At 34.2% G+C, this 72,089-nt stretch overlaps 3 protein-coding genes and 2 long non-coding RNA genes across 9 annotated transcripts; 2 read left to right on the top strand and 3 right to left on the bottom strand.

Moving 5' to 3' along the window:
- The first annotated feature begins 23,551 nt into the window (after positions 1-23,551).
- UFO (F-box family protein) lies at positions 23,552-27,295 on the top strand. Its single transcript, XM_039021061.2, has 2 exons — positions 23,552-24,998; positions 26,115-27,295. Exons 1-2 carry the CDS (start codon positions 24,568-24,570, stop codon positions 27,064-27,066), a joined length of 1,383 nt encoding a protein of 460 aa, XP_038876989.1. The 5' UTR covers positions 23,552-24,567; the 3' UTR covers positions 27,067-27,295.
- A 9,078-nt stretch (positions 27,296-36,373) lies between these two features.
- On the bottom strand, positions 36,374-43,207 carry LOC120069293 (uncharacterized). The gene is made up of 5 exons (XR_016531097.1): positions 43,025-43,207; positions 37,595-38,430; positions 37,155-37,516; positions 36,967-37,049; positions 36,374-36,865 (listed from the first exon to the last, which is right to left on the bottom strand). It is a non-coding gene; the product is annotated as an uncharacterized LOC120069293 (long non-coding RNA).
- Positions 38,523-41,681, bottom strand: LOC120069292 (uncharacterized). Its single transcript, XR_016531098.1, has 2 exons — positions 39,272-41,681; positions 38,523-39,191 (listed from the first exon to the last, which is right to left on the bottom strand). It is a non-coding gene; the product is annotated as an uncharacterized LOC120069292 (long non-coding RNA).
- A 2,122-nt stretch (positions 43,208-45,329) lies between the features above and the next one.
- On the top strand, positions 45,330-48,719 carry LOC120069303 (protein kinase family protein / C-type lectin domain-containing protein). 3 transcript variants are annotated; one of them, XM_039021012.2, is made up of 6 exons: positions 45,330-45,623; positions 45,934-46,033; positions 46,145-46,202; positions 46,588-47,019; positions 47,290-47,860; positions 47,974-48,719. In XM_039021012.2, the coding sequence occupies exons 2-6, from the start codon at positions 45,944-45,946 to the stop codon at positions 48,491-48,493; spliced, it is 1,671 nt and encodes a 556-aa protein (XP_038876940.1). In that variant the 5' UTR covers positions 45,330-45,623; positions 45,934-45,943; the 3' UTR covers positions 48,494-48,719. The 3 variants fall into 3 exon arrangements, with proteins under 3 accessions (XP_038876940.1, XP_090172589.1, XP_038876941.1); XM_090316463.1 differs by having other exon boundaries at positions 45,410-45,623; positions 46,127-46,202; XM_039021013.2 differs by having other exon boundaries at positions 45,410-45,623; positions 45,865-46,033.
- Positions 48,720-48,838: 119 nt separating this feature from the next.
- On the bottom strand, positions 48,839-53,211 carry AAH (allantoate amidohydrolase). 3 transcript variants are annotated; one of them, XM_039021015.2, is made up of 13 exons: positions 52,793-53,134; positions 52,234-52,328; positions 51,754-51,809; positions 51,575-51,678; positions 51,416-51,500; positions 51,214-51,330; positions 50,972-51,081; positions 50,787-50,892; positions 50,569-50,655; positions 49,703-49,945; positions 49,502-49,627; positions 49,252-49,413; positions 48,839-49,158 (listed from the first exon to the last, which is right to left on the bottom strand). In XM_039021015.2, the coding sequence occupies exons 3-13, from the start codon at positions 51,754-51,756 to the stop codon at positions 49,036-49,038; spliced, it is 1,266 nt and encodes a 421-aa protein (XP_038876943.1). In that variant the 5' UTR covers positions 51,757-51,809; positions 52,234-52,328; positions 52,793-53,134; the 3' UTR covers positions 48,839-49,035. The 3 variants fall into 3 exon arrangements, with proteins under 3 accessions (XP_038876943.1, XP_090172590.1, XP_038876942.1); XM_090316464.1 differs by having other exon boundaries at positions 52,188-52,328; positions 52,793-53,080; XM_039021014.2 differs by lacking the exon at positions 51,754-51,809 and having other exon boundaries at positions 52,793-53,211.
- Between the last annotated feature and the right edge of the window lie 18,878 nt (positions 53,212-72,089).

Genomic DNA, 72,089 nt, shown 5'->3' with positions numbered 1-72,089 from the left:
CCTCTCTCCCTTTGTAATGCTTTTCGGCAGTCTCTAAATCTATCCGAGAATGATTGCTTGGCTTCCTCATCTCCTTGTTCGTCTCCATCTTCTAAGTATATTTACGAGTATGTATGTCACACCCCTTCCCAGACTACCCTTTTAATCTGGAAAAGGATATGACAGTGGTAGTTACTAGCCCTACTGCCAGCACTCACCACCTTAGCCTTCTAACCTAAATACCAACTGTTAAACATTAATAATGTACGCACACAGCATACCTTTTTAAGGTTCTACATAAGATTATATAAACACATGCAAATTGCCATGACGTAACATCTACGGGAAAAACATTTATAGTTAGGCCCAAACATCACTAACAAAGCCCTAGTCCCTCTCAAAACATGTGTACATAAACAGACCATCAACCTAAGTTCTTCTTAACAAGTCGGGCCTTTCAATGGCAAGCAGTAGCAAGATCAATCTTGAGGAATCTGACCGCTACCTGGAAAAGAAAAACATAGAAAATCTGTGAGCTAGTCGCCCAGTAAGTGACTATAGAATCACATTACACCATGCATTATATCACTATAAACAAGTAAATATACCGATGAGAATCTCAAGCAACTTCCTCTAAACATAAACATTGATAACCATTCTTAGACATCATTAAACAACATTATTCCTTAGTTGAGAATGAGCCTACATCGCTCTACCTCCCAACATCTGTTACCGGCCAAGAGACCTATACTTCAACCTCCCTTTGGTGGTATATGGCTTAGGAGATCCATACTTCGACCTCTCATTCAGAACTACCTACGTGCACGTGGAGTTTTCTAAGTATTGTCAATATCTTAGGTGCTATTACCTAGATACCTTCTCCGTGTCCTTCAATACCGGGTTATTTCCTAGCATCAAATTAAGTTTCGTTACATGCCATTTACGTAAGGACTCATTCTATCATATTCTTCCTCCAAAACGCATGCTTCAACATTAGAAACTTAACTTTTGTAATGAATTCACAACATACCTTGGCCTGCGTTAAAACATATACAAGCTGGAGAAGATATGCTAAGCTATTCATTAACCATTTGTTGCTTGAGGTAGTATAAATTCATCACCAACATCACCGTAACTTACATGGTCTTATTGCATAAGTATTGAAAGCATTAAGTTCATTTAGTCACTCACAGCTCGTCAGGGCTCTTAACGGTTTATACGCCTCTCCTAGCTCTTCTTGGCCTGAAAGGACATAATTCCTGGTTAAATTCCTTAGAATTCTCAGCAAAATACCTCAGATAGTTCGTTTACTAATGAAACTTTCACCAACAAAATTAGTATTATTAGCGAGTTTATCCTCATGAGCGAGATCAAGCATTTCACTAGTAAGATCTCAACCTAGCGAGACTTACCACCTCAAGCTAGATTTGCTTCCTCACCAATGAGATTCAGCCTAAAGTTCCAGCGAGATTTCCTTCTTGAGCGATATTTAGCACAAAAATCAGCGAGATTATCAGCCTGAACCTGATCCTCATCCTCCTTTTCTCTCTCTAGCTCTCTACGGTGAGCTATTTTCTTGATCTTCCCAAGCAACTGTCTGCTTACACACAAATTTCCTGTTTCAATTTCAAAAATTCATAACTCAAAATCTAGAATTTTTTTCAAGAAACTTCCTTCTACAAACTTGCTTAGAATTGAGTTATCTTTCTTAACTTAAAATATCAATCGAAAATTCTTTGTAGTTTAGCCTAAATATTTTAATATTCTCCTCAGGTCCTGATTAAACCTAGAATCTGCCCCTTCTGCAAATTCTTTACTTTTTGTTCTTCTCCTCCTAAAATCTTTCTCCAGAAAGATAACCTCTAAACCTAAATTCTCCCATCTTTTAAATGGCATTGATTTCACAAATTTGCTCATGCGATTTGCCGAAACCAAGCATCTAAAATTCCACTTCCTTTTAATCTTCCTGTCGCCTCCCAAGTTCAAAGATTAAACCGCCACATCACCCCGCACTTAGTGCTTCCAGCCAAAACCAATTAGTGAGCTCCCTCATTTAATGTGTTTTTCCATCCCTTCCTCCATAACTCATGCAAATAAACATGGATTTCTACTTATCAAATATTTAATATAACATTCCTTTAGCTAAACTTGCTTATCTAGGAAACTTAGAGTTCAGGGTTTACAATGTACATGAATAGAAGTAGAAATATATATCGTTGTTTACCCTTTTACACTGGTGGCCTTCGATATTTATAGAGCTCAAGGTGAAGCAGCCTTTCTCTCTAATGAATTGCAATGATGGGCAGTATTAATTCTCCTGCTCTGATACGCCGATTAATGGTCACCGAAAGTTTAGTGTACTTGCTACAGTGTGGCGTTAATAGCTTGTTAACTAAATTCAAATTCGACCATCATCAGCTTTCCATCCCATCATGATATATTATGCTGTCACTTTTTTAATAAGCTTCTCACGATCGCATATGATCACATGGCTTTGCGATCGCAATCTTCAAGCGCGCTGATACCTAATTCCCTTGGATCGCAATTTTACTTGCGCCATTGCATTTTTCCTGCACAAAATAAGTAAATTAACTGCTTTTATGCGATGGGCGGCGATAGCAATTCCTTTCAGTTTAGCACTTTTGGACATGATATTGCTTATTTTACCGTCACATTCTCTCATTGTTTTACTTATTTGAGCTATAATAACGTGTATTTCTACTGGTTATCAAGTTTGTAGCCATGTTTTAGGAGATCTCGACATATTTTAACTTATTAAAATAGGTGATTAACCTACGTGAGCATGCAACTTATCTTTATTATGGATTTTAATGTCTAATACAATTTTATAACAACTTATAAAAATTAAACATGCTATTACATCTACAACATATACCAAAGACATTCCAATTTAATATAACAGTTATATTACATAACTGAAACCCTAAACATACATTCTATACATTATAACAATTTGTAACATATATATAATGAATGTAACATGCTTTCTATGGTGGGACTTAAAATCTAAATGGCATACGATATGCACAAACATATTTAAATTTAAATACAACATACATCACATGCATAATTATTTAAATAATACAGATATGGTTCAACTGCGGCATCTTAAGCAAGCATAATAACTAATTTATTACAAAATTGGTCCAAAAACAGCACAATTTGGTGTATAACCGCCCGAACCGACCCGAACCGCTCGAACCAGACCTCCAAGGCATCAAAAAAGGGTGAACCGGTCCAAAATGTGTTGAACCGGACCGTAATTGTGTTGAACCGAAAGAACTAGAAGCTTTCCCGTGCGAACCAAATCGAACCGCATGTTGCTCGGCTGGGATGAACAATGTTGCAACGCCCGAACGCAACGTTGCAACGTTGCCTGGGCAGAATGCAATCCTCTTGGGTTGCTTACTCAACCTTGCTTGCTTCAATCTCTAAATTACAGCCTAATTCGGACTCTAATGACTCCAAATAAATTAAAGACTCTAGAGCACCCATATAAGCTCATCAACCAAGAGCCAATTACAAATTTAAATTGGAAATTAAAGAGAAATCTAATGCCAAAGCTGAAAAACCATCCATACTAGTCCAAACACATGCAACTTCAGAAATTCACCCACCAAAACTTATATTAACACTAATTGAGTGCTTTAAATCATGCTCTGATACCAATTGATAAGATATAAAAGCATGCAATGGAAGCAAAGAGAATCAGTAAGCACTCTACATTTAATTTGAATTCTAAAGCATGCTTTTGTAGAAAAACAAAGTAGGTTTCATTTTCATCATACCTTTGATGAACTTTCCCAAATCCAAGTTGCTCTTCACGTTAATTCAGCTCCAAATCGATAGTGAACCACCAAGAGATCTTCTCTACTATTCTCAACCTTGAATTTGAGTGGTGGAACTAGAATTTGAGTTAATTTGTGAAGTCAGAAATCAAGGTTTTGGAGAGGGAGAAGAAGTCTGAAAAAAAAAAAATTCAGCTGAAAAAATCTCTCTTTCTTCTTCAATTTTCAGCGTTTTATTAACCTTCACCATGCAAGCACTCATTAGCAACATCATTGGCCAGCAGCTGCTTCATGCTTATGGTGGGATTTGTGTGAATTTGCATGAGAAACACCTCATGCTTGAGAAAAGTGGGAAACCCCCACTAAATCCCCAATTTCCAAATTTCCAATTTGTTTTAATTAATTCTATAATTAATTAAATTTTGATTTAATTAATTCTCAATTAATCAAATCTAAATTACAAAATCAATTTCTTAAATTTTATTTAAAATGAAAATTAATTTCATTTTAATTAATTAAACATATTTAATTAATTTATTTAATATCAAATATCAAATTAATCACACACTTAATTTTAATCATGAATCCTATTCATGTAATTGATATTTAAATCAATATTTGAATATTATATATTCTCAATTTTATTTAATTTCAACAAATTAAACTTTAGTTAATTATATCAAATATAATTACACAAACCCTAATTTGATTTTGAACTTTTTAAAAGTCAAACCCTAAGTTTCAATTCGAACATTTTTAAATTGAAATTCAATTTGAACAATTCAAATTGATAACATTCTGAATTCATTCAATTTATTAATTCAAGTTGTTCGTGTTTTACGAGCTAGTAGAGGGACCTTATAGACCTACAGATTATGAGCTCCAATGTTTAAGATTAATTGGTTAAAACTCTTTAGACCAAATTAATCAGTATTCGTTAACTATCAAGTCATACCACTATAACTCGATAGTTGCACTCTCCCCAATGTAGATATATTTGTGTCCACATGATTTAACCATAATCAGTAAGTCGACCCTTCATAGGTTGTTCATAATAATGATTGGGCTAATATGTTGTTTTACCCTCGATATTACGTCTTGTTCCTTAAGTTCTTACTGATCCTCTAATAAACAATTGGTTTACGATCCAATCACTAAACTGGATCCCTCTTGGGAAAATGAGAGGGATGGGCCCCTTGTTCAAAACTTGGATTTAGTACTTAAGAGAACAACCTTTCTCCTATCCCTAAATCGAGTAGGCGTGAATTCCGTTTTGCACCCTATGTCCCCAGCTATCTATTCGATCTTACCCCTAAAATGGGAGGCTTATTGAGCTAGCGCTGTTGAGCCAACCCTTACCTATACAAATCTAAGGATAATCCTGAATAAACAGGAGTTCATAGTTAGCTCAGGATTAAGATCGAGTTACCTAGGTCATCTAAACGAAATAGTCAGTCTTAAATAGTAAAAAGCGTTATAAACTAAGAGTGACTTATTTCTTAGTCCGATCTTATGCAAACTCATTGCATAGGATGCCTTCACTCCTCATGTCAAAATATGAACGAATTAGGATCACTTCGTTTGTAGTACCCTTACAACAACCTGTAATTGTTACAGAGTATGTCGCATCCAATAGTGTTACCAGAATAGGGCACCCAACCTTATTCGTATACTATAGACCATTTTGGTTTACTCAAACTTGATCCATCTTTATGTCTCTACATAAAGTTCAAGTATTTATGTAATAGCCATGGATCTTAGTTTATTGGATTTAGACTTTACGAATGCAATTTAAAGATTCAATAACAACTTTATTGAAGAAATGTTGAATAACATCTTTATTGATAATAGAATGTGTTAACTTTACAAACTGCAAGTTTTAGGACACACAACCCAACAATAAGAAGGTTGGAAATTGCTATCTTCACATCTCTTCTTGGATTAAGAGGATAATCTGGGGAAGGGTGTGGCACTTATGTTGTGCTCGGACAATGCTTGTATGCTTAAATGTTTGCTTGCTTTGTTGTTTAGTTGTTATGATGATAGTTTATGATGTACTCTTCCTGTGAAAAAATTTTGCATGAAATAATATTATGAAAGCATAATCATGAATTTTAGCCCAACTTAAAAAAAAATTCTCGTCTCTCATGCATCTTTAAGTCATTATTCTTGTGACATTAAATTCTTTCATGAAATAAAAAAAAATAAGGAAATTACTAGCTTGCCTGCAAAAATATATATATATGTGTGTGTGTGTGTGTGTGTGTGTGTGTATGTGTGTGTGTGCATGGATAAAGGTGAAAAAAGCTACCTCTGTCGTATCTAGTTAGGGCCCTGCAAGAAAAGAGTGGATAGGTTCCTGGCGGTTGAGTGTGAAAGCTAGCCCTCTAAGTAAAACAAATGTCTACTATGTTTTGTGTGCGAGAGTTTATGGGCCCTTGTCTTAGTCTTACCCTCTTTTTTTGTAAGTTTGGTATGTCTAAAGTACATAATCGACCAGAGTAGGAAAAAAAACAGATTGAGAACCTTATAAAATCTTTCCGGGTCTTGTAAGCTTAACTAGCAAAACTCTAGGCTCACTCATGCATGAATAGATTTAGAATCATTCTTAAAATTTCGCTTCATTGATTGGTTGAAATCAAATTTTATTCTTGGTTACAAATTTCATTCTAATTGACTATTGAGACTAAAGTAACAATCTTAACAATTTGAGTAAACATGTTTTTGCTTCAAAGTATGTTTCTACCTTGCTCGAGACGAGCAAAAATTAAGTTGGGAGTGTTTGTTAGAGCTATAAAAGTACTATTTCCCTAGGCTTAATTTAGGATCATTAATGAATTTTACATGTTAATTATGCTATTTTGTAGGTATTGAGCACTAAAGAGATAGAGTTGAGCTTAAGATATCAAATGAGGTCAATTTGAACCAATTTGAAGGTAATTTGAGCATTATACTTCGAAGGAGGAGAAATGACCAAAATACCCCTGACCGGAGCGTTGCAACCCTCACTCGACGCTATAATGCAACGTTGTAAGGCAATAGGCTCATATATAAGGCAGCGCCACAACGCTACCCCTAGTGTTGCAATGTTGCAAAGGTTAACAGAACACAAACACATTCGTGCACGCGCTCATCGCATGGAAGCATTACACGTAGCATCGCACCTCTAATCCAACGCTGGAGGGTTGGATCGACAAAAGCATCGCAATGCTCCTACTAGCGTTGCAATGTTGTGACTGAATAAAAATTATTTCTTTCCGAATTAGATAAGAAGGGAGAAGAGTTAGGTCATCTTAGAGAGTATGTTACTCGATTTTGGCCATTCCAGGCCAAAACTCATGAGATTTCCTTTAATTTTGAGTAGTATTTGTTAAATCTTGGAGAGTCATATTTGATGAACTATTAAAGGTCATGACATTGGAGTTTTTAGGTTTGTAGGGATTTTCTTGAATTTTATGAGATTTGTTATGGATTTTTATTGGATCTTTCTATTTCTTTATTACGTCCATTCTTTGATTCAATTTCTAGCACAAGCATATAGAATTGATGAATTGATGACTCGACTTCTTCTATGTTTGTCTTTGCTATGTGTGTCTTTTAGATGTATGTAATTGCATTAAAAGTATGATCAATTCAGTAGCAATAAGTTTTAGTTTTAATTATGACATGATTTCTAGCCTATCTAGGATCCCCTAATTGAAAACAAAACCTAAAGATTAAAAATGTATTAGGATAGAATTGGCCATTCTTGCTTAATGTCTTAATCAATCCATGAATGTAATGTAATTAGCTTAGTAAATTGTCTTTGTAACAAGCTTAGTTAATTTAGAGATAACGAAATGTTGATTTTTGTTAGGGAGTTTTTATAGATTGTCCCTACATTCGATTAGGGTTAAGAAATAGTTAATTCAAGGTTGGTTTCATAATTAATCGATGATTAGATTCATAGAAAGTCCTACGATCTCTAAACTGGCGAAGGTATTCATGTGTTCGATCTCTTTTTCTCGATCTATCTTACTTTTCCGCATTTTAATTTATGTATATAGTTTTCTTGTCAATCAATAATAAAACTCCCCGTTTTTACTGATTTCCACAGTCAAATTAACTTGAGAGAGATTTAATTCTTGGCCTTTTTGTGGTTCGACCCCGTACTTGCTACTTGTGCTACCCAGTGGTATAAGCAGTGGTTCAGTGATTATAAATATTTTTTGTTCAATTAGAGATCGTAAGCGATGACGATTCTCTTGGCCCCAACAACAACAACAACAACAACAACAACAACAACAACAATAATAATAAAAGAAAGAAAAGAAAAAGATATGGTCAACTTAAGCAGAAAAGAGAAAGAAATGACCAACTTAAGCCCAAACGTCAAAACTCCATTTAAACAAATCATGAGCACCCTAACACACAAACTTCCTAAACCGAGACTAAAATATTTTACACCTCAAACACACACTTCTTCAACTCAGGCTAAATTACCATGCACCCTAAACACAGGCTATTCATCCTTTACCATCCACCCTAATCATAAGCTATTCAACCTTTCAGACCTATAATGATCGCATACTATTATAATAAATTTTATGCCCCAAACAACCCTATATGTTTTGTCACTTATTTGAGTTATTTTCTGTTTAGTCTTTAACTTTAAAAGTGTTACATATGTACTTTAAGTTTTGAGCTTATTTGGTCCCTAGATGTAGAATCATGTTTTCCCTTAAGGGTTAAATTTAATTTCCATTTGGTTCTAGGTTTGAAGGTTTTTATATTTTTACCCTTGTGTTTTCATTAATACGCACTTTTGTTCCTTTACGATAATTTTTTATTAGGTCCCTTTTGGTAACATTTAGGTTTCTTGTTTTTATTTTTAAAAATTAAGCCTACAGCACTACATCCACCTCCAAATTTCTTCCTTTGTTACCTACCTTCTACCAATGGTTTAAAAGACTAAACAAATTTTGAAACTTAAAAAAAAAAAAGTAGAACTTTTAAAAACTTTTTTTTTTTTTTAAGAATTTGGAATAGAATTCGACCATTGTAATTAATAAAGATGCAAATCATTGTACAAAATGGAGAGGAAATAAGCTTAATTTTCAAAATCTAAAAACAAAAAATGAAACTTATGAAACGAACGGTGTCTTATAATTAATTATAATTGAGTCAGTTTCACTAAATTTTCATAGCCATTAAAATTAGTCAAAAAAAATTGCACATCATAATTGTTTTAAATAAATTAATTGAAATTTATTGCTAAGATTCAAACTTAAGTATTAATACAAACTTGAAGACAAAAGCCTACAATTTAGGTTCCGTTTAGTTACCATTTTGTTTTTTGTTTTTGTTTTTTAAAGTTAAGCATATTGACTCCCTAGTTCTTAAAATCATTTGTATCTTTCTAAAGTACCATGGTTGAGTTATTAACCAAATCAAAAAACAAAAAACAAAAAACAAAAAAAAAAAAAAAAAAACTTTTTAAAAGCAACTTTTTTAATTGTCAAATTTTGGTTTGATTTTTTAAATCATTGGTAAAAATAAATAATTAACAAATGAAGAAATTTGAAGGTAGATGTAGTGTCTATAGGCTTAATTTTCAAAAACAAAATGGTTATCAAACGGGACCAAATTTTTAAAATGAAATGGAAATTAAACTCGGAATTCAAAAATAAAAATATAGGAACCAAATAGTTGCTTAACAATAAAAATGTAATGTTTTGGATTGTACATACTGTGAGAAATTTTGGACCAATCACAAATTGTCACGTCATTTACTACATTAATGACCAAAATCCAAATCATCAAATTTGGGACCAATTAAGAGTGGGCATATGTCTCGAATTGAAGTTAAAGACAAAGTCCAATGACGCCACGTGGTTTTATCGTGACCATTGAATCAAATAAGATTAATTTGACCCAATTTGTTATTATTATTTAGGTTTAAATTCAGTTAACATCAAAAATAGGTTGAATTTGACCCGAATGTCAAATCAGACCCAAATCCAATTAATTGGACCCATGGACCAACCAAACCCAATTTAGGCCCAAGTCCATGTAAGGCCCATAAGAAACTTCTATAAATAGAAGCTCTACCTCTTCATTTAAGGTTGGAGGAAATGAAGGCAAAATTTCTTTGAAGATCTGAAGTTTGAAGCTCCAAGGATCTGAAGAACATAACTCCTCCAAAGCTTTGAAGATCAGAAGACACTAAAGCTCTAAAGATCAGAAGATATATCAAAGCTCTGAAGATCAGAAGACACTAATGCTCTGAAGATCAGAAGACATATCAAAGTTTTGAAGACCGAAGTCCTTTAAGATACAAGCATCTTGACCACGCTTGAAGACTGAAGTCCTTTGGAGATACAAGTATTCTGAAGACCGAAGTCCTTTGAAGATACAAGCATTCTTCCAAGACTTCAACTCAAGTACATCCACACACCTCGCTTCTATACATCAAGCATACATATTCAACCGAGAGAGAATCAGAGGATCAAGCACTAGAGATTGAACCACATTGCATCAAATTAACATCAACATCAAACTAACTTAAGTTCAACTCCACGAAACAAGTTTCTCTAGAAGCTTCGTACAAACACTAATCGTCCAAGAAGATCAACAAGCTCGAAGGGCGATCATCCAAGAAGATGAACAAGCCCAAAGGTCAATTAAACTAATGGCACCAAAGAAAAATGCATCCAAAGCAACTGCTGCAAACAATACCTACATAGGACTTGTCACCTGCAACCATTCAATGGAGAGTATGCAGGAGCAAGAACAAGGTTTTGTCTTCGCGAGAAAATCTGTGAGCAGCTGATGGAATCTTCTAAAGGCGAGATCATCATAAGAGAAAATCTCTTGTTTGACAACTCTGCCTCTGCTTCTAACCAATTAAAGGAAGAATCATACCTTGACGTAGTGTCTGTCATGATGGCTGATGTAACGACTAAGTTAGCCATGGCAGAGATGAAAAGGAAAATAAATCTCCTAATGAAGGCTGTAGAGGAGTGAGATCATGAAATCGTTGCTTTAAGAGATCAGATATAGGCTTAAAATACTGCTGAGTCGAGTCAATCTCCAGCTACAAAAGCCAATGACAAAGGAAAGACTGTCTTGCAGGAAGACCAATGTGAAATCTACCTTTGTTGCCACCCTATCAGTTCAACAGCTGCAGGATATGATCACAACCTCCATAAGAGTCCAATATAAAGGAATTGTACTCCAATCCGTATACCAATAGAATTGACAACTTGAGAATGCCAGCTGGTATCAACCTATAAAGTTTCAGGAGTTCGACTAAAAGGGCAATCTGAAACAACATGTTGCTCATTTCATTGAAACTTGTGAAAATACAGGAATTTAAGGAGACCTGCTAGTCAAGCAATTTGTCAAACCTTAAAAGGGAATGTTGTTGACTGGGACACTAATTTGGAGCTAGAAGTGATTGACAGTTGAGAACAGCTAGAAAGGGATTTCCTTAACCGCTTCTACAGCACAAGGCGCACCGTTAGCATGATGGAGCTGACGAACACAAAACAGCGAAAAGAAGAGTCGGTTAACGACTACATCAACGGATGGAGAGCTCTAAGTCTGGATTGCAAAGATAGATTCACTGAATTATCTGTATTGGAGATGTGTACTCAAGACATGCACTGGAAACTTCTCTACATTCTACAAGGGATAAAACCTCGTACATTTGAGGAGTTGGCAATACAAGCTCCTGATATGGAGCTGAGCATCGCCAATAGGGTACTAAAGATTTCCTAGTCCCTAAAGAAAGAAAGGATAAGGAAGAAATTAAGGGCACTGAAGAGATCATGAGTAGTGCCACAAGAGAATCTATGGTTATTCAGATGACTCTGCTGAAATTTTCCTCCAAAGGAAAAGAAACAAAGTTTGAAAGAAAGCATGATGGCAACCAGAAGCGTCCCCCAACTCTTAAAGAAAGACAAGAGAAGGTTTATCCATTCCCTGACTCTGATACTGCCGACATGTTGGAACAATTATTAGAGAAATAACTTATTTAACTACCGGAATGCAAGCGATTGAAACAAGCAAGAAAAGTAGATGATCCTAACTACTATAAGTATCATCGAATCGTTAGTCACCCAGTTGAAAAGTGTTTCGTGCTGAAGGAGTTGATTCTAAAGTTGGCTCATGAAAAGAAGATTGAGTTGAAGCTTGATGAAATAGCTCAAACAAATCACACAGCAGTAGCGATGACTTCAAGTGTCCCACCGTCTACATCTCATGATCAAAGAGAAAGCTTCATCTAGTTTGGGACTTTTGAGCCTATAGTCATTCGGTTCCAACAAGAGATTCTAACAACAGATTTCTGAAGCAAAGATGATACTATTGAAGATGACAATGAAAGGTGGATAGATGTGACTCGTCGAAAAAGAAGACAGCCAAATTCCACCCAAAAAGAGTTGTGCTCCTATCAAAGCTATAGAAGAAGGAACAAGACTCATAAAAAGAAAGAGAAAATGAGGCATGGAAGCCTAAGCCTGCTAAGGAAGAAGACAGAGAATTTCCTCAACTTCGACGGCCAGTAACTTTGGCAGAATTTCTCTTAAAAATCTTTCTCAATAATCATTCAGAGGAAGTATTAGAAGTTAATAGATGTCATGCTGTCAGCATAGTGGAAGTTGACAACAACCATATAACTATTAAAGAAGTCAATGATTCAAAAGAAAGTAAGCAAAGAGTTTCTATCTTCGATCGTATCAAGGCTTCAACTACTCGATTTTCAGTCTTCCAAAGATTGAGTATGGCCACGATAGAAGAAGGAAACCAATGTCCAATGTCTACTACAACTCAAACTTTAGCTTTCAAGATGTTGAGTATCTTCACATCAAAGAAAGATCAACCCTCAACATCTTCTTTTGATTGTCTCAAGACCACAAGCGATCAACATAAAGAAAGGATAAAAATTTTGAAGGCAACATCATTTCATGAAGAAAATAACGACAAAAAGATTCACAGTCGTCTGCACGCATGATGAGGAAATTGTTTATTAATATAAATACAGAAGATTCCTTGATAGTGAAGCCAAGACTCATCATATTGATGAATCCTACAAATAAAGAGAATGATCAAAACCATGATGAAATAAGAGATTTTGAAGTTTAAATAAAGAAGCTCCTTATTGCAAGAGCCCAAACTGCATGATGCTCCTAGCCCGCATGAGCTTAAAATGTGAACGCCCTCCTGCCCCCCCCCCCCCCAAAAAAAAAAAAAAAAAAAATTGAACGAACTACGTTACGACTCGATCCCTATCATTATAAAGGGTACATAGGCAACTTAAAGAAATTTAAGTTCAATCGCGCATTAAAAAAATATATTCATACGAACTACGTTACGACTTGATCCCTGGCATTATAAAGGGTACGTAGGCAACTTAGAGAAATTTAGGGCCAGTCATCATAAAAAAAAATACTTATTAAACTACATTATAACTTGATCCCTATCATGGTAAAGGATACGTATGCAGCTTGAAAGAAACTTCAGGTTCAGTCCAATAAAAAAAACAATTGAACTACGTTATGACTTGATCCCTATCATTGTAAAGAGTACGTAGGCAACTTGAAAAAAACTTCAAGTTCAGTTCAGCAAACAAAAAAAAACATTTGAACTATGTCATGACTTGATCCCTTTCTTCAATAGTACATAGGCAACTTAAAGAAATTTAAGTTCAATCCATAAAAAATTAGTACCCCAATCACCCAATGTATGGCGCTATTCAACAGATTGAAGACGTTCATCCCTATTAGGGGTAACACAACAAATTGAAGATATGCATCCCTTTAAGGAGCTAACACAGTAAATTAAAAGCACACACTTGGAATGGCGCTTCGCTTCCTCTTCGAAGTCAAATTTGGAGGCTTCACCACTTTCTTTTTGAAGTCCAATTTGGATGTTTCATTTATTTCTCTTTGAAGTTCAAGTTTGGTGTGACTTCCCTGCTTCCCCTAAAACATAATATTCCTTGCAGCTTCTCCCATTCTCTAAACGTTATTGCAGTTCTGCCTCCTCTACAAGATGTTGGCATTGCTGTGTCTTCATCTCCAAGTTTGAGGATCAGACTGCTGCTTTAATGGTTGCACTGCTGTTTTTCCATCTCCAAATTTGATGGTCGCACTACTATTTCCCCATCTCCGAGTTTGAGGGTTGTACTATTACTTTTACAACTCTAACTTCGACGGTTATATTGATGCTTCTCCATCTCCAAATTCGATGGTTGCATTGTTGTTTCTCCATCTCCAAGTTCAAGGGTTGGATTGTGTGTCCCTCCATCTCAAAGTTCAAAGGCTTCGTTGATGTTCCTCCATCTTCAAGTTTAGAAGCATCGTCGATTCCCTCCATCTTCAAGTTCTGAGGCTTCTTCAATGCCCATCTACAAATTCGAAGGCTTCATTGATGCTCTTCCATCTTCCAAGTGCAGAGATTCCATCGATGCTCCTCCATCTTCAAGTTCAGAGGTTTCATCGATGCTCTGTCTTCATACTTAAGTTTGGAGGCTTTGTAATGCCATCTTCATGCTCAAAGTCACAAATTCAAGCCTACTGCCAAAGATTCATTGGTGCTTCATCAAACTCAAGTGCAGAGCATTCACTGATGCTTCATCAAACTTAATTGCAAAGGATTCATCGATACTTCAAGCTCAAATACAGAGGATTCATCGATCCTTCGCCAATCTCAAATGCGGAGGATTTGCCAATATTCTAAACTTCAATGCAAAGGTCGGTGCGCATGACTCCGCTTCATCTTCAAGTTCATGGTCGGTGTGCATGGCTCGGCTCCATCTTCAATGTCTCCATCTACAAAATCATGATGCGGTTTCACTTCATCTCCAAAGTCTGGCGTGGTACACTTCATCTTCAAAGTTATGGCGTGGCTTCGCTTCATCTCCAAACTGATGGCACGACTTCGCTTCATCTCCAAAAATCATGACGCGACTTTGCTTCATCTCCAAAGTCTGGCGTGGTTCACTTCATCTTTAAAGTCGTGTCGTGGCTTCGCTTCATCTCCAAACTGATGGCGGGGCTTCGTTTTATCTCCAAAGTCATGATGCAGCTTCACTTCATCTTCAAAAGTCTAGCATGGCTTCACTTCATCTTCAAAAGTCTAGCGTGACTCGCTTCATCTTCAAAAGTTTGGCGTGACTCGCTTCATCTTCACAAGTCTGGTGTGACTCGCTTCATCTTCACGAGTCTGGCGTGGCTCGCTTCATCTTCACAAGTCTAGTGTGGCTCGCTTCATCTTCAAAAGTCTAAAGTCTAGCGTGGCTTCGCTTCATCTTTACAAGTCTGGCATAGCTTTGCTTTATTTTCACAAGTCTTGCGGAGCTTCGCTTCATCCCTACAAGTCTGGCGAAGCTTTGCTTCATCCCCACAAGTCAAGTACGGCTTCGCTTCATCTCCAGAAGTCAAATTCGGCTTCGCTTCATCTCCAGAAGTCAAATGTGGCTTCGCTTCATCTTCAGAAGTCAAATTTGGCTTCGCTTAATCTCCAGAAGTCAAATGCGGCTTCGCTTCATCTCTAGAAGTCTAGTGCAGCTTCGCTTCATCTCCAAAAGTCAAGTGCAGCTTCGCTTCATCTCTAAAAATCAAGTACGGGTTCGTTTCATCTCCAAAATTTAAGTGTGGCTTCACTTGGAAAAAAAACAAAACAGAAAAGATCAAAAGAAAGAGAAAAAGAAAAGGAAAAAGAAAAGGAAAAAGAAAAGAAAGAAAGAAAGAAAGAAAAGATTAAAAAAAGAAGAAGAAGAAGAAGAAAAATGTTGGAAGAAGAAGAGAAAAAGGAGAGAAAAGAAAGTGTAGAAGAAGAGAAGAGGATGAGAATAATGGAGGGGTTTAGGGTCCTATTTGTAGAGGTTCCCAAGCTCGGTAACAAATCAAGAAATCCAAATAAAATAAAGATTTGATTAAAAATATTAGATTTTTATTAGATTTTCTAATTTGATTCTATCTTAATATCAAATTAAATTTTTAAAAAATTAAATTAAACAAATTCTCTATTTAATTTAATTTTATTAGATTTTGTCCTCAAATTTATCTTTAAAAGATTTGGACATATTTTAAATTTTATTCAAAATCAAATCTCATTGTGTATAAATTTTGAATTTTTTTCTTAAATTAAAAATTTGGCCATAATCCAAATTTCATACTAAATCAAATTTCTAAATTTTTATCTCCTAACCAAATTAAATTGGAGATACAACTCAAAATTTTTCCTTAAATTAAAATTTGACCATACTCCAAATTTTATTCAAAATAAAATGGTTGAATTTGAGATTAAACTGTATATAAAATCTCATATTAAAATTTGGACATATTCCAAAATTTATCCCAAATCTAAATCATCCAAATTAACACGTTTTTATTCTCAAGTCTTAATTATAAAATCTCAAATTAATGTAAAATTCAAATTTGGGCATCTTCCAAATTTTATATCAAACTCATCCAAATTTAGGTTCTTATCCTCATTTCCAAATCAAATTGTGGGAAATATCTAAAATTCATCCCAAATTAAAATTTGGTCATATTCAAAATTTTATTCCAAATTCAAGTTATCCAAACTTGTTTTTATCTTCAATCTAAATAAATTGTAGATAGGAAAAGAAATCTCCATTCATCTTTTATTAAAATTTGGACATTTCTCAAATTTTATCTCAAATCCAAATCAAATTGGGGTAAAATCTCAAATTAAAATTTGGTCATATTCCAAATTTTATTCCAAATTCAAGCTATTCATAGTTTGACTAACACATCAATTGAGATCAAATTCAAGAACAAATATATTTGAATTATGATCCCAACTTCATCTTTTTCGAGATTCACCCACCCGTAAGTGTGCATAAATCTTGAAAAGGAGATATTTGTAGAAGGAGAAATTTTGGACCGATCACAAATTGCCACGTCATTTACTAAATTAATTACCAAATTCCAAATCATCAAATTTAGGATCAATTATGAGTGGACATGTGTCCTGAAGTTGAAGACAAAGTCCAATCACATCACGTGGTTTCATCATGACCGTTGAATTCAGATAAGATTAATTTGACCCAATATGATTTTATTATTTGGGTTAAAATTAAGTTAAGCCCAGAAATGGGTTGAATTTGACCCGAATGTCAAATTAGACCCAAATCCAATTAATTGGACCCAAATGCCAGACTCATGGACCAACCACACCCAATTTGGGCCCAAGCCCATGTAAGGACCATAAGAAACCTCTATAAATAGAGGCTCTACCTCTTCATTTGAGGTTGGAGGAAATGAAGGTAAAATCTCTCTGAAGACCTGAAGTTTGAAGCTCCAAGGATCTGAAGAACATAACTCCTCAAACATATCAAAGTTCTGAAGACTGAAGTCCATTAAATATACAAGCATCTTGACCACGCTTGAAGACCGAAGTCCATTGAAGATACAAGCATCCTGACCACGCTTGAAGACTGAAGTCCTTTGGAGATACAAGTATTCTAAGACCGAAATCCTTTGAAGATACAAGTATTCTTCCAAGACTTCAACTCAAGAACATCCACATGCCCCGCTTCTATACATCAAGCGTACGCATTCAACTGGGAGAGAATTAGAGGATTAAGCACTAGAGATCAAACCACATCGCATCAAATTAACATCAACATCAACACCAATTTAAGTCCATCTCCACGAAACAAGTTTCTCCGGAAGCCTCGTGCGAACACTAATTCTCCAAGAAGATCAACAAACTCAAAGGTCGATCATCTAAGAAGATCAACAAGCCCAAAGGTCGATCATCCAAGAAGATCAACAAACCCAAAGGCCAATCATTCAAGAAGATTAACAAGTCCAAAAGTCAATCATCCAAGAAGATCAACAAGTCCAAAGGCCGATCATCCAAGAAGATCAACAAGCCTAAAAGTCGATCATCTGATCATCCAAGAAGATCAACAAGCCCAAAAGTCGATCCTCCAAGAAGATCATCAAGCCCAAAGGCCGATCATCTAAGAAGATCATCAAGCCCAAAAGCTGATCATCTAAGAAGATCATCAAGCCCAAAGTTCGATCATTCAAGAAGATCAATAAGCCCAAAGGCTGAAAGATCAACAAGCCCACAGACCGATCATCCAAAAAGATTAACGAGCCCAAAGGCCGATCATTCAAGAAGATCAACTAGCTTAAAGACTATAGCTTATTTTGAAAGCATCAAAATATTTTGTATTAGAGATTGTATTCACTTTCCACAAAAATTAATACAAATATAAAGTTCAAGTTCCACGAAATAAATTTCTCTTTAAATCTCGTGCAAACTCATACCAATTGAAACCTATTAAAAAAAATGTAATTATTTTAAAGGATAAAACTGCTGAAAATATTTTTAAATTTAAATATAATGAAATGTCGCGTCTATAGATAATAACATTTTGTTATATTTATAAATAACTTGATTTATTTTACCATATTTGAAAATAACTCTTGAAAAAATGGATATATTTTTTAAAAATAAAAAGGTATATAAAATAGAATGAAATATGAATTAAATCATGTCTATCAATATCTACCACTATATCAATCAAACTACTTTTAAAAAATAATAATAATAATAATATAAAGCAAATTAGAAACATGGATTAGATAGTGCTTGAAATGCACTCCTCGTGTCTTGTCTGACCTTACAAGATTTTTCCGGTTTTCGTTTCTTCAATCGCTGTCTCGTTCCTCCATTTCAAGAAATTAAGTCAAATCTCCCCTTTCGGATTCCTCCCCTCCCCATTCAAGAAATAAAATTATCTATTTTATTTTACCCAATATTATTTTTTATATTACGAATTCAAACAAAAATATATATATAAATAAAACATTATTTTAGTACCAGTCATTTGAAATTTATACCATTTTTTTTTTTTTTTTACAAAAAATAGGAATTCATAAAGGCCCACTGAACAGGACAAAGAAAAAAAAGAGAGCTAACAAGAGTTACATTCAAAACCCAACTCAAGAAGTTCAAAATCCAACTACGCCTACATTTTTCGAAATGGGAGAATTAAAAAAATATATATATATTGAATATCAATTAGTAACGTATTAGGGTATACATTCAGAAGCCCTTTCACACATAGGAAGACAATACGAGAAAGAGACAAGATTCAACCAACTCATCAAATCTCGAATTTCATCAATTGTATCCTTTACCTCAACAAAATCAACTGAACCGTTATTAATCAAGTTGATCATTTCTCTAACATCAAATTAAACTATGATAGATTCAACCACAATAGAAATTTGTTTAAATTTAGTTCATATAATTTTAAATGGACTTTCAATAAACCTTAAACTTAAGTCATTGAAGTTAATTATCATAAATTGGTCCTATAATAATTATTATTACCACGAAAGAAAATGTTATGTTTAATATGTTTTTACAGCAAAAATGTTAATAGATTCATATTAGAGTGTCCACACATCAGCTTCAATTTAAATTTTTGAGTTAATCAATAATTTAATACTAGGTGATAACAAGTTTTTGAAACAAAAAATTAATAATAAACTACTCGTAAAATTAAATTTAGGATTTATTAAAAGTAGGGAATAATATTCTTTTGGTCTTTAGCTTTTGGTTTTGATTTCTATTTGGTCTATAAGTTTTAAAATGTTATACATTTAGTTTTTTAAGTTTTAAGTTTTGTTTCAATTTAGTCCTTAAGTTTCAAAATACTACAATTTTATTCTTGACATTTGAGTTTTGTTTCAATTTGGTTCCTGGGTTTCCAGATTTTATATTTTTAACCTCAAATTTTCATTAAATACTAACTGTCAGTCATTAAAGTCAATTTCTATTAATTAATAAAAAATAATTATGAAGTGAAATTTTTAATTAATTTTAAAAGGAAAAAAATAGTGTAACTTAATTAATTATAATTCTTCTAACCATTTCTAATTTATAAACATAGATTAATTTTAAAGATAGAAAGTGAGCATTTAGTAAAAAAAAAAAATTAGAAGTGTAAATCTTAACAAATGGACCAAATTGAAGCAAAACTCAAATGTCAAGAGTAAAATGATAGCATTTTGAAACCTATAACAAAATTGAAACTAAATTCAAAACTTAAGGACTAAATGTGTAACCTAAAGACCAAATAGAAACTAGATCCAAAAACTTAAGAACCAACAAGATAATTTTTTCTTAAAAGTAGGTGAACTAAAACTAGGCATTTGAAATTAAAGGACAAAAATTGAACAAACACCAAATTATATGGAACAAAATGATATTTTAATAATAAAAATATTAACATATGCAATATTTAACAATATTTTTTTTTTATACAATTCATTACTGTAGTTGAAACATTACTTAATAGCAAGTTAAAAATAGATTTCTATCTTTTTAATTTTATGTCTAAGAGATGTATGGTTGGAGGAGTGGGGGTTTGAAGGATGGAGACTTGAAGTTGCGAAGTCAACTCTTATTCGGCTAAAGAAATTTGTGGGCCCACGATTAAGAAAAAATATAGACACAAATCTTAAGCTTAAAATCTAAAGATAAAAATTTAATATCCATTACCTTCACTAACCTCATTTTGAACAAGAATTCCTAGTCATTTTAGCTAAAGTGAAGACTCAAATTTCAATGGGTTTTTTTTTTTTTTTGGGAAAATAATAAAATAATAATAATAATAATAATAATGGTTGGTTGACTTAATATTATAGAAAGAAATAAAGGGGGGAGAAGACTCAAAGAGATGTGAAATTTACTAGACAAGAGAGAGGAGGAGGAGGAGGAGAAATGGCAGAAATTAAAAGCAAGCAGTAGTAGCAGTAGAAGTGGAAGAGAAAAGTGGGGGTTGCTTAAAGAGAGAGTAAAATTTCCAAAATTGAAGGCTCAACTTTATGCTAAATAAGGAGATTTCTTAAAGGAGGAAAAGGATTTCCAAAAATGATGAAAATTGCTTTTTCCATTTTAGAATTAAAAAAATTAAGTGAAAAAAAAAAAAAAGAGGATTGACAAGAACAACACATTGAATTTTCAATTTCTTTCTTTTCTTTTTTTTTTTTTTTTTTTTTTTTTTTTTTGGAATTTGCCTCAACAAAAAGCAAAGAAGAGGCAAGAGTGTTGCAAAAAGAGAAAATGATGATTTGCAGAAAGGAGAAAGAAATAAATTTTTACAACAGTTATTTTGTGGAAGAAGGTGAATGATTAGATCAAAAAAATCACCACCATAATTTTTGGTAGTTCACGCCACACCCTATAACTGCCACCGAATCCATCAATAAATGAGATTGGATTGGATTGGACGTATGATCTCACTGACAACTCTCTCTTTCCACTCTTTTTCCTTTATATATATATAGATATATATATTTACTTATGATTATCTTAGATTTATTATGCCACTTTTCTTTTTTTCTCCCCCAATACAATACAATACCATAATTATAGAATATCGTCTTCACAAATTGGGATTCCCTCATTCACATTCAACTCTTCTCCATCCATACAACTTTCCCGACTCTTAAATTGATTCTAAAATTATTAAATTCACTTTTATTATTTTTAAAATTAAACATGGAGTGGTAGAGCATCGTATAGGGGGAAGATAATGAAATGTTCAGAAGAAAAAATAAAAAAGATGATTATAGAGTAGAGCAGAAAGAATGCAGGAGATGGGCATGGGAGGAGGGACCATGGGCCCCCAATTATTTGGGAAATATAAGCATATGATGCCTCTGCAATTTGCATATAAAAGTACAGATTCATATTACTAATCAATGAAACTTGTTAAATATAATTATTGCCTTCCTTTCATCATTTAAACCTTCTTTTTTTTTTCTTTATCTATATAATACCTATTAACATCGTTTAAATGAATATATTGAAGTTCAAATTCAAATAGTCAAACGTCAATTTCTCTTTCTATATATTGGAAGCTAGTTCATATCTTGTTTATGTACCTCAATGTTAAGTTATATTTATGGTTGAGGTTGCTCAAGGTAAGGTCCAATTTCAATGGTGGTTCCAAGTCAAAGGGGTCTTGAAGTCCATGTGGGTGTCGATCAACCTCAAAAAGGAAAGTCAAATCTACTATATCCAAGTCGACCAATTGAGTTTGTAAAGTTTTATCAACAAAAAAATGGTCGAGCCTAGCTCGTGTGCTAACACTCTACAACCTCGAGGACCATACCTATTCAAACATTACCAATGTTGCACTTATCCCAATCAAGAAGAAGATGAGCCTTCTAAATAGCTCTACTCCAACAACCTAAAGAGAGAAACAGTTTTTTTATACTTAGCCAAGCTAAATACTTCATGTATTAACTTAAACATCAGAGTGTACTTGGTTCAACACCGCATTAATGTGAGTACTCTTGTAGATCTACTCCAATAATGTATCCAGACCAGTTTTTTATAACTCTACTTCGATTCTCTTTGTATTAAATCTTAGTAGGACATTAACAGAACTTTTATTTATCTGAATATTAGTTGTGTTGTTCAACTTTATTTTAAAACTCTCTTTTGAGTTCTAATCATATTAATTAGATTATTAAAAAAGCTAGATAATGAATTTTGAAAGAATAAAATGTAAATTTTCTCGTGTGTATTTATAAACTTTAAACTTTAAAATGCATATGATACTGAAATGGAGGGATATATGTATAATTGAGCTCACGCTAGAGCAAACATAGTTTAATGAATATATAATATGTGGTAGTAACTAAGAAGTTTGTAGTTCAAATATTTTTATTGTACTAAAAAGTAAACTCACGTCATGTCTATGTGAAAATATTGGTTAAGAAAAGTTATTTTAAAAAATTATAATTACACTCATACTAATTATCTTTCTTTTCAATGAAATATTTAAGTATGAACAATACTTAGGTGCATCCCAATATATACCAATTTTTATGTATCTCACTATTATTACATACATGAAAAATGAATTAAAATATTTTAAAGAAGAAATAAGAAGAATTTGTTATGTGACAAATTATGATGAGATAATTTGGTGAGATACATAAAGATAATTATTACCCCGAATACATCTAACTATGTTCCTTTCAATATTTCGAAGTTAATTAGCATGGTTGGCTTAGAACAAAATTCTATATTAGGTGGTTTACCAAATTTTTTTGAAGATGCTTGTGAGTAAGAAAAAAACATTTGTTGAAAGAATTTTACTGACACTCTCTCTAACGAAAGTCATGTCAATCATGTAAAAACTTGTTTTTAGGTTAAAGTAACAAATTTGGTTTTTGTTGGTCCAAAAATTTTAAAAGTAGATTAAAAATCATTTTTTTTCGTGAACTTTTATAAAAATAATAATTTTAATTTCTAAATTTTTATTTGTAAAAATTTAGTTTTTATACTTTCAATTTTCTTAATCTTCTATATTTTAAATTTTGTAATGATTTTAATCTCTCATGTCAAAATTAGTGATAAGATTTAATATAATTTTTTGTCCAAATAATTTAGTAAATTATTGTTTTTTAGTATAGTAACTATGGAAATGGGAAGTGAAACTTTTGACCTCTAAAAATAAAATTCATGTCAATTATTATTGAGTTAAGCTCACTTTGGTGATCAATAAACTAATTAAGGATTCATTAAGTGGATAAGAGATTAAATTATTACAAAGGTTAAAAATAAAATAGCAAAATTGTTAAAAACTAAAATTCATGAACTAAATTATTAAAAAAAATAAAAATAAAATTTATGGAGTAAATTATTATATTAATAAAGTTTCGATTAAGGGTGTACATGGGTCCGGTTGGGTCGGGTTGAAGGAATTTTGTGGACCAACCCGAAAATTCAGGTTGGCTTTAATTGAACCCTATCGGTTCATTTTTTAATGGTCAACCCAATCCAACCCAAAATTTTTGGGTTGGGTCATTGGTTTTGATTGTTTTTTTTTTTTTTATTTTGATTTTTTTTTTTTTTTGTGAAGGACGGCAGATCAATGTGAGGTCAAAAGCGTGAGGTCGGAGACATGTAGCCGGAAGCGTGAGGCTGAAGTTGGAGGTGATTTGTGTCTTGCGAGTCTGTGATCGACAGCCAGAGGCATGAGGCCGGAAGCGTGAGGTTGGAAATGCGAGGCCGAAAGCGGAGGCGTGAGGCCAGAGAAGTGAGATGAGAGGGATCGACGAGGGGAGGGACGAGGGTTTCAGCGTTTCACGCGTTGGCCTTCAGGTTTGTTTGTTTTTTTTTCAATATATATATTTGGATCGGGTCGGGTCAACCCGATCCTAAAAGGGAGTAACCCGAGACTCGACCCATAATTTAATTTTCTAATATTTTTTAACCCAACCTAACCCAAAATAAAATCTAACCCAATTCAACTTTTACAGTTTGGATTGGGTAATGTAAGTTGATCGGATTATCAGATTTTTTGAACATCCTTAGTTTGGATGCTAAATTTGTTTTCATTATTTGTTCAAATATTTAAAATTGGTGTCAATAGTTTTTGAGATTCAATGTTGTGTACTGAATTTTGTGTGTATGCAAAAGAGACAGATTGTGTAAGTGAATGAGAGAGAGAGAGAGAACAGAGAGAGATGCCCCGGCCTTGTCCTTCCTACCTCGGCCATTGACAAAACAACTCGAAATGACAGAAGCAACATTCAGACTCACTGCCAATTCAGACACAACAAAAAGCAACCCAATTTTATATATTTCAAAATAATCCTAGTAATTAATCCCAATTCATCCTATATAAACAACCCCAATCCCAACAATATTTTTAAATTAAAAAAAATTAAAAAATAAAAACACATCCATTCCCAATTCTCCCTTTTGAAAATTTTTGCAAATGAATTTCACTCACCATATGGATATGAGTCTTCACTCCTCCATGAGTACCACTCTCCCCTTTAGCTACAACATTATTTCCGGTTCAAATTGCGGCATTATTTCCACTTGTTCAACTAGTAATAATGTCGGACTTCTAACGGCGGGCCCAAGAATGGATAGCAGAATATGGAGCAAATTGCCGCAGAGGATTCTGGATCGGGTGGTGGCGTTTCTGCCGCCGCCGGCCTTTTTTCGTGCTCGTTGCGTTTGCAAGAGATGGTACGGGCTTCTATTTTACGCTAGCTTTCTGGAATTGTACCTCCAACTTTCTCCACATCGCCGCCATTGGTTCTTGTTTTTCAAGCTTAAAGGCGTTTCCAGCCATATTTACAGAAATAATAGTAACTCTCCACTTGCTGGACCCGACCACTCCAGGCCTACCTACGAAGGGTATATATGCCTCGAACATATCCTCCGTCCTCTACCTTTCTTTTTTAAGGGTTTAAATATAATTATCTCCACTTGCCCCTTTACTTCATTTTCATTCCTATGGTTTCAATTTTTGTTTTTTATAAGCTTCCTTTTAATAATTATTTATTTTTTGTCTTTAAAAATTAAGTAAATAAACATTTCTCCTATCTCATCTTTCTTTCTTTTTTTTTATTTTCTCTATTTTAGTACAAATGAAGTGCGGAAACACTTCTCCGGCCACCTCTAAATTTTCTTGATTTGTAATTTACCTTTTACCAATATATTAAAAAACCAACCAAATTTTAGAAATTAGAAAAAATAATTTTTATAAACATATTTTTGAAGTTTGAAAGTTGGCCAAGAATTGAACTTATATAATTAAGAAATATGATAATCATCGAAAGAAATTGAGAAATTCCTGACTTAATTTTTAAAAATAAAAAAATAAATCAGTTACAAATAGGACTTTAGTCTTTGTATTTTCTACTAAGTTCATTTTTTATCTATATATTTTTTTTAAAAAAAAAAAATGACCATTTTTATCTCATATCTTTTTAAACATCTAACTTAATGCTTCATTTACTACCTTTTTTAAAATGTTGAATTAAATTTATTTTAAACTCTTCTCATTTTGTATATGACACTTGTGTTTAAATTTGCAAATAGAGATTAAAAAAAATCCCATTTTAGAAGTGTAAGAATCAAAACATAGGAACCATAAATGAACTAAGAGTTAAACATTTAAAAAAAAAAGTAAAATAAAATATTTTCAAGAAATTATTTGGGTGTAGTGTATTTTCTTTCTTTTCCTTTTCCTTTTCTTTTTTTCTTCCTCTCACTTAATGACCTAACCATAGTTTGTCAAGTGAGTGTTTTTTCTTAGTTTTTTTTAAAAATTATTTTTCAATTTTTTCGTTGTGAAATTGAGATGTGATGAAAAAAAGGAAAAAGAAAAAGAAAGAAGATGAGTATAATGCACTTACTTTTATTACATCCTTAGCTGCACCCATTTAAAAGTAAGCATAAGGTGGAAAATGGTATTTAAATATTTTTTAATCTTGATTCAGCCACGAAAATGACAACAAAATTTGACAGGTACCTATTCGATCCATACGACGTGGCATGGTACCGGCTGTCGTTCAGTCAAATTCCGGCAGGTTTCTCACCAGTAGCTTCCTCCGGCGGATTAATCTGCTGGTCACCGGACGACGGAGGCCCCAAAACTCTAATCCTATCAAACCCAATTCTGGGGACCTTATCTCAACTTCCTCCAACCATAAGACCACGCCTTTTCCCTTCAATCGGCCTCGCCATAACCCCATCTTCCATCGACATCACGGTAGCCGGCGACGACTTAATCTCCCCTTACGCCGTGAAAAACCTGACAGCGGAAACCTTCCACATAGACGGCAGTGGATTCTACTCGATGTGGGCCACCACGTCGACATTGCCACGTCTCTGCAGTTTCGAATCAAGCCGAATGGTGGACGTGAGAGGAAGATTATACTGCATGAACTACAGCCCATTCAGCATATTAGCGTACGACATGTCGCACAACAATTGGTGGAAAATCCAAGCCCCAATGAGACGGTTTTTACGGTCCCCAAACTTAGTAGAAAGTCAAGGGAAATTACTGTTAATTGCGGCGGTAGAAAAAAGCAAATTAAACATCCCAAAGAGCTTAAGAATTTGGGGGTTGCAAAGCTGCGGGACCACATGGATTGAAATGGAAAGAATGCCGCAACAATTGTACCTGCAATTTGAGGAAATGGAAAAATCGTGTGGGTTTGAATGTGTAGCGCATGGGGAATTCGTGATGGTTTTAATTAGAGGGTGTTGGGATAAAGCCGCGCTTTTGTATGACATGGCTAAGAAATTATGGCAATGGGTTCCGCCGTGTCCTTATATCGGCGCTGGCGCTTGCGGTGGCAACGGCGGAGAGGTTTTACATGGGTTTGCTTATGAGCCTAGATTGGCAACCCCAGTTACTGCACTCATTGATCATTTCTCTAATCCCTTTCAAAATTACAACGCTAATCATAATTAGTGATTATTATAAATCATTTGTGGGGGGGAGTATGCAAATTTCAATGAAGGATTAAAGTTTAGGCTTTAAAGTTTTAATTTGGTAGAGTGATATAATGAGTTAAGTTGTATGTTGTTTGTGTTGACTTAAGTCAAAACTGTGTGTTATGTGGGGGGGTTTTCTGGGTGTTGGGAATTTGGGAGATGTTTTCATGCAGATTTTCAGTGGTTTTATAATAGCTCTCTGTTTCTCTCTCTCTCCTCAATGTGTTTAGTAATCTAATAGTTGAGTCAATTTTAGTTAAATAGTACGCGTGTGTGTTTTGATTTTTTTTTTTTTTTTTCTTTTCATTAAATTGAAATCTATTTTAGAAGAAACACTTGGAAAAAAATACCTTATCGGTTAAAATTTTGAATTTATTTAATTTATTTCTTTTATGAAAAAATGTAGGCTATAAAACATTTTTGTTAAAAGTATTTTTTTAAAAAAAAGTGTTTAATCTAGAAGGTATGTCAAATAAACGTGGAACCTTAACCACGATAAAGAAAATTGAAAAAAAAAAAGAAAGAAAAAGAAAAAGAAAAAAACTTTTAACTCTTATTAAAGAGTGGTAAAAAAAATTCACCCACCGTTTAATTCACTGATTATTAAAGAGGTTTATTATCTCGTTATTCGCATTAACTCACATTTTTCATCTCGTTATTCGCATCACTCTCTCAATTACTCTCCTCCTATAATAATTACCAACTCAACTCAACTCAATTCTACACGCCAAATGCTCCATTAGAGATGTCAGGCCAATATTTTTATTTATGAAAATACTTATGTGCATCTCATGCAACACTTATCTTTGTTTCTTCCACAAAATTATGTATTGCTCAAATGACAAAAAGAGCAACAATTCCTATATGACATATTAGATAAAATATCAATTTACACCTCCTGAACTTTCTAAACTAATAAATCAATTTAAACCATGAATTTTTATAAATATATCAATTTAAACCCCAAACTAATAATTATATCAATTTAAATCCTGAACTTTTATAAATGTATCAATTTAAAATTTGAAGTTTCACGAATATATCTTCCACTCTGTTTTATTTGTATACACTTAAGAAAGTTCAGAATTTAAATACTACAAGAAAACAAGTCTATAGCAACAGATTTTTTGTAACAGTTCAAAAAGAAAATTGCAGCAGTTTCTAGCCACATAAAAAAACTGTTTCAATTATATGTAATGTGGCGATTTTTTCTCAAAATTTTAAATGGTTGTAAGTTTATGTACAAATGTAGGAATTTTTTTAGCCGCATATATTTACAAGTGTGGCAAATATATTGAAATAAAACGAATTGATCAAAGAATTTTGGTAAAATAATTTCTTGAAAAAAAAGTGAAAGCTATTTAATTTAATATATATGTGTAAGCTATTTAATTTAATATATATATGTGTTTTTTTAAAAGTAATTTAATATATTTTACTAAGCCAAAATAAACATTAAAAGAATTTTGGGCTTTAATATCGGTTTAAAACCGACATTAAAGGACTTTAATAACACTGTCTTTAATGTCAGTTACCTTTAATGAAATTTGCAACGAAATTAAAACCTTTTAATGTCGATTGCAACTAAAGCCCAAGAATCAAATGAAGCCCAAAATCTGTCTGTTTTATCAATTATTGTCCTTTTTTTAAATTCCATTGCCGAATCCATTTTTTCGGTCAAAAAGTTTAACATGACACATCATCATCGAAAACTATGGCTATGACATATTATTTATGTATGGATTGCAAATCTATTATACTTAATCCACAAATTCTACTATAAAATTATAATTTAAAATGTCGTACAATAATTTAGCCCTTGAAAACACAAATTACAAGTAATACAAAAATTATGATTTTACAAACATTATGAGTTTACTGTCCCTCTCCACTTGGTAAGTATGGATCCCTTCATAATTCTTCTTGAACAGACCGCTCCCAACTTCAGTAGTGTCTGGTTATAGGCATCTTTATCTGACTAGTTTTGTTCAAAGGATCACAAACAAAAAAGGTTTAAGACAAAGGATTGAAAGTGAAAATGTGATCAGAATTCATATTAAACTAACCGTGTTTATTGGGAATGTGTATAAATGGTACATTCAAGGCAAAATTCTTTACTAGAGTTCCCCAAGAAAAAGCATAAAGAGGTTGCGATACCAAATCTTTACTCCTTGGTTGCACCTGCAAAATAAGAAAACTCAATAGTTGAATAAATGAGAGAAACTTCTTTTTCAAGATCTTGAAGAAGAGAAGCTCGGTTACCTAGATATGAGATACGAAGACGATGGAAAATTTTCGACAGCATAACGATGAAGTTGGACTCATCAACTAAAACTTATTAAAACTGTGAGTCAAACATTCTTTTAGAGTATTTAATTAGCATAATGCACATGTACTCAAGCCAATCAATTGTTTAGTTCCTGCATCTATCGTTTAACTCCAGTGGCCCATTGTGTAGCTCAATCGTTTAGTAAACGATCTCGCTCTCATCGATCTCGCCATAGGCTATCGTTTAGCTACCGTGCCCATCGTTTAGCGCTGACGCCTTATCGTCTAACTCATCCGCCTATCGTTTAACGTCATCGCCTATCGCTTAGCATTCCGCCTATCGTGTAGCGCATCTGCTCATCGTCTAGGGCAACACAGCTATTGTCTAACGCTCACGCCCATCGCGTAGCGCCATCGTGTAGTCTATCGCTTAGCGCCCGTGCATCGCTTTAACACTCAACGCTATCGTCTAGCATTATCGTCCAGCTTCTACGCTTGTCGTCTAGCGCTTACACTAATCGTGTAGTACTTTGCCTATCGTATAGCCCAATCGTCTAGCAAGTCACTCCTCATCGTTTAACGTCGCACGCATATCTACACGATCGTCTAACGTATCGCTTAGCCCCGCGCATCTTCTATACGATCGTCTACCTCATCGTTTAGCTCCCCGCATTGCTACACGGTCATCCAGCGCCCGCCTACACGATCGATTACCTCATCGTTTAGCTCCCCGCATTGCTACATGATCGTCCAGCGCCAGCCTACACGATCGCTTACCTCATCGTTTAGCTCTCCACATTGCTACACAATCGTCCAGCGCCCGCCTACACGATCGCCTACCTCATCGTGTAACGTCGCTTACTTACTAGACGATCGTCTACCTCATCGTGTAGCGCTGCTCATTTGCTACACGATTGTCTACCCAGCACCTTGCACTCAACATTTCGCTTTCACTACTCTTGCTCACGCATACCCAACGCATGAGCAACTCTTGGCAACACCTCTTGCCAATACTTCAACAAATGTATCAATACAACAAAACCATTAATCAAATCGAATTTTAAAGGCCATAGACACATAAAAAAGCCCAAATCTAGAAGCAGAGAGACATATTGGAGTGAAACCGCAGTTGGCTTTTATTGAGACATTTACACAAACAGTTGAGAGGCATAAACATAAGAACAAAAATTGTTGTGAGTTTAAGAGAGCAAAGAGAAGAAGAGCATATTGATCTGGACGGCAGTGGTGAACAAAGACGAATGGCGGTAGATCTGGAGACATGCAGCGAGGGAAAATCGAATGACGAACGGCGGCACACACCACGTGGGAATATGAACTTCAAATCTGGAGACACATGATTAGCGTATTAAGTTTGGGTGCTTATTTATCAAACCAAGAGTATAAGACACAGAAAAATAACTGAAGACGAAGCAGGAGACCGGGTTATGGCGCTTCGACAGAACGAGCAGCAGATTCGGGCGACTGGGCGCAACGGCGTGTGTTGCACGACGAACAGACCTGCACGGAAGCCAGATCTACACCACGATAGACTCTTCACCCACGATCGACGGACGAATAGCAAGGGTTTAGAAGAGAGAAGTGAAAAAGAAGAGGGTTTGAAGAGGGAAGTATGAGAATGAGAGGAAAAGGAAAATAGGGGGAGAGTGAAAAGGGAAAAATTAAGCAGGTCTTTAAGGTTGGTTTATAACCAACATTAAAGGTACCCCTACAATGTCGGTTTAAAACCGACATTAAAGATCCACTTTTTTTAAAAAAAAAAACAAAACCGTCATTATACATCCGATTTCACTTTTTTCAACTGACATTAAAGCCCAAAGTTCTAGTGAAAAGTTATGCATCTTTTCATTCTCCTGCATGTTCTTCCCAAACATTCCCTCCCAAATCTCAGTTCATTAAAATTTTTCTTTCTCCTACTCTTTCCCTTAAAATAGTCTCCTCTCAAATCCTCAGTTCTTTTTTTTGGTAAACCTTATTCTATTGAGACTTAAGCGCCGAAAGACCAACTTGAAGATTAAATCATCCTTGAACAAGAGGAGTTTCGTAGCATTAACCAAAGGAGAAATCGTCCATGTCAACAGGCAAAGGAATATCAAGTCGTCCCAGTCTACAAAGTCTTCCAAATTAGAAGGTAGCTGTTTTTCCCTTCGGGACATAGGTTTTTCTTCCAAAATCTTGCTTTGATTTTTATTTGGTTGTTGAAAAAATTAGATTCAAGGTAAGAAAGATGTTGAAAACTTACCCTTCTTACTGGGCTCAAGTTGCAATCAATCAAAGTTTTAACTCACTTGGGTACTTCGTAGCTCAAGGCATATAAAACTCACTCTTTAGTTTAATTTTTACAAAATTACATAGTGATTGAGAGGGAAGATTTATAACTAGTGTTGTATTTCTCCCTTGAAGAAGATTAATTAAAGTTCCTCTTCCAAATAGATGTAAGATGTGTAATTCTTCATTCTTTTCTCCTTTTAATTTGAGAAGCTTGTATGTGTATGCCTTGGTTTTGCCTGCACTTGATTAAGAGTGGAGAAGAGAATATTAAAAATATTTTCTTTCATTTTTTGTTCATCTGACTTGAATGAGAATGAAGAGTATTTTGTCTATAAGCATAAAGCCTGTAATAAATTTAAGGTACATGTGGTTTTCTCTTCACTCAACACATGAAAGATATGCATTGAGTGTGAGTGGTAAAATAAACTAATACATTCTCATTGAAATTGGTTGAGGATTGAAACTCTGCATGTTGAAGTTTGTCTAGGTAAATTACTAATATATTCTGATTGAATTTATTCATATTTTTGTTTTATCTTTCAAGTATATTGTTGGATGATAACCTTTAAAACATTATCTTGCTCATATTTATAAATTGAAGGTACCATTAGTTAGTGATACTCTTTTAAGTACCAAATTAGTTTTGTGATCTATTTACTTATATTTTTATAACTCCACTACTTTAATATAGTAGATGTGAATCATTACAAAGCTCTGTTTAGTGATAATTCTATTAATATTTTTACATTGACTTGATTGGGGCATTACCCTCTTTAGATTTTTAATATAGAATTTGTGGTTTTGGTTGTTAATACTTGCAAAGTCGATGGGGTTCCGCACTTCACAAAGTGTTTAATGATGTGTCTGCACAAATATCTTAATTGTCAAGTTTTAAGTAGTTTATTTTATTAATCTTTATCATTATTTATTTTCAAAATCACAAAGATCTCCAAGAAATGATGGATCCTAGTCCATTGACATTAGATATCTTATTTGAACATTCTTCTATTTGAATGTTTTTGTATTTAAACTTTATGTATTATGGATACAATTTTGAGATATCAATATATATATATATATATATATATTTGCAAAGGTATTGTAATTAAAGTGTGAGATGGGGGAATCGAACTTCAGATCACGATATGTTAGTTGAGCTACGCTCTTGTTGGCTTTTAGCATATATTTTGCAGTACTAAACAATTATATCATTTAATTTAATTTTGTGTAAAAAGGTAATGGAATACATTAGCAATAATGTTAAAAAACTACAACAAAATTTTCAAATAATTTGCAACAGTTATATTGTTAGGAATACATTAGCAATAATGTTAAAACAAAATATTGTTATGAAATTGATATACTTATAAAAGTTCAAGGCTTAAAATGATTTTCTTTTTATTAAAAAAACATCATATTTATATAGTTCAGGATAACTTTAATCATATTTTATAATATTTAAGGGCTTAATTAGGGAAAAATTGAAAGTGGGGTTTTGAACAAAGCTAAGGTTAATTGTTTTAAATAGTAAAATTGCTAAAAGTATTTTCAAGTATAGCAAAATATATGACAGATTGTAATAGATTTCTATATTGATACTAACAGATGTCTATCATCGATAAATTGTTACATTTCGCTATATTTTTAAATAAGTTTATTTATTTTTTAATTTGAAAACGATCCTAAAAGCTAATAATTAAAAGTTAGTTTTTCCTTTTTTTTTTTTTTTTTTTTGAGGTTCGAATACTTTTTGTGTGGAATATTGAAAATGAGGATATGAATATGCTTTTTTTCCTCAAATTCAGAAGCATAAGTGTCTGTCATCCTCCAAACCCTAATTTTAGGGCACGCCGACCCCCCACTACTTTACGTTTTTATTATCTTATTGTTCCTTTGTTGATTTTATTATTATTAATTTTGTTTTTTTCGTTTTTATTTTATCCTTTCTCATCGATGAAATAAAATCAGCTTCCTCTACGGATGAGACTGCAATGGCAGTGATGAGTGGGGATCTGGGGTGTTGACTCTCTCGACGTGGGAGACCATTGGACCCAAACACTTTCACCTTGATTATTGATAATCAAATTAAACTGAGTATTCATTCAAAAATTAATGTTAAAAGTTTGTATATCTTAAAATTTAAGGAAGGTGAGATTATAACATTTTGAAATTAAGAGACTAAATTAAAATTAAATTTAAAATTTAAAGACTTATGTCATATTTATCCAATCATAATGAAAATTGGAATAATTGAAATGAAATTTCAATGATGAATGAATCGTAATCGGTCTAAATCGCAAACATAATTAAATTGGTTGAAAATTACATGTAATCCATTATATTTACCATTGTCGTTACCATTACAAATATTGTTATATAACAATATGAAAATTATGAATTTGTCACATGTATTGTTACCTTTACCTTTATCTTACTATTAGGGTTAAGTAATAACGATAATAGTAAAATGTGGCTAATTCTTAATTCTCAGTAAACACAATTAAAAGTAATATAATTCAATTATATTTGCAATTCAAATCCCTTATGATTCATCCATCAATGAAATCTCATTTTAATTATATTAATTTTTATTATGATTTGGTAAATGTGGCCTTAATTAAATTGAATGCAATAGAAAACATGCAATATTTCATAAATAAAGAATACCAAATCTCTTCAAACTACACTTAACTCTCAAACAAATTTAAGAAGTTTGCTTCAGAAAAGAAAACATTTAAGAAGTCAATTAATAGTCCTATCCAGTCTCAATAACAAAATGCAAGGAATCTTTAAAAGATCCTAAAATGGTTGTTTTCAAATATAAAATGAGTCTACTTATTTATAAGGGTTATTTAGATAGGGGTGGTTTTGAAAGTTAATTGGGGAAAAGGGGTTGTTTTCAACTTATCTAGGGAAAAGGAGTAGTTTTTTTGTCCCCATCCGAATGCACATCTTGAAGAGACGCATTCGGGAATGTTTTATTATTTTTTAGCCCCGTATGCAGAATTTAAAAAATAAAAAATAAAAAATAAACAGGTCATTCGGGAATATTTTATTATTTTTTCTCCCGTATGCCACATTAATGCGTCTGTTGAACACCATCGTTTAGTAATCGTTTAGTAAATTACTATGCTATCGTTTAGTAAATTATACACGATCGCTTAGTAATTTATACACAACCGCTTAGTAAATTATCTACGATCGCTTAGTAAATTATACACGATCGCTTAGTAATTTATACACGATCCCTTAGTAAGATATACACGATCGCTTAGTAATTTATACACGATCGCTTAGTAATTTATACACAATCGTTCACTTATCAATGATTTATTTATCCAATTGTAGATCAATGGCGCTACTTCACATCTTTATACGATTTGGTGGGGATTGGGATGAGTACGGAAGAAATTATGTTGGTGGTCATATGAAAAGTCTAAAAGTCAAAAATGATATAATAGTCAGTGAATAATTAGTGAGTATGATGCACCGACTGAATATCGATCCGGATATGTTTGATATACACATCAATTGTACTGTACAGTATGTAATTTTAGCACCAGTTATATTCTGTACAACACCAATTGTATTGTACAATATGTCATTCACAAATTTATCTAAACGATCGCTTAGTTATTTATTTGCTTAGTTAAATGTACAACACCAACTATATTCTACAAATTTAGCATAAATTTATCTAAACGAAAACTAAACGATTGCGTAATAGTTAGGTAAACGATCGTTTAGTATTATCTAAATGATCGCTTAACAAAACCTAAGCGATCGCTTAGTATTAGTCAAACGATCACTTTATAAATTAGTACACGATCGCGTAATGGATATCTAAACGATCACTTAGTATTAGCTAAACAGTCACTTAGTATTATCTAAATGATCACTTAACAAAACCTAAACGATCGCTTAGTATTATCTAAACGATCGAATAACAAAACCTAAGCGATCGCTTTATAAATTAGTACACAATCACGTAATGGATATCTAAACGATCGCTAACAGTTAGCTAAACGATCACTTAATATTATCTAAATGATCGCTTATTATTAGCCAAACGAACACATAATGGATATCAAAACGATCGCGGAACAGTTAGCTAAACGATCGCTTAGTATTCTCTAAACGTTCACTTGACAAAACCTAAATGATCACTTAGTATTATCTAAACGATCGAATAAAAAAACCTAAGCAATCACTTAGTATTAGCCAAATGATTTCTTTATAAATTAGTATACGATCGCGTAATGGATATTTGAATGATCGCTTAGTATTAGCCAAACGATTGCTTAGTATTCTCTCTGATCACTTAGTAATATCTATTCGATCGCTTAGTATTCTCCCCGACCGCTTAGTAATATCTATCTAATCGCTTAGTAATATCTATCTGATCACTTAGTATTCTCTCCAATCGCTTAGTAATATCTATCTAATCGCTTAGTAATATCTATCTGATCGCTTAGTATTCTCTCTGATCGCTTAGTAATATCTATCTGATCGCTTAGTATTCTCTATCCGATCACTTAGTAATATCTATGATTGATTTGATAGTAATATTGCTATTTTGAGATTAAGAAATTTCTATGATTGATTTGATATACTCGATATTAATTTTTAATTTCAAATTATTTTTTTTTATTTAAAGTTGTTAGAAACTTTTGCAAAAATATAGATATTAACTTTCGACTATTGTAAATAATCGAATTTCAAGTGCATTTTCGTAATTGAATTTCATTAATAAATTTAATCATATGTACAATATTCTTTATTCACGACTAGAAGAAGATCCTCTATTACGCCTAAATCGATCATGTTGAGTGACATAGTGTCCACGATCGCCACGCCCTCTTACACTTAGTGGTTGACTTTTCTCTGGAAAGTGTATACCCTCACTACGTTGTCGATATGTAATATACTGATCATGGATATCTGGATGGACATGTGAAGTTTGTTCTTCTTCCATGCTTAGTGTACTGAAGGTTGTTGGAAAAAAACCAAATGTTGAGGGAGAGGACATCATGGAAGTGTACTGATCGACTGACATTGTTGGATATTCATTCCATTAGATTGAATAGAAACATCCTCATGTCTTGCTGGATCACCTTGTTCTTCCATTGGAACGTCTCCATCGAAATATCACACTCGATATATCGAGTTGAGTCTACGCAAGGCTCTTTGAACAGATATTGGCAAATTTGGAAGCTCGGCTTGAAAAAGAATTGAATAACAAATTAATGACTTTAAAATTTATTTTGTTGTGCAATGAAGAAATAAAATCAAATGATCATAGTAAACAATAAACTCATACCAACAAGTGATAGGATGCTTCTGCTTTAGTTATGTACCGGCTGCTCACAGTAAAATACCATTCAATATATCCAGGCTCGGTACCTACATCGTTGTTAATAGGAGGTCCATTAACAACCAAACTGTGTCTACTTTCCCAGATTATAATTTGAGGAGCTAGATATGCAATTCAATCTCGCTCATGCTTGCCTCTTAGATCATGTGAATGAAGTCGGGCATCCGTGTTGTAACATCCCAAATTGACGCATCACACGATCTGGGTGATGCCAATCCACAACGAAGAAGCATATGAGTGGACATCTAGATGTCCATATCTCATTTCCATCGAGACAGTATGACGGCAATAGTTGGATAAGATGATTATATGGCTCCCAAATAATCCGCATGCATATGTGTCAAAAATGAATTAACCAAAAGATTTAAACATTATGAATATATGATATAAGAACGAATAAAATATTACCTAGTTAGGCATATGTGTATCGAGTATGTGCCTATACTGTACTAGAACATGCACAAGTACTCTAATTACAGAATAGTTGTCATTCCATCTACAACAATAAGAAGTTAAATTTTAGCTATTAGTATTTTCATAATGAAAACAACAATAATGAGGTAAATATGCATACCTTACTGCAAGTGGTCTATCGCCTAAGTTATGCTCGTATCTATGGAGTCATCGAGGCGCTAGAAGAGGAAATCGATCCCATGCCTAAATTTGTAGCAATAAAAGTGGGCCTGCAACGTCTTTTCTATCTATAACTACACCCTTGCATAGTTGCCTATACAACCATGCAAGACATCCAGCGCCCCAACTGTAAGACCCGGCAACATCAAAATCCACCAAGAGAGGAAGATACATTAGGTACACTCTGCTATTGGATTTGTCGGGAAATACCAATCCTCCAATCAACGTGAGAATATATGCTCGAGCATATCGTTGCAGGTCCTCTTCATCTGCATGGTCTGGTAGATGGGCGAAGTTGTTAAATTAATCAGGTAACCATGGCAGGCTTAGACGACCTCCCTTAAGAATGATGTCATTTGTGGTTACGCCTAAGAGAAGGGTACAAATTTGTTCCCAGTCATAATTTAGAGACCCGATCAATGGTCTTCCATTAATCGGGAGTCCAAATTGGATGGCTACATCTTGAAATGTAATTGTACACTCTCCATGCAACATGTGGAAAGTGTGTGTCTCATGGTGCCATCGTTCCATTATTGTCGTTCTCAGATGCCAGTCTAGTTGTATAAATTTTATATAAGAGACTCCGTAGAATCCGACAGCTTGTAGATAGTTCAATATATGAGGGTCTGGGTTCTCCTGCCTGCGAATAACAGCCTTTCTTCGCCGACAATGCATTGCATCAATATACTCGTCTTCCTAAACAGCCTCGGATCTATGGTTGCGCCGTAAGTACAAAACCGAGTTGTTGTATGGCCCTGTAGTAACATCCTCGTCCATCTGATCCCATAAAAACAATATTAAATTTAGTAAAAATTAATGTGATTACAATCAACAAATATAATGCCAGTTAATAAAGAATACATCCTTCATTGTATAAATACAATCAATAAATACAATGACAATTAATAAAGAATACACCATTCATTGTATAAATACAATCAACAAATATAATCAATTAATAAAGAATAAATAAGTAAATGAAGTTACAATCATTTAAATACAATGAGAATTAAAAATAAATAACTAAGTCGCATCACGAGCTCGATTGGGATAATTCCATCAATTGCCCTTCTTGTCTGCAAGTTGTGCACCGTGTCTTGTAACGTTCCCTCCAATCCATCTCGTTTTGCATGCGAGAAGTACATGGTCTACCAACCTTCCTAACTCATGATTCGTCTTGATAAATAGTTGGGAAGTTAGGATCAGACCAATATTTTTTATCAGGGATGGGCTCGAACTAGGGTGAATAACATGCCAGGTAGGTGGAAATTTTGTAATAGTCTTCAATGTAGTGAAAGTAGTCTACCCCAATGGTCTTACACGCAGCCATAGTGTGAGAACAGGGGATTCCAAAACTCTGCCACTTATTACATGTGTATGTTCTTTCACTTAACTTTACTTGGTGTGTGTTTCCACCCTTTAGTGTTATTGGGTTGATTGAGATGGTGACTTCATATAACCCTGTTCAATGGTCAAATATGTTGACGGAATGTTTAGTTGCAAGTTGTTCCCAACGACTTATTTTCTTTACCGCATACCTATGACAAATACGACAATTACTTAGAATACCTCAATAGTTAGTATAAAAACGTGGTTAACTAAGATGCGAATAATTTACCTCGTGAAACACTCTTCCGATCCAAGGGCAATCTCTATTTCTACATGACAAGTAGTGAAATAAGCAATAGTTTGGTAGAATGTTACTTGGACTAGTGCAGTGATTAGTAGCTTTCTAGCTCCTTTCAGAACAACATTTGTACTTTCGGCCACATTCGTGGTTAGCCATCCATAATGATGACCACCATCATGTGACTGTGTCCACTTCTTAGGATCTATGGAAGCAAAATATCGCAAGCAATTAAGATTTGCTGTTTGAAGTTCGGTCATATAGTCATTAAACTTCCGAACTTGAAATTTTGATCCTGCACTATACACCGAACTCTTCAATAAACTATTTTTGAACTTGTCGTTAAAATTACTCGCCACATGTCGCAAGCAGAATCTGTGGTGTACTCCAACCCAACCGTTGCTAGGGTTTCTGACTGCAGATATAATGCCTTTGTGTCTATCTGAAATTAAACACATTCCCTCCCTTCTATGCACCACATGATCCCATAAATTCCTCAAAAACCAGCCCCACGAGTCAGCACTTTCCTCCGGTACAATAAGCCTCCCATTTTACGGATTAAACCAAATAAATAGCTGGGAACATAGCTTTTCAATATGGAATTAACTCCTACCTGACTTAAGGTTAGTAGATAGGTTGTTTTCTTAAGCGATGAGGCCTTATCTTGAACAACGGGGCCCCTCCTCTCATAAAACGGAGGGTTATGGTTCATAAGTTGGACTATAAATCAATTGTTCAATGGAAGATTAGTGGGAGCTTAAGGAGCAAGATGTATTTATAGGGGTAAAATGGTAATCTTTGACCCAGATGTAAATACAAACGACCTGTGAAAGATTGACTTACTGATTATAGTTAAAATGGATAGAAATATATCTACAGTGAGAAGAGTGCAACTATCGAGCTATAGTAAAATGTCTTGGTAGTTGACCAATTAATTGCAAATCGTTGGAACTCATGATTTGTAGGTCCATAAGGTCCCTCTACTAGCTCTACTAGCTCGTAATTTGGATTAGTAAATTGAGTAATCTTGATGAGATTTGAAATTATGGTTTAGAATTTGAAATGTTCAAATTCAATTAGGATTTCTATTAATTGTATTCGATACAATTAAAATGTTTAATTTTATCAAAATTAAATAAAATTGGAGAATCGATTAATATTTAAATTATTATTTAAATTTTAGTTATATGAAATTAAATTCATTATAGTGAAATTGGTGTTTTATTAATTTAATATTAGATATTAAATTAATAAAATTAATTAAAAGGTTTAATTAATTAGTTTTATCTAAAATTAATTAATTGAATTAATTTTTATAAAACTAATAAACAAATAAATTAGTATTTATTAAATTGATTTTAGAAATCAATTTTGAAAATACAAATTGAAAAACAAAAGAAAATTTTTCAAAAGTTGGAAATCTCCACTAAAGGTGCAAGCATCTTATTCATCAAATTCCACTTAATTCATGAAGAAGAAAGTGGTCTTCATGCAACTTTTGAGATTGCATATTAAAAACTTTATAAATTGGAGTGTTAGGCTGAATGATTAGACATGTATTCAGAATTTCTATAAAAAAATCTGTAGAATTTGAAATCCTCAACAAACCCTCTTCAGTTCTATTAAAACCAGCTCTATTTAGTGTTTCCACCACACAATCCTTATAAGAGAATAGTAGAGAAGATCTTTGTAGTGGTCTACTTGAAGATTGAAGCATCTTTTCGTGGAGCTCAGCTGGTTTTGAAGAAGATTCATCAAAGGTATTGTGTTCAACAAACCCTGATTCTCATTAAATCTCTGTTGAACTACAAAGGGGACCTCATGGACCTGTAGCTTGAAGCTCCAATGGTACTTGAATAATTAATTAAGCTCCTTTAATTAATTAATTATTCAAAATCCATTAACAATCAGGCACTCCACTAAAGACTGACAGATGCACTCTTCGCACTACAGATATATTTCTGTGTCCATTGGATATAACCAGTCAACAGTGCGATGACCCTTCACAAATTACTCATAAATACAACTAGGCCAAAATTATCATTTTGCCCATGTAGTTACATCTAACTTCTTAAATATCACTAATCCCTCTAGTAAACAATAAGTTACAGTCCAACTATGACCAAACCCCTCTCGGACCAGAAGAGAGTGTGACGCACATTGTTCAAGCCCTGGAATCAGCCTAAGGGAGCAATTTATCTATTTACCTCGATATCGAAGAATGAGTGAATTCCGTCTTGTGTAACTATGTTCCCAGCTCCCCAATTAGACGAATCCCCAAAATGGTAGGCTTCTTGAGTCAGTGGTCTGGCCACTCTCACCCATACAAATCAAAGAACTGTCTTCATAAGCAGAAGTTCACAACTAACACAGGATTCAGGTCATGTCACCTATGGTCATCCTGGTGAAATGTAAGTCTCTATTATGAACGGCGTTATATAATGAGACTAGTCATTTCGTGGTCTAGTCTTATACAAACTTCTTTTTATAGAATACCCCCGCTCACATTTCTCCACATGAATGATGAAGATCAAATCATTCGTAGCACTTTACAACAACTCGTTGTGTCACCAGGATAAGGTATCCAACTTTATTCATATACTACAGACCGTTTACGTTATCATTTAAAGATGATCCATATGTATGTCTCTACATACATGTTTAAATTATATAAAATAACCTAGGATCTTAGTTTATTGGATTGAGTAAATGCTCATGAAATAACAATTAATTATAACAATTTGTTTATACAATGTTACAAACTATGAGAATACAAAAGAGATGGACACCGATCCCAACATACAAATGAAGATAATGGTTAATCCCATTCAACAGACAGCTCCTTTACTCAAAATGGAAGATCATTAGAAAATTAATAAAAAGCAAAGCCAAGTATGAAATAGAAATAGGTTAATCTCTAGAATTCTTTATTCAGGTCTCCCTTTCTTTCAATTTCTTCAATGGTAATCAAATAGAAATCACATGGAAATTAGATAGAAATCACGAATTACTAAGCTAAGTACAATTTCAACTTCAATTTCCATTACCTTTAATTTCTATTAGCTCACAACCAGATTTATCGAAGTTATATCAATTTTCAATAGCCAATTGTTCAAAATAAAGAACGGGAATAAATCTATAGAAGTTGAAAATTTCTTAATAATTTCTTCTCTGCAAGTTTTATAATAAATTTGGAAGAAATTGTTCATAATCTTCCCTGAAAATTGTTGAATTTTGATGGCCTATTGTATTTTTTTAATTATCACATTTTTTAAATAATGATTGTTGAACTTGGGAACAAGACTTCTGCACTCGAAATTCAGATGCTTCTAGATTCCATCAATTAATTCAACGAACCCTCTTCTTCAATCCTAACTCCAATTGGAAAAAAAAAAAAAAAAAAAAAAAAAAAAAAAAAAAAAAAAAAAAAAAAAAAAAAAAAAAAAAAAACAAGTATAGAAAGAGCTTATATGATTTAGTTTCTGCAACCTAATTTTAATTTCTTAAAATCCATATCAAATTAAAGAAGAACATGAAGAACTTGTTAGGGATAAAGTTGTAACTAAAATAGAAATTGAATAAAGAAACCGAAAGAAGAGGGAAACTAAGGAAATAGGAAGGAGTACACCGACGACGAACAAGCGACAGTGATGGTAGTCTGAAATAGTGACCTAAACTGGAACAGAAACTGAAAAAGAGTTTAAATAGAGAAGGGGAGAGAGAGAACTCATAGAAAAAGCTTACCAACAACAAAAATCGGCCACCGACAAGCAATATAGCTGGCAATCGATGGATAAGCAGCGATAGGGAGTGCGTGAGGAGGAACGACAGATGAGTGGCGAATGGATTGGTCGGATGGCTTGGAGACTGGAACTTGAGAGTGAGAAAGACGACTGAGAAGGGGTTCTATGCTTGAAGAGAGTGCGTGAGGAGGAAAAATGTTCAAGGGTAAAACAGGAATACAGAAAAAATTAAAATAAAAATTGAATTTTTTGCTATTCCTGCCAAATCTCAAAAACCCAAACTATATTTCTAATTCCCCTAATTAGTTTTGACATCCATTACAATTTTTCTAAACTTCATGAGTTGTATCAATTAAAATCTCATAGTTTTTTCAAGAGATTATCGATTTATACTATCAATTAATTTTCTTTGAGAAAATATTGATGCATCATTTTCATACGTATAGAGACTTGTAATTGTACCAATTAGATTCTTTCATAAGTTAACTAATCTATGATATAACTAATTTAAACTTTGCTAAAATCATTTTTATCATGTTCAAAATTACTCAAAAACATGTCATTAGTAACCTAGACAAAAATAATGGTATGAAAATAGTGTTTAAAAGTGAAATATTAGTTAAACTGATTTTGAATTGGTAAAGGTAAATTCAATAATGACTTTAAATATGATAAAATCAAAACTACTCTCAAGCATACTCTTAAACTCCACATTGTATTGGTTTTATACATCATTTGATAGGATTCCTATCATTTCTATAAAATATTAATCATATGAAAAGCTCCTAATCGGTGCTTGGGATAAGTTGAAAATCTACTTATTTGTGAAGTTGTGGGGCTCACAGCCAGTGTGAAGGTGTAATAAAGCACAAAGTTAATATTTTTTAGTTACGAGTCCACGAATTCCTCAGACTGAACACTCCCTTAAATATTTATGCCAAATTTATGATTTTTGTAAACTATATATAAAATGGACCGTGGGTTATATCTCCATTTTGCCCCTATATTATTTTATTGTTCTCATTTTATTCTTCATTAATGGAACATAACTGTTTATATGTATCTTTTTAGTTCAATATAGGTATTAATGCTAACATAACGCAACTATATGAGTGAATGTGGTTATATATTGAATTGGTACATCCATTCATATTCAAGTGTGATCGATGTATAAAAAGAAATGAAATATCATTGTTAATATATATTATTCTTTTTCTTCTTCATGAAGGAACATAAAACTCTGTTACAATAAACATTAAGAATTTAGAATTTTATCTTGGACGACTATCGTTATGCTTAATAATATGTATAATATATTTTTATGTCACAAATATTCAGGTAGTGTTTGAAACGTTTTAATTTAAATTTGTTCCAAATTACCTTTAAAAATAAATAAATAAAAATTCTTTTTCTCATTTTATAAATAAGGATTATGGAGAAGAATATTTAATTTCTATTTTGTCCTCAAAATTTACATAAAACTACAAATTTCACGGTGCAACGTGTTATGGGTTAGTGTGTGTATATATTGCAGTTAAAAATGGAAGAAGAGGCAATGTGATGGTCATAATAAGCTTATCTCAAGTTGGAAATCTTCCTAATATGCAGTATCTGTTTATATCGTATAGGAACTCTCTAGCATCCTTTGGGCTCTAGAGTTGGATGATCAACAACCTCGATGAGGAGAAGCGGAACAAGGTTATCACAATCTTGTAGTGCTTATGGAGCTACTAGAACTCTATTAATATCAATGGGTTGAAGGCTTTTGGAGATTTTGCACAGAAAGGTGATCTGACTCTCAATAGTTTGACTGTTGCCCTGACTAGTTAAAGAGCCTGACAAATCATATTCCGTGGAGCCCCCAGATTAACGAATTAAAGATGAATGTTTATGCTTCCTAGAACAAAGAGATGTGTTACAATGGTGTAGGTTGTGTGGTGTGTGACTCTTTTGGAACTTTGAAAGGGATGGCTTACAAGTAGATTGAATTTGATACGACGGAGATGATAAACTTACTAAACAACTACTCATAAGATTTTATCGAGGTAAATGACGTAATTGTCGGAATTAGGGATTTGGCGAGTGAGTTAGGCCGAGTCTCCTTCTTGTTTTGTACTCATATGTGTAATAAGGTTGTTGATTGTATAGTCCGGTATGCTGTTAGTTCTTATTAACTTGTTAGTTGTTAGTTACTTTGGCCCCTTGTGAGGCTTTTATGAATTGTGTTTTTCAGAAAAATAATAATAATAATAATAATAATAATAATAATAATAATAATAATAATAATAACAACAAGAACAAGGTATAAGGTGGCGGTAAATAAAGAAAGGGTTGTGGTCAGAGAAGGCAGACCGCATTAACTTCCAAACTACTACTCGCTCTTCCTGTGTTCCTCACTCCAATTGATCCTATGCTTCTGCTTCCTCAACATGACTCCTTCCAAATCTTGGTGCTCTCAGCAGCTCAGCTACGCCATAATTTCTCTGATTCCTAAGAAATCCTGAACTACATGGAAATGGAGACCAACAGAAACAGGCTCTTCATCTAAGCCTGAACCACTCGCATTTTCAACACCTCAGAAGTCTACGCCCTGTCGGTTGGTAAGTCTTTTTAAACTTTTCTTCATCAATTTCTGGTTGCTCCTTCCGCTTGCCATTCAAACTGAACCTTCCGCGTTGTTGTGATTTTTGTTTGTTCGTGGATTTTGTATATTTTAATTGCTTTTGCGTCCTCTCGTTTCTGGAATGATGTAAATTAGACATCAATTTTAGCAATACTATGTGAAATTATCTGTTCGAATCAATGCGGATTGTCGATTTCTGCGCTTTCTCGGCTGATTAGGTTTGGTGGATGTGTGCGATCTCTTTACGACTTCTCTTTCTGGCTGAACTTTCGACTTTTCATACTTAGGGTTTGGATAATGGCTCCGACAGAGATGAAAATGCTGTATCTGCAATTTCTTCCGCTTTTCATGTTACTTTGGTTGTCCAGAATGGGCGCCTCGGACACTGTAAGGAACTCGAATTCGACTCATTTTCATCTTGTTTGTTGCTTGATGTTATATTCTTGTTTTGGCTTTGCCATTGGAAATCATGTCTTGAAGTTTCCTTTGGCTGTGTAGATGTTTAACGATTCAGTAAGTGGGCATTCGGTTGTTTCCAGAAATGAAAATCCAGAAGGTATACTGTTAACTTTTAGAATTGCTACTTTGCTTCCAAGAGTTTAGTAAATTGAAGGAAGAACAGTTTAGGGTTTTTTCAGTTTGTCTTTCATGTTTGGAAAAATAATAATAATGATGAAATTGTTCTCTTCTTTCTGAATGTGTAAGATTTTTCTTTGTTTAAACTCTTCTTTCATGGTTAAGTCAGAGTCTTCCTCTGCTTGCTGATTATTTATGTGGCATTTCCTATTTAGTTTTTAGGTTTACTTTCTCTTCCATTTTTACTTCCTTGCATTCAAGCATAGTACATCCATATGAGAAATTGTCTCGATACTCTGTTTATCATTATTATACTATGGTTATAATACGGCATCCTCAAATTCTATTCTTTTCTCTGTGGCTAGGACGCTGCCCACATGGTTGGTCTATTAGCCCAAACAAGACTAAGTGCTATAGATTCATATCGAGCCCTAAATCATGGAATGATTCAGAGACCCAATGTAATGGTTTTGGTGGGAACTTAGCAGCTCTGATAACATATCAAGAGTTTAGCTTTGCACAAGATCTGTGTAATGGAACTCTTGGTGGCTGTTGGGTTGGTGGCAGAGCGTTCAACTCCTCAAATGATTTTGTTTGGAAATGGTCAGATAATGTTTCGAAATGGAATGATTCCATTATTCCCGGCACAACTTTGCAATCTAACTGCAAAAATGTCTCTTGTCGCGTGAATGAGTCGGTTGAAACATGTACTTTAATATTTGGTGGACCAGCAACACCATTTCTTAGGGATGAGAAGTGCAACAGTTCTCACCCTTTTATATGCATGATAAATCTAGGTATGCCATCATCTTAGACGTTCTCGATATATTATTCATCATGGTTAATTACGTATGTTGTTAAGAAATGATGTCCCCATCTCCCGTGACCCATTCCTATGCACAATAGATTTGGAAAAAAAAATCAGAGGGAGAGAGAACTTATAGCAGGAGGATTGGAAGAAATCTAACATGTTCAGTATTCCATTTCATTTCCTGGTTCCTCGGTAGTTTAGTCATTAAGATATATTGTGATCCATACTGAGATCTATATTCTTTTATTTGTATCAGATGATAGATGCCATCGCATGCACTGCCATAAGGAGTATCTAGTTATTCTAGCTGTTGTGAGTGGGTTGATATTTTGCACGACGTTAGCTGTGGTGATTTGGCTTCTTGCCCACAAGAGGAGCAAGAAACGAAGAAGGTCGCGAAAGCCATCCAACCCTGCAGCTTCTGCACTGGTACCGCCTTCGTGGAAGGTGTTTACCAAAGAAGAGCTAAGATCAATTACAAAAAACTTCAGTGAGGGGAACCGTCTTCTTGGAGACACAAAAACGGGTGGTACGTACAGTGGACTTTTACCTGATGGTTCAAGAGTTGCAATTAAAAGGTTGAAGAAGTCCAGCTTTCAGAGGAAAAAAGAGTTCCATTCTGAAATAGCAAGAGTTGCTAGACTTCGTCACCCAAATTTGGTTGCTTTGAAAGGATGCTGCTATGACCATGGTGACCGCTACATTGTTTATGAGTTCATTGTTAATGGGCCCTTAGATAGATGGCTTCACCATGTACCAAGAGGTGGCCGAAGCTTAGATTGGAACATGAGGATGAAAATCGCCACGACTCTTGCCCAAGGAATCGCGTATGTACAATTTCGTTCATCTCTAAAGATGCAAAGGAACAATAAATTTGATTAACAATCCTATTTCTTCTCTAGTGATTTATCAACTAACTCACTTTTCATGTTTTTTACAGGTTCCTTCACGACAAGGTCAAGCCACACGTGGTTCATCGTGACATCCGTGCAAGTAATGTACTTCTTGATGAAGAATTTGGAGCACATCTTATGGGAGTTGGCTTGTCGAAATTGGTAGCATATGAAGTGATGCATGAGAGGACAGTGATGGCAGGAGGAACCTATGGATACCTTGCTCCTGAATTCGTCTACAGAAACGAGCTAACCACAAAAAGTGATGTCTATAGTTTTGGGGTGCTACTGCTTGAAATTGTGACTGGTCGAAGGCCAGCGCAGGCAGTTGATTCAGTTGGTTGGCAGAGCATTTTCGAATGGGCAACCCCCCTTGTACAGGCTCACCGTTACCTAGATCTCTTGGATCCTCATATAACGGCCACTTCTACTTCTGAAATTCCAGAGGCTGGTGTTGTTCAGAAGGTCGTGGACCTCGTGTATGCTTGCACACAGCACGTCCCGTCCATGCGCCCTAGAATGTCACATGTTGTTCATCAGCTACAACAATTGGCTCCCTCACTATGAAGTAAGATTTCATATTGCAAGATTCTAACTTGGAACGAAGCCAGTTAGTTTAGGACAGGATCCAAGGTAGGTAGTTATATTTAACCCAATTTCTGAATAGTTTTAGAATGCTAGTCTCCCGTGGCACGGTATGACCACTCCACTTTGATCGAACTATTGTGCAGTTTAATATGTAATGGTAACAAACAAGATTATTTAATATAACTTCACAACCTATTAAGCAAAATGGTTCAGTTCGGCACTTGCCTTTCTTTTAAAGATGGAATCACATTCTTACAAAATTTATTGCTTTCCTCTGGGCTACGGTAGAAAACCAATACAGAATGAAAACAACCGGAGCTTGAATGACGAGAAAGTGATTGAATACAACCCACGAAAATGGCTTGTAAAAATTGTATTTACATACAGGGCGAAGTTTATTAAGTCTTGTGTACGATGAAGGAGAGATGCAAATCAACCAAGATGGATTGTACAATTGAATTAACATGTAGCACTTATCTAAAGTTACTAGTCTTTTGCGTACAAGGAACAGAGGTACAATACTACAGATGGTTTTCTAGAAATTCCATGACAGCTAAACCCGCAGCCCAAATGTCGTCGTCCAATACATGCTCGGCAGGGGAGTGACTTACGCCTCCACGACAGCGGACAAACAACATTCCAACCTATAAAAGTCTCTCATTAGCATCATCGTGTAACCATGTTGATGCAGATGCAAAACTAGAACTTTAAGAGTTGTATTTAAGTTGAGAACAAACCTTCGTTAAATGAGACATTGCCATCGCATCGTGCCCAGCTCCGCTCATTAATACAGGTACTTCCTCCTGAATCTCGCCTACCATTTTTTTGAGTGCAGTGGAAGCAGCAGATTTCAGCTGCGAGCTCAGCTCTGAATCGCTAATTATGGCATTTGCATCATGCTGAGAGGGACAGGCATAGCAGATTATAGCTGTGGAATGGAAGCAAATGATCTAAACGTGGACAATGGACTTGATGGAAGATACACACCTTACGTTCAATATTGCACGAAACTGACCGGCTGCTGCAAATTTGATGTACCCGATTAGAGAATTCATAAATTACAGCTTCTCGTCCTATGTCATCGATGGTCCGTAAATCTACAGTGAAGGTCACCTGTAACATGTCAAACATTAAAAATGGTCTGATAAAAAGGTACGACGGTCGGCAGTGTCTATATCAAATTCTTGCCTGGCCTGGAATGACATTGCTTGCACTGGGCCAGGTTGATATCTCTCCAACCGTACAGACAAGGGATGTGGAAAGTGATTTCATTGTAGAATCAGTGCAATGGCCATCAAAAGATAAGTAGCTCTCTGGTTGCTTACAGAGTTTTTCCAATTGTACAATCAATTCAGCTGTAGCTGCCATGGGATCTTGTCGCATAGGCATTGGAACCGTTCCAGCATGCCCCTGAGAACCTCTCACTGTAACCTGCAATCTTTGTGCACGGATCGCTCTATCAAACGAAACTCGCATCCTTAAATAAATCCATTTTAGTTTTTTTATGACCAAGAAAATTAGATTTCCCTCCTTTCAGTTTTATACATCAGCGACGCCAGCTAACATAAAAATTCGGAGGGATAAATGGTAGGTAAATTAACCAAGATATAATGTATCAACTTATAGGATTAGGTAGGGGAATAATACAGCTTTTCAGGAAGATAAAAACGTCCTATAGTGAACTGTTGGTTGATTCTCCTTGAACTTCATTTCCAGAATCGATTGTAGTGTGAAGTTAAAAAAATAAAAAGGACAAGCTTCAAAATTATTCCATTGACTAAATTTTCTTCGGTTTGGAGGTAAGTAAAGAATAACTTAAGTTATAAGCATCTTCTGTGGAGTAAAAATAAAAAACAGAACAACATGCTTATCAACCATAATATATAGCAAGTTAGTCAAGAAACATGACCATTAATATTTATAAATGTCATGGCCGTGCCATCAAATGTGTCGCAAGCAAGCACATCAAATTAACGATTATCACAATCTTTCACTAAATTAGTTATTGTGCAAGTATATTTCTCCATGACCTACAGGTTATTTAACTCATGTACCTTTAGCCGTGTCTGCCCAGCTATGCCTCTAACCACTCCAAGAGGAAAACCAGACCACTCAAGTACAGGACCTTGTTCAATATGAACCTGAAGATCAAAGCAAACAATAAAATTCTCATAAAATTGAAAAGCATTAATTAACGTACCTAAGTTCTAAGAATAAGATTTTACGTGTAGAACAAACACTACAAATTTCAGAAGAACATCCGAAGCCATACCTCAACATATCCCCAGACAGACTTGCGGTCATACTTGAGTTGCAACAAGCTCTCCTCTGTTATCTGTACTCCACTCTCCGTAATTACATCTTTTATAGTCATGCCACTGATAAAAGGATTGTTAATTAATATGCAGGTACTAATGAGTGATAAGCATCCAGAGAGTTTGGAGTACGCAGCAAAACCTTTTATCTGATATTTCCAAAGACGAAACTGGTAAAATACCAGCAATAGCAGCACTTCCTAAGAATGTTGATTGGAACCTCACGCCCTCCTCATCACTGAAAGCAATCACCTGCATAATTTTGTAGTTGATTATAACTAAATATGACAAGGTAGAAAATGTTGTCATTATCAGGACTAATAATGAACGTCACTTATTTCTTCCATGTTCACTATTGCTAATTAGAAAGTAAATAACTCGAACCTCAATTGGCCTCTTTAATTGTTCTAACTTCCCATTCATATTAAAAACTTTCAAAGCAGAGATAGCAGATATGATGCCTAATGCGCCATCAAATTTTCCAGCATCAACAACAGTATCCTACGAGGAAAAGAAGAAATTTTAATTCTTAGCTTGATATATAGCATAAATTCTTGCCTCTACTTAGGGGAAGTCAGACAATTACCAAATGAGAACCAATCAATAATGCTTCAGCACTTGCATTCCTTCCCTCAGTTCGACCATGTAGATTGCCCATGCAGTCAACCCACCTGAAAAATGTTCAAAGAGTAAAAGTCAATAAAAATGAAGAATTCTTCAAGACGTGGAGAAGTAGAAATCTAACGTTCTTAAACCAGCATCCTCCATCCATTTTTGAAGAAGAAATCTTGCTTTGATAGAAGCTGGACTCAAGAACGTTCTCTCAAGATATCGAGCAGCATCACTCACCTAGTAATTGGGAACAATAGTAAGATAACTCGAGTTACCAAGTGGGATTATTTAAACACAACACAGAAAACTCACCATTGATCAGTTTCAAGTTGGATTACAACTCAACCTCTGGCATTCATCAGGTTTATCTGGGGGAAGGGGAGGACAACTTTTCATGCACTAAGCTATAATATATCCAGTATGGCATAGAATGAAGTGTTTGATAATTGGAAACGGATGCAACCAATGTAAAAACTTCAGAGAGGAAAAATTCAGGAATTCTCTAAATCTTTCGATAAAAAATTACAATGACCTCTAAGAAAGAATAATAAAATTATATAAAATCGCCGGAACATTTTAATAACCATACAGTCAACCTAATTAATTTACATGGTCAACACGAGACATTTTTATATTATGAATAGAAAACTACAGCAGAATCACATACAAGAAACGAATATATACATGCAAATCGTCCAATTATTCAATGAATCTAACAAGTACCAAAAATTTGCAAGGACACGCACATCGTAGCTAACAGAGAGAGGAGAAAATGGAATCGTGGTCCGGTACCTTCCCTAGTTCGTTCAATTTTCCTACTGCTTCGTCCTTAAGAATTTGCACAAACAAATCAGCCCTTCTGTTCTTTGAATCTTCGGCTACATCTCCTGAAAAAATTGAACAATATTTTCAGCGTTTCAACATATATACAATCGTTCACTAACATGAAAAATAATTTCGTTTGATAAAAGCTGATTAAAGTGCCCAGCCAAACAGTCTATTGCCGACTTAAAAAGAAAAAGTAAAGAAAATCTGACTTAAGCGCGCAACATAACATACAAATTTTATGATTATACCACGATAGATAACGCGATGGAGAAGAAACAGATCTATCAAATCCTCCGAGAAAAGTAAGTATGAGCAGAAATTAGGAGAAGCGATTATGTAGAGTTCATTGAGGGTGGGTGAAATTTAATCATGTTCGTTATCCGTAAAAACATAAACGAGTGGTTCGTATTCATTTCGATTCAGTTTCATGTATTCTCGCAAAAGAACATCCATTTTCCATCCCGAGGCTGTAAAGAAAAATAGCATATCAAGACGAAACATAAGAGGAAGATGACGAATATACCAGTAAATGCGTAAGCGGTGGGAGGAGATGAAAACAGAAGGAAAAAGAGCAGATAGGAAAACAGGATGGAGAAGGAAGAATGGTGGTGGTGGTGGTGGTTATGATGATGGTGCTGATGATCCTTGATGAGAAAAGCGGCAATACAATCGGTGTTGGCATAGGCAATGGCCATGGCGGCGGCTGCAGGAAGAAGAAGCGGCGGAGAGAGAAGAGGCAGCCGGAGAGAAATGGCGGAGGCGGAAAGCCTTTGTGGAATTTGGAAATTAGTTTTTTGGCTTCTGGCTCCCGGCTTCAGAATTCCGGAATCTTCACCTCATATGTGGTGCGGAATTCTGGTGGGCCTCATAACAGTACACATGAATTAAATTATTAGTCCAGTGGAGGCTATAACATTTTACTTTTCCAATGTGATCATCGCCTTTCCACGATCAATTAGTTATTATAGCTATGTTATGATAATTTATATTCATAGTGTAGATTATTTTAGTTTTGATCATAACAATATGTGTTTTAAGTGTAAATTATTTTAGTGTGAGAAAAAAATAGTAAATACCATTTTAAATAATAAAAAAATGTAAAATAGTAAATAATAAATATGGTAGCAAATAGGAGTTTTGAAATAACGTTGATCGTAACTAATTGAAGCTTTTGAAATAGTTTTTATTCATTTTCCTAGACCTATCAATCCTTAAAATTACTTTTATTGGGTTAAAAATTATTTTAAAACAACTCTTTAATCCTATAAAATTAATTTAATATTTAATTTTATATGTTAAATATCATTTTTATTTCATCTACATCTATTTTAGATCATAAAAATATGTTTCATAATGATTTTAAAAATGAAAGAAAAAAATAATTTTTTTTAATTTTATATCGTAAATCAACTTTTATATGGTAATATAAAAATTAATAATAAGTCAATTAAAAATATAATATAAATAATAAACATGTTAATTAATATGAAATATTTATTTACTAAACTTTCTATATCTTTTTGTAAATATATATAGATGTCCACGTTTTATTAATTTTTGAATTGTTATTTTTGTAAAGTTAAGGTGTTGATATTTTTGTCGAACATTGATACTTTATACCCAAAGCAATTACAAAAAGTTGGCTTTATTTTGTACTAAAAAAGTTCATTTTACTTTATTTTATTTTATTTTTAAGAAGTGTATTTTCAATGTTTGTTTGTAATTTTTCTCCTACTTTCCATTTCTTTTCTTTGAGACATTCGACACAGATGGTCAATTAGACATATTTAAAAGTGATTTTAAAATTAATAAAATTATTTTCATCATTTTCAAATCTACCGTAAAACATGTTTTTAATCATTCTAAACTAATTTTGATGATATGAAAATTACATTTAAAGTATAAAATTGAAAATTAAATTAATTTTGAGTGATTAAAAGTGTAGTCTAATTGATTTAGAAAATGATAAAAGTGATTTTGATTATTTTAATCATTCCTAAACATGTACTAAATGTAGTCGCATGTATTAAATGTACCCGTAATCGCCTCGAATTTTTTAAAATAGGATTAATTTGATTTGTTTGATTTCAGTTTTATCACATATAATTAATTTGGGTACTTATAGTTGTTGCTTGTATTATAGTTTAAGTAAAATTAGATTTAATTGAAATATGCGAAGATAATTTAATTTGTGGAAGTAGGTTTTATTTTAATTAAGCTTTGAATTCATATTGAAATTTTAATATTTCTTTCCGTCTTAATTTAAGCTTGGAAACCCAATCTTATCTTTTTCAAAGTTTTATCCAAACGTTTTTTAAATTAGAAAATCATAGAAATCCTAATAAGATTGGGAAGTTATTTATTTTTTATTATTATTTTTTTTTTTTAGTACAATCGGAGGAGGTAGGAGATTGGAAAGTTAAACTGAAATCTCTACCAATACAACATTTGATTAGATTAAAAGGATTTTAATTTCAATTAAAAAGAAAGCTTGTTTCAGAAATTTTTTCAACATTAATAGGCAGGCTCTTTTTTTCTAACTACTGAATTTTATTAATTTGAGGTAAGTCACACGGCTACTCAAATGCCTTCAGTCAGATAAAATTGTTGTGATAATATTTATGATATGAATATTGATTAAACATGTGTTTCTACGATCTGCATGTGTTACAAGAAAATTTGAACTTATAAACTGTGAAATTATTAGTCATTTTGAAAATGGCAAATTGACACGATTAACTCCGTGTAATGACACAATTATCACTTTGGAATAGCCCATGACACAGTTACTTCTAATATCGACTAACTTTTAAGTTCGACAAGTTTTAAAGATTTTCAAACTTGTTTGTATAGACTGACTACAGTAGTGAGGTTATTTAATTCCTCTACTTTCATGAATCCATTTTTACTTATTCACCTATTCTTTTTAACAAGAACACAACATAAGAATATTCAAACTGATAATTTCAATCAAATAATATTTATTTTCCATGTAAGATTTCTTTAAAATCTACTCAATTTTGTTATTGTCATACAGTTTATTATTTATTAAAATTTAATGGAGATTTTTACACTTAATAGAAGGTTTAAAATGTAATTGTCTTTGAAGTTTAAAGGTACAAGTACAACGTTAATCTAAGTTTGAGACATAATTTGATGAAATAGAAAATTTGGGGTTAACATTTATACCTTGGCAAATTGATAGTCAAAACTATATCATTTTTTTTCTATCTTTGAACTATATTTTTTATATTTTAGAATTTCAAATTTAAAAGAAAAATGCACGGAAAATATAAAACTATTGTTTTGAAAAGTTTTGGGTTATCCACCTAGTAGAGATATTTTGGTACACCTACTCAACCTTATCGTATCTTTTTCAAAAAAATAAGTTTTGGACGGTTAGATAAGTAATTTAGATATTGTTTTATGTTTTCAGATTCACTACGTTCAATAAATATAAGTTGATGGACAGTTTGAATTCTGTTTTTGAAAATTATTTTCACATTTTGTGATTCAAACTGTGCAAATTTTAAAAACTAACATTTACATGTTTTTTATGTATCCAGATTTTGAATTTGAAGATTTAAAATGCATAATTATATTAGAAAAAGTAATAAAACAATAATAAATATAGTATTCTTGTTATAAACTCAATTATTTTGGTTAAATTAAAATATGCATTATATAATATATAATATATGATATGATATGATATTACAAAATTATACTTATACAAAAATTTTAAAAAAAAAACTAGTTTATAAATTAATTAGTAATGGTTTATATTCAATCTAATATTTAATGAGTGCCTATAATTAGTTTTATGGTTTAAAAATATATTATCAAATACATAAATTTAATTTATGAATCTGCTATCAAATATATATTTGAAAAATTGAAATACAACTATGCTTCCATTAAATCTCTTACTTTCAAAATCATGTTTTTGGATTGACTATGAAAGAGACCCTTCACAATGTAGATTCCATGATTTGAAATAAATAAATAAATATAGCTTCTAGAAAGAAATTTTTCCAATAAATATTTAATTATTCATCAGTGTGATGAAGTGTATATCTTCCGTTAGGGATGAGTATCGGTCAGGAGGGATCGGTTTTCCATGAAAACCAGTGTCGAAACCGCCATATTTGGTTTAGAAAATTCAAAAACCGTTGTTAAAAATAAATTGGCATAAACTGAGTGATTGGAGTCGGACTGGAGGAAGTCAGTTTCAGTTTATTCGATCAAATTTTTTTTTTTTTTATTTATCTTTAATTTGCTTGAAAGATGGAAAACTTAAAATAATAATAATAATAATAAAAGAGTAAACTTACAAAAAAAAAGTAAGGATGGCCACCATCGTGGATGTGCAAGCGTGGCCTCGTGGCATGTGTGGTCGCCGACTGGACGTGCAAGTGTGGGATGTGTTGCCACCGACCTGAACGTGTAGGCGTGGGATGCGTTGCTGCCAGCATGGGCATGTAGGCATTGGCGTGGGATGCATGGCTGTGTGTGGAGATTGGGAGAGGTCAAGAGGAGACGTGGGGTCAGAGGTGGGTGGCCTAGTGTGCTAAGGAAGGAAGTGTGAGACTATGAGAGAGAGATTGAGATGCATAGACGTGAGGTCAGAAGTGGATGGCCTGACGTGGTCAGGTTAATGGATTGGCCATTGGGGAGTTCTTAGGGAAATTGTCCAAAATAATCCGCTTTACTTTTCACATTTCAAAAGTAGCATACTTTCTGAAATCTCGTTGAGTTGGTTTTTCTCAGGCCTTCTCGAGCAAGATCAGACTCGAGATTATATTTGAAACGTAATGAATTCAAATTACCCAGTCGTGTGAAAGGACAAAATGTTGAGTTTTATGTCCTAAAACTCATGGTATGTAAACAATAGAGCTTATTCTGATAATTCAATAAAGGTTTTATTGAATAGATCTATTGCTTGAATAGAAATCCAATAAACCTAAAAGTCTCTTGACTATTAGATGAGTACTTGAACTTTATGTAGAGACATAAAGGTGGATCAGGTTCGATTAAATAGTCAAAATGATCTATAGTACATAGATAAGATTGGGTACCTTATTCTGGTAACAGTATCGGATATGTCCCGCTCTATAGTTGTTACATGGAGTTGTAAAGTGCTACAAACGAAGTGATCCTAATTGGTTCATGTTGGACATGAGGAATGGGGGTGTCCTTGTGCAAAAGAGTTTGTACAAGATCGAACCACAAAATGAGTCACTCTTACTTTATAACGTTGTTTACTGTTTAAGACTAACTATTTCAAAACGATGACTTAGGTAACTTGACCTTAATCCTGAACTAACTATAAACTTCTATTTATCTGGGATTGCTCTTAGATTTGCATAGGTGAGGGTTGGCTCAACAGCGCCGGCTTAATATAACTGTCATTTCAGGGGTAAGACTGGATAGATAGCTGAGGACATAGGGTGCAAGAGGGAATTCACTCCTACCCACTTTAGGGATAGTAGAAAGGTTGTTCCCTTAAGCGCTGATTCTAGGGCTTGAACAAGGGATCCTGCCCTCTCATTTAGTATGAGAGGGACTCGGTTTTGTGATTGGATCACAAAATAATTGTTCATTAGGGAATCAGTGGGGACTTAAGGAACAAGAGGTAATTTCAAGGATAAAACAGAGATTTGACCCAGCCGTTATTATGAACAACCTATGAAGGGTTAACTTACTAATCATGGTTTATATCGAGTGGACATAATATATCTATAGTGAGGGGAGTTCAACTATGGGATTTAGTGAAGTGACCCATTAGTTAATGAATGGGGGTTAGATCGGTCTAATGAGTTTAGCCGATTAATCTCGGATCGTTGGAGCCCATGATCTTTAGGTCCATGAGGTCCCCCTACTACCTCGAAAATGGATTAGCTCTAGAGTAGCATGATAAGTTAATTTGAAACGTTCAAATTAGAATCAAAAGGAATTGGAGAAAATATATTTAAATATGATTTAAATATATGAAGATGAATTTGTGTAAAAATTAATTTAATATTGGATATTAAATTAATTAGAATTATTTAAAATAACAATGAAAATAAAATAAATAACCTATACTAAGAAAGCAAAGTAAAGATAGAGCAGAAGATGTCCTGGGAAAAATAAGAGTGTTGTCACCGCAAGGAGTCTTCCATGCAGGAGATAGGTCTCAACTGCTTAGGTCAAGTTGCCCTGACCATTGGAACTTCCGACAATTATTGGACGCATGTTGGCCACCATGAGATTAGAACTGCCTTAAGTTCTTTTGCGACTGATTGCCCTTCTACCCTGTGTCAACATTAACTTTCAGCGCATCGCCTACACTTCAATATTGTTTGCAACCTGGTTGCAAAAGCTACAATATACCCAAGATAAAAAGTTTGCTCGCAAAGACACAAATCTTAACAAACATTTAGTTGCCAAGTCCCCGGCTACGACGCTAAAAACTTGATGGTGGGAAACTAGAAGTCAATTTTACTCAACAACCAAAATTCCGTGGACGCGGTATGCGATGCATGTTCTTAAGATATGCGTTGATAGTCATGCGTCGATGGTCATGCGTTGGAATGAATAAGCGTTGATAAATGTATGCGATGACCACGCATCCTGCCACAAGTTTTCTTGCGTTCACACCAAATATAACATGGACGCAAGTTTCTCGGGTAATCTGAGGTCGAACACAGGGACTTGTAGTTATATGTTTGCGGTGATGTGCATACGGCGGTTTAAATAAAAGAATGGAGAGAACGCAATGAGAATATGCATGAAAGGTAGAGATACAGCAAACCTTGACATGAAATAAATGTATGGAAAAATAGATAAAATGCGGAGATGATTTCATTGCAATACTTAAAAGTGACCGCAAGGGCAACCTTAGTCAACGCAAGTCAATGCGATCATGGAACACACATACAATAGTAAACTACCTCTCGGTGCGAATGCTACGGCTTCTATTGCTAGAACGCATGCGATATATGCGATAAGTTTATAGGACCTACACATAAGTCTCTATTCTCATATGCGATGATAGAGTGTCACACACACAAATAAGGCGACCACATAATATCATACCTATTCCTAGGGTACATGCGATGCAGTGTTGACAAACATAGCTTATCTCTAAGTCCCTATCTCTTGCTTATGCCGATCTAATCTTGCTCTCTCGAGTCTAGATTCTAACCTAGCTCTCTCGAGTCATTAGGTTCTTTCTTTAGACTCTATCTCGAGTAGTTCTAAAGGGGTGTTGGGCACAACATAAAACAAGGCAAACACATGAACTTGGATGACACAAAATTACTCCTATCTCTAGTGAACAATGCATGCATTGCTTAATGCGACCAACCACTTACCCTCAAGGGCAGTTGGTTGTTGCTAACTTTACTCATAGACAGGCGTTGTCGCAGCTTCACACTAAGCAAATAAAGTTACTCACACACTCACGCAGCGCATACCTCTCAGTAGGTTGCTACATATTCCATATCCCTAATCCACATGACTTAGTATGCAATACCCAAGCATTCCCACTAAGTGTTGCAATGAAAGTAAATATTCTAAGCAAAGAAGATGGAGATGGAGTCGAAGGACCAGATAAATGCATTGAAAACAAATTGTATTAATTCCTTAATTCAAAATGTCATACAATACAATATAGGAAAAGAAATGACCGACTGGAAGCAAAACTTTACTTCCAGCGGATGTACGTCAAGACTGTCGGTGGTGCCATGGATGGGCGAAGGAGCTGACTCTCTCGAGATCTAGCTCCGTTCGTTACTCGGAATGGATGAAGGAGGTGAAGAACTCTCAGCCATACTCTCACGCATTTTGTCTGGATCGCGGGGAAAGTCCCTGGTTCACAAGGATCCTCCCCCAGATAACTTGAATTTCAGCTCGTCGGCTTCTATTTATAGAGCTTGGGTCGCCGACAGTATTAATTAGACTGCTTTGAGTCTGATGTTCGGTGGGTTAGTCCTTTTCTAAACGTCTGCCACCAACGACGTGGTAGGTGAAATGTCAACATCATCTTTTGGATTTTCTCGAGGTAGATGCGTTGATGCGTTCATTCCACCTACCTTGCGTTGATCCAATTAGTTTGCGTTGTCACGTAGCCACAATCATTCAATGGCCGCATTCGCTTAATACCGCAACTCTACATGATGGACGCATACGGCTGATTACTGCAACATCCATGTGTTGATCGATACGTTTGCCTTTCCGATGGAGTGTTCTTCGCATGCGGTCGTCTATGCAGTGGTCCGGTTTCCACGTTTGCATTCATTTCCTACATTACCTACAAAAATAGAACATTGAATGCATAACTAACGCAAGATAACGGGTTAGCTAAGGTTCATCATGCTGATCGACGCAAACTCTTTTTCTCGTGAATTCTTATCATAATCGACGCAATTTCTGCCTAACAACCTTCATAATTTTAAGTAAACGACCTAAGATGACATGCGTTTCTGCATGTCATTACACCTCCAAACTTAAAATCATGCTTGTCCTCAAGCATGCGTTTTACTTAAGAAATTCTAACTCACCTTTCATGCTTTCCTTTGTGATGACCAGCTTCTCAGAATATAATTTACACACACCTTTGACCATCACCACAATGCTTTCCTCCACTTTGGCTGCTTCTTCAAAAAGATCTTGTCTAAGTTAAATCCGGCAAGTCTTTGCTCAATACATTTTGTTCATTCATCACAATTTTGTGTTTAGCTTTTGAGATTGCGTTCATTCAAAATACTTCAAAAATTTGCGATGGCTTATTCAAATGCGGCGTTGAACCTGGTTACTCCCTTCGTTTTAGTTTACCCTCACGTGTGTCATGCGGGCATCCAATTTCGGTTGCATTCTATATTCAACTCAACTCTTGTCTCGTTTGTTTTGGCTTGCGCCGGACAGAGGAGTTGCGCTTATGCACTGATCCTAGCAACTTGCCTTCGTCTTGGCTTGCCCCCACATGTGTCATGTGGACAATCAACTTCGAGCAAGTGCCTTTCACAGCTTAACTCTTATCAACATGGGTTTCCCCATTGCGCTGATAGTGGAGTTATTATTCTCAAAAGTTCACTTCAACTTTTTTTTTTTTAAAAGAAAAAAGATCGCAATATAATGAACGCAATTCTCCGAGACCGCTGCTACCCCCAAACTTAGAGGTTGGCAGCGTTCTCACCGCAAAGCTAAAGAAAAAATTACAAGAATGCGATAATAAATGTTTGAACAAAGGTTTGCACAAAATAAAACTTAAGACTTTCAAATTTTGAAGAAGCTAATGAAAGTAAAGAATGCCTTGCGTTGATTAGTTGGAAAATAAGGTGAACTATATGTACCATCACAGAAACATCGCAAAACAACGCAATCAGAAAAAAAGAATTTCAACAGGATAAGGCATACAAGATAACAAGAAAAAACCTTAGGCAGAACAACCCACGCGCTCATGTGTTGGAATCCACAAAATTGAAGCCATGCGTTGAGGGGTGAAAGGAATCCACAAAACTGATTGTCCTTCTACCCTGTGGTCAATATTGGCTTTCAGCGCATCGCCTACACTTCAATATTGTTTGCTACCTGGTCGCAAAAGCTGCAATATACCCAAGATAAAAAGTTTGCTCGCAGAGACACAAATCTTAATAAACATTTAGTTGCCAAGTCCCCGACAACGGCGCTAAAAACTTGATGGTGGGAAATTAGAATTCAATTTTACACAACAACCAAAATCTCGTGGACGCGGTATGCGATGCATGTTCCTATGCATTGATAGTCATGCGTCGATGGTCATATGTTAGAATGAATAAGCGTTAATAACTCGGAATGGATGGGTGGAGGTGCCGACTCTCTCGAGATCTAGCTCTGGTCGAAGGCTCCGATCGTCACTCGGAATGGATGAAAGAGGTGAAGAACTCTCAGTCATCCTCGCACGCATTTTTTCTGGATCGCGGGGAAAGTCCCCGGTTCACAAGGATCCTCCCCCGAATAACTTGACTTTTAGCTAGTCGGCTTCTATTTATAGAGCTTGGGTCGATGATAGCATTAATTGGACTACTCTGGGTTTGACATTCGGCGCGTTAGTCCTTTTCTGAACCTCTGCCACCAATGGCGTGGTAGGTGAATTGTCAACATCATTTTTTGGATTTTTTCGAGATAGATGTGTTGATGCGTTCATTCCACCTACCTTGCGTTGATCCATTAGTTTGCTTTGTCGCGTAGCAGCAATCATTCAATGGTTGCATTCGCTTAATACCGCAACTCTACATGATGACCGCAATCGCTTGGCGATCGCAATTCCCATGCGATGGACGCATATGGCTGATTACCGCAACATCCATACATTGATCGATGTGTTTGTCTTTGCGATGGAGTGTTTCTCTATATGCGGTCATCTATGCGGTGGTCCGGTTTCCGCATTTACGTTCATTTCCTGCATTAGCTACAAAAATAGAACATTAAACGCATAATTAATGCAAGATAACGGGTTAGCTGAGGTTCATCATGTTGATCGATGCAAACTCTTTTCTCGTGAATTCCTATCATGATCGACGCAATTTCTGCCTAACAACCTTCATAATTCTAAGTAAAAGGCCTAAGATGACATGTAGTTCAGTTATCCAGGGAAGGATCCTTGTGAACCGGGGACTTTCCCCGCGATCCAGATAAAATGCGTGAGAAGACGCTTGAGTGTTCTTGAATCTTCACCTCCTTCATCCATTCCAAGTGACGACCGGAGCTTGATCTCAAGAGAGTCAGCTCCTCCGCCCATCCATGGCACCACCAGCAGCCTTGACACACATCCGCTGGGAGCAAATCTTTGTTTCTAGCCAGTCCTTTACTTTTCCTTTCTTTCCTCATATTGTATTCTATGACATTTTGGAATTAAGGAATTAATACAATCTGTTTTTCAATGCATTCCTCTGTTCCTTCGACTCCATCTCCATCTTCTTTGCTTAGCATCTTTACTTTCATTGCAACACTTAGTGGGAGTGTTTGGGTATTGCATAGTTAGTCATGTGGATTAGGAATATGAAACATGTAGCAACCCACGAGAGGTGTGCGTTGTGCGAGTGTGTGAGTAACCTTATTTGCTTAGTGTGAAGCTGCTGCAACGCCTGTCTATAGGCTAACGCATTGCAGGTCTATGAGTAAAGTCAGCAACAATCAACTACTTGGGAGGGTAAGTGATTGGACGCATTAAGCAATGTATGCGTTGTTTACTAGGGATAGTAACAACCTTGCGTCAACCAAGTTCATGCAATTGTCTTGTAGTATGTATGCATCATTCATCCATTAGGGATACTCGGAAGGGTAGTCTAAGGACAGGATCTAAGCTTGGGAAGGTCAGGTAAAAATCTAGGCTCGGGAGAGTCAGATTAGAACACATAATACAAGAGATAGGAGCTTAGGAATAAGCACTGTTTGCTATTAACTCATCGCATGCATCCTAGAGATAGGATACGATTGTATGCGGTTACCTTACTTTTATGCATTTTACATCATCGCATAGGACAAGACTAGAGACTTAGGAATAAGCTCTATAGACATTTTGCATTCAACATATGTGTCCTAGACTTAGGAGCACCGCATTGGCATTGGAAAATGATTTGATGTGCATGAGTGTAGCATGATCGCATTGGCTTGCGTTGACTAGGGTTGCCCTTGCAGTCACTCTTAAATGTTGCAATGAAAACATCTCCGTATTTTATCTATTTTCCTATACATTTATTTCATGTCAAGGTTTGTCGCATCTCTATCTTTCATGCGTATTCTCATTGTGTTGTCTGTTAAGTAGGAGTAGGAGTAGGATTAACTTAGCAACATCCTCTCTATTCTTTTATTTAAACCACTGCATGCACATCACCACAAACATATAGCTACAAGTCCCTGTGTTCGACCACGGATTACCCGAGAAACTTGCGTTGGAATTATATTCGGTTCCAGCGCAAGAAAACTTATGGCAGGACGCATGGTCACCGCATACATTCATTAACGCATTACCAGTCCAAAGCATGACCATCGACGCATGACTATCAATGCATATCTTAGGAGCATGCATCGCATACCGCATCCACGGGATTTTGGTTGTTGAGCAAAATTGACTTCCAAATTCCCGCCATCACTTGCCCAGAACTTTGACGAACAACTCAAAATTCAAACAAACTTTGAATACAAACTCGATAACGATTATTAATGCCCAAAAAAGCAGGGGCCTTTACAAACAACTGCAAATGTAAATGGAATTAAATCAAATCAAGGCTCATCATCCCGAAAACATCCATTAATCCCGCACATCTACAGCAGATTTAACAATTAAACAATGTAGAAATGCACCCACCATGAATGTATATTTCCTTTCATTGCAACAAATGAAATCGAAGTAACAGAACCTGGCTCTGATACCAATTGAAAGAGCTCATACCGTAGAGTTCCATGAGCGCGTTCAGATTTCTCCGATCTCGCCGTGACCGAAATATAACATTATACATTCAACACAAACAATTAAGCAAACAAATACTAATTAATGGCATGCTATGAACAACAAATAACAAGAGAAAGAGTTTCATACCTGTTGAAGACGTTCTTCACACTCCGGAACTCCAATGCAGCGGAAAACCTCCACGCGATCTACCAACGCCCAGCGGAAACGTCGACTACAGCAGCACGAACAACGCGAACTCACAACTACGAGGGGACGACACCACCACTAAAGAGCCCCGGTATTCTCGGAGTGAAAATCAAAAGGGTGGGCTTTGGTAATATTGGTAGAGAAAGGAGGAAACACGAATCATGTAGGCGATAAGCAAGTGGGAGGGAAAACGACGCTATCGCATAGTAGAAGTGCTTATCGTTTAGGAGGAGCTACATGATCGTGTAGGATTTACTGAACGATTGTTTAGGAAAAGATACACGATTGTTTAGTAAAAATGGCATACTATACGATCATTTAGAGAAGTTATCCGATCGTTTAGGCGACAGTGTGCGATCGTTTAGTGCGAGGTGGACGATCGTTTAGACGGAGAAGAACTATCATATAGTTTCTCGATTTTCTTAAGCGATCGCTTAGAATTCTCCAACGCGCACTTCACGAAATTTTTTTGGGCGAATGACGGACGATGAAAAAATGAAAACAATTTTCATTTTAACTCATTGGTTACAATAACCGACACTGTCCACTAACCCACGTCCAAACGTGAAAATTGGCTTAATTATCATATAATTAACCAATTAATTAATTAATTAATATAATCATATTATATTTTTATCCTATAGTTTGATATCACATATCTACTATGGTATTTTCTCCTCTACTTGATATAAATCATATTTATATCTAATTTCCTCTAAAACAATGTATCTCATACATTTACCAATTATATCATATATAATTAACCAGTCCAATTATATCGTATATAATTGAACTTCCTCTTGTCAATTTGAACATTTCAAATTAACCCAAATACTGGTTCTCGACTTTATCCAAGCTACCCAGGGGACCTAATGGACCTGTAGCTCGAAGCTCCAACAGTACGTGAATAGCTGACTAAACTTTTTAGCCACGAGATCCACCATTCGTTAACTGCCAGGCATTCCACTAAAGACCAACAGCTGAACTCTTCTTACCACAGATATATTTCTATGTTCATCGGATAAAACCAATCATGAGTACGGTGACCCTTCACAGATGCTTGTAAGTACAGTTGGGACAAATTACCATTATGACCCTGTAGTTACATCTCACTCCTTAAGTACCACTGATTCCTCTAATGAATAATACAACATAGTCCAACTATGTGTGAACACCTCTCGGGCCAAGAGAAAGTGTGTGGCGCCACATCGTTCAAGCCCTGGAATCAGCCCTTAGGGGTGCTATCTATCTACTTACCCCTGCTCCGAGGAATGAGTGAATTCCATATTGTGTAGCTAAGTTCCCATCTCCCAAATCAGACGAATCCTCAAAATGGTTGGTATGAATCGGCGACCTGGCCACTCGCACCCATACAAATCAAAGGACTGCCCTCAATGGCAAGAGTTCCCAACTCACTCAGAATTGAAGTCATGTTACCTATGCCCATCCTAGTGAAGTGAAGTCTCTGTCATGAACGGTGTTATATAACGAGATGTTTACACTTCGTGGTTAGGTCTTATACAAACTCTTTGTATAGGATGCCCGTGCTCGCATGTCCCCAACACGAATGATCAGGATCAGACTATCTGTGACAAGTCACAACACTTGTGACCATTTCACAAAGCGGGTCGCATCCGTAGCGTTACCAAGGTAAGGTTTCCCTCCTATATCCATATACTACAGACCATTTTGGTTATCTCTCAAAACATGATCCACTTGTATGTCACCACATACATGTTTGAGTCACATACAGATAACCAGGGATTTTATTTTTATTGGTTTGTGGTAAAGCAAATAAAATAAGTAACTGAGCAATAATACAAGATGTGAAGTAAATATCATATACTAACAACACAAGCGTTCATAGAAACTGTTTACAAACTACAGAACATGAGACTTTAAGGCATCAATCCCAACACATTTGACCCGAGATGGCCCGAGTTTTAAATATTCAAACCTTATGTATTACATCTCTAGGTACATTAGTCCAAAATAATTGAACATTCTATTTTTAAATCTTGGGGGGCAATTAGTCCAAAATGCCCCGAGATTTACTTTCTATTTTCATTCTTGGTGTTCTTATTGTCCCAAATGCAGCCCAAGAGTTAAAACCTTTTAACCTTCTATTTTTATTCTCGGTGTTAATTTGGTCTGAGATTTACTGATAGTGAACAAAAAGAATGCACATCACATACATAAATAAATGATCCTAACCATTCAGTCGTCGGGTTACTATCACCAAAAGGTCTTTTGTCAACCCTTGATTCTACATTCATCATTGACTCTACCACATCATCAGCATTAACAACCGACTCAGACATATCTATATTCGTCACATTGATGTCGACATCATAATCCACTAACATGTCCACTTCAAACATAGCCTCATCGTTAACAGCAACCTTAAATAAGTCCACACATTCCCTATTCAACAACCCATTTGTATCGTCTCCCAAATCTAGGACATACATTATTATGTAATGAACTTAATGGTCGCACCTAATTGAAACGTGTATTGTATTCAGGAATAAACTCAAGTTTAGATGCGAAAGTTGGATCATTTGGGCCATTTGAACTGGATACCGTACTCCTAGGTTTATGGATTACTACTGGTAACTTCGATATTAAAAGGGTCACTTCAGACACATTGTCTTCGGTTAAGAAAAAAATGGAGATCTTCTTGATTACTGGTCATAAAGGCAAATACATTCGACCTAACATTGTACAAATACCTTATAACCAATTCAAACTCAACATAATTTATCGCACTGATTCTATATATTTCTCGTAAAAACTTCCCATACTTTATTCCGACGTCGACAATCAACCCTTTCAACTTCTTTTTCATCCTCATTCCATTCACCCCATTCCCAAAACAAACAAATATACGAGGCATCCCTAAAAAAAACCATATACAGGTTAAAAAAAACTTAATAAATTTAGTTAAAATCTCGGGGATATTGCATAATCTCGATGCAACTATATAAATATCTTGCACAAGATTTCAAACCCTATGCTAAATCTCGGGGAATTATACTTAATGCGGCCAAGATTATTGAACTTCTGCCGAGAATACATAAACAACCACGAAAACATAAATTATTGGCCTCAACGGCATGCAAATAACAACTACAACAAATTTACAAAAGACAACATCGCTACATTTACCTTCTTTTTTTTAATGTATGCAAAAAGATGAGACCTGGGGGTTTTGAGGACTTCCAAACACTAGGAAAATTTTGGATAATGTTTAGGAAACTTGTTGAGCAAGCCAATCTTTCCCTAAAAATGGGTTATTATAATAATTATGTTATTTTTATATTACTGAGGGCATATTCGTAAAATTTATTTCTCATCAATCGAATTTGATATTCAAAAGTTAAAACAATTAGCACAATCTCGAGCCCGATCTCGTCCGAGAAGATTTGAGAAAAACCAATTCAACAAGATTTCAGAAAGCATGTTGTTTTTTAAATGTGAAAAGTAAAGGGATTACTTTGGACAATTTTCCGAGTTCTTAAGATATTTCTATTTCGTATTTAATTGTATAATAAAAGTTTAAGAAAAAATGTATATAATATTAATATAATGGCCAGGGTCAATCTAAATGTCGGTGGGTTTAACTAAATTTTTACAAAACCGACCCTGATTGGTTTTTTTCTTGAAAAACCGATTTTTCAACCTTCGGTTTGATCAATTTAGATCGTTTGACCGAATTTTTGGGCTATTTCTACTCACCCCTATCTTCTGTAAATAAATAAATGAATTATATTATATACTAAACAGCAAACAGTCCCAAAATGATTTGTTTGGTTGTGTCACGTGGCATCACGTGCAGTATGAAAAGTGATGCAGAATCTTGGGGTGGTGAATATTTGGAATATAGCCTACCCTTTCCCTAGCCCGCATCTTTTGAAGATTGCATTTTTAATTGTTTTGTAACGGGACCCACTCTGATTCATAAGTTTTGTACGGATGGGCCCACCTACACAGGACCATGACAGAACCATATTTATTTCTTTCTTTCCCAATTGAATCTACTTTTTCTTTTGTTATTGGTTTAAGAAAATCGGATCTTTCGTTCAAATGACTTGAATAACTCCAATTATCTAGTCTATTATTTAATTGGATTAGATTTTTTTTTATTTTTTATTTTTTTATTTCATTTGGATTGGATCTTCTTAAATTTTTAATTCAAGTCTAGTTAGGATTTAAAACTTTTTTTTGGTTGAATCAACTCGATTAGACATGAATTTAGTTTATACATAAAGGTTATCATCGGTAAGAATCAAACCTTTAACTACAAAATTAATAATCCAAATATCAGTTGAGTTATGCTAAATTTTACTATAATGTCCTATATTAAGTACCAAAACAAAGTATTTTCCTTAAAAAATTCAATAAAATTGTTAATTCTAAATAATCCCAACCATACATTTTAAAAAGATAGATAATATACTTTGACACTAAAGTAAGCCTATCCAACCTGTAATTAACATACTTTAGAGATTTGAAAACTCATTCTTATAATTTATGAACTCCAATATTTTAATTTATCATGCTTAACTAGTTCAGCTTTGTCTAAGGGACAAAGTATTGAAATACTGGCCAAGATTGGTGGCATTAAAAAATAGAGGATTATGAAGAGACCATTTGAACTGAGGGAATTGAGATGAGAATAAGGTTGAAATGGATAAATAATAAAGTAAACCTATCTAAACGGTAATTAACATACTTTTGATTTGTATTTTATAAAATTATATTAAAATTTAAATTATAGTATATGAATTTAACTATTCATATTTAATAAATAAATAAATATATATATATATAACAATTTAATATATACTTAATTTTTATTTTGGTTTAATAAATTAGTTTATATGTACACATATATATCCATACTTATTTCTCAATAGACTGGTAAAAAATCGATGGAATAGAATTATTAATTAATTAATTCATAATATTTATAGTTAGCTAATAATGGATATGATTAATATTATATGAATTTATTTTAATTATATTTATAGTTAGCTAATGATCAATATGATTAATATAATAAGAATTTAATTTTTTAATAAATATAATTAATTTATTATTGATTAATTATAATTGATTAATTGTTTTATTAATTAATATATCATAATTATATAAATTCATCAAATTGATCATATTAAATTATGCAATCAAGTACTTTAATTATAAATTTCTCATTTTACAAATACTTGCAATTAATGATTTAATTAATATTATATGATTATTAAATAATTAATTTTTATCAATTGAATTTGTTGTTTATCAATTAATTTATTAAAATTTTACAAAATTTGAATAAAATTCTAATAACATGATCATAGATCTTATTTCCAAGTTTATTATTTTCAGATATCTTTAATTTTTAGATATTTATAAAACCTCAAATCAAACTAATCGGATTTATGGCTTGCTAAAAAAAAAAAATGAAGGCTTTATTTTATGTACCAGAAATCCAGCAGCTTGACTTGTATTATGCACCAATAACAAGGTAAGTCAAATGTATTTTAAAAGAGGCTATTTATTGAGGACTTCAATCTATTTTTTCCGTTTGGGGCAGGGATTAGGTCACTCAATCACTATCTGGTGGAGAAAACATGTGGTGTTTTATTGGTTTATGTTTCGTGTAAAAGATAAATACTCAATATATCGGTATTTAAATTAATATGAAAGAGTATTCGACATTATACAATATTGAAAGATAAATTCTTATTATATCTATATTTATAGCATCAAATATCAACTTTATTATATTCTAAAAGATTATTATAAAATACAAAAAGTAAGTAATAATACTCATATGAATTTATTATAAATTACATGTATAATGTTTATCTGCTCATTTAAATATCTTTATAATTTTTTGTTTTGATAATTTTTTTAAAAACATTTATCCTTAATCAAATTTAAAATTTTCATCGATACTTTAAGGGTTGGTTATACTTTCAATTTAATCTCCTTGATGTTAAAATATTCACAATTCACTAAATATTGAATATCATATTATTTAGTTTCCTAAAAAGTTGTAAAAAATGTATTACTAATAGGGGCGATTCGTGGAGTTTAGTTAAATTACGGGAACTTTGTGATAACAAATCAAAAGTATAAGACATAAGTGGTAGATCAAAACTTAGCACCAATAAAAATTAGGGTTGAAATTTTTAACAAGTTAAAACTACATAAGTTAAAAGATCAAAGTTTAAAGTTATCATTTTACAAAATTACCATATGGTTGGATTTTGGGAAAATACTAGAGGTGATATTTCTCTTACATCAGAAAGGTTCAAGAAAGTGATAGGGTCCAAGTACTATTAAAAAAAAATTATGTCTTTGATTTCAAATTGTTCTAGTTATAAACATTTTAAGTTTGGGTGTACTACTGAATTCCCTTTTATATTCTCTATTTTGAGAGAGAGATTAAAAGATCTAGTTATACAAAAGTTTTGAGAAGTTGAAATTAGGATCATGAGAAATAATTATGTTTTGTGTGATCGTAACAATTTTTCGCATAGTCGCTTTTTTTTCATGATTTTTTCTCTATTTTAGAGTTTTTTCACGTTAATTATTATGTAGCAATGGATATAATACACCTAATGAAGTGAATGAGATATAAACCCTTAAACGAGGTTAGTGTTGGGAATGCGACCAAAGTCTCACATTGGTTAGATAAGGAGAGGATCATGAGTATATAAGAAAGGACAACTATCTCCATTGGTATGAGACCTTTTGGGAGAAACCAAAAGCAAAGCCATGAAGATCAATGCCCAAAGTGGACAATATCATACCATTGTAAAGATAATTGGAGGGTCGTTGTCCTTATCAAGTGGTATGAAGATAGTTGAAGGGTTGTTGTCTCTATCAAGTGGTATTAGAGTCACGCCCTTAACTTAGCCATGTCGGTAGAATCCTCAAGTGTTGAACAAAGATGTATAGTGGAGTCTTGGAAGTAATCATGATGTGATATGTGATTGAATTCTAGATAAGAGCTAGACAGATGGATGACTATTTGAGGGGATGTTTGGTGGTCCTTTGTAGTGGGAGAGTTGTATGACAATTTAGCTGCAAGTGGGAGAAAAATCTATATATATTATATGATACCTAATAAAGACAAAATATGGATATATGATACCCTAGTTTATTGTATTTCTCTCTAGAAACT

The sequence above is a fragment of the Benincasa hispida genome, chromosome 8 (genome assembly GCF_027475165.1).
Source record: "Benincasa hispida cultivar pf3 chromosome 8, pf3_genome.v1.1, whole genome shotgun sequence".
Lineage (NCBI taxonomy): Eukaryota > Viridiplantae > Streptophyta > Magnoliopsida > Cucurbitales > Cucurbitaceae > Benincasa > Benincasa hispida.
This window is presented reverse-complemented; position numbering and strand designations above follow the sequence as displayed.

Excerpts from the sequence above, each read along its gene's own strand:
- LOC120069303 (XM_039021012.2), top strand. The coding sequence starts at position 45,944 with ATGGCTCCGACAGAGATGAAAATGCTGTATCTGCAATTTCTTCCGCTT. Across the intron at positions 46,034-46,144 it reads GAATGGGCGCCTCGGACACT|ATGTTTAACGATTCAGTAAG; the intron begins GTAAGGAACTCG and ends TTGGCTGTGTAG. Across the intron at positions 47,020-47,289 it reads TATATGCATGATAAATCTAG|ATGATAGATGCCATCGCATG; the intron begins GTATGCCATCAT and ends TATTTGTATCAG.
- UFO (XM_039021061.2), top strand. The coding sequence starts at position 24,568 with ATGAATTTCACTCACCATATGGATATGAGTCTTCACTCCTCCATGAGT. Across the intron at positions 24,999-26,114 it reads TCCAGGCCTACCTACGAAGG|GTACCTATTCGATCCATACG; the intron begins GTATATATGCCT and ends AAAATTTGACAG.
- AAH (XM_039021014.2), bottom strand. The coding sequence starts at position 52,964 with ATGGCCATTGCCTATGCCAACACCGATTGTATTGCCGCTTTTCTCATC. Across the intron at positions 51,331-51,415 it reads TATTGATTGGTTCTCATTTG|GATACTGTTGTTGATGCTGG; the intron begins GTAATTGTCTGA and ends TTTTCCTCGTAG. Across the intron at positions 49,414-49,501 it reads CGTGCAATATTGAACGTAAG|CATGATGCAAATGCCATAAT; the intron begins GTGTGTATCTTC and ends TGTCCCTCTCAG.